Consider the following 72,089-nt stretch of genomic DNA (forward strand, 5'->3'; position numbering starts at 1 on the left):
ATCATAAGAGGTATCCTTGAGGCAACCCCGGTCATTTTCGGGTCGATCAAGGAGGGGATTACTGAGCTGATGGAGGATCGCCTCCGGACATTCAGGAGTGACTTGGCGTCCAGCCAGTCCGGGATGCGCACACTGTCCTTCAAGGACTTCAGGGGGACTGGTGCACCAGAATTTCATGGGGTGAAGGACCCTATTGCCGCCAGGAGATGGATTGCAGACATCAAGTCTGCGCAGTTGACGAGCTTCTGCCGGAAGGGGTCAAAGGTTCGCTTTGCTGCAGGTTGTTTGAGAGACAGAGATAGGGATTGGTAGGAGTCAGTTGATGAATAACTGGGAGCCCCAACCAACGAGGCTATGACTTGGTCGGACTTTGTGACTAGGTTTAGGGTTGAGTTTGCGCCAGCTGTGGAGCTTCAACAGTTGGCCAGGGAGTTTCTTGACATGAGACAGACTATTAGGACAGTAGCGGAGATCACTGCCAAGTTCTGTGAGAGGGCCTTGTTGGTACCTCAGTATGCAGGGGATGAGGAGATGTGGAAGACCCGCTATCATGACATATTGAGGGCTGATATTCGGGATCATGTAAGCTACTCAGCCTGCCCGACCATGGAGTCCATGATTGTCAGGGAGAGGGAGATTGATTTAGAGCACCTGATAGCTTCATTTTATTTACTTCTTTTTATAGTTTATTTTAGTACATTTCATTCGCATTTTAGTTAACTTCCATGCATATTTTCCCTTTTGTTATTTTTATGACCATTTCGGGGTACTTTCTAGTTTCTTGAGCATTATTGCAGTTTTTTTGGAAACTAGCAAAGCGGCACTCTTGGGAGGCGATTGGGCTTGAAAGGAATTGGGGATTTCGTGCTTGATGGCTATGAAGGTGACTCATGGGGTGGACCTGTCAATTGCTTGAAGACTTGGAAGAATTGAGCTTTAAATTTGAAAAACGTGGGAGAATTCTTGAGTGTGCAAGATCAATATTTGGGAGTTTGCGGAAGTTTAGAGTGATGTGGATAGACAAATTGGGCTTTAATTGAAGATATATTGAAGAAATATGGGCTAGGAGTTGATTGGATTCGAACTGGGCCAATGTATTAGCTGTGGGGGCCCAAAACTTGAAGAAGCCCAAAATTACCCGTTAGAGCCCGCGGCCCGCATAAGATTCCCCGCGGCCCGCGTGGGTTCCTAACTAGGGCAATTTCGGGATTTTGCTAAGAGCTCTATTTTGGGAAGTTTGGTGTGCCTCTTTAGCCTTATCTTGAAGGTCCGATTTTGAGACTTTCTCTCTGGAGTTTGGAGCACTTTTGGAGGCCAAGAACACTTGAAGAATATCTTCTTTTCATCTCTTGAATCTTGTCAAATGTTTGGTACAATCTTATCTAACTTTGTTCATTTGAGTTTAGCCATGCTTGGCTAAACAAATCTTGGTTGACTTTTTGTTGAATCTTTTGAACTTTTGTTGGATGTTGAGGAATCCATGAACTTGTTCTTAAATCTTTATGGAATTGTTTTGTGTTTTATCATATTATCACTACTAGTATGTTTTTATTCATGAGTTTAAATATGTTTGTGGTGATTAGTTGGCTAATTTCTTGATTAAGTAAATGATCCTCAAATTAGCAAGCAACAAATGATTTTTGTGTTGTTTTTGCTTCACACAATCATAAAAACATTTCCTCCAACATGGTGGTGAAAGCATTTGACCCCTCTTGGATTTGGTAACTTTTTGGTTCTTAATGCTAGTTGACTTTCACTAATTACATGCTATTTGGAATTAGTGACTTTGACTAAGGAAATTGTTATGAGCTTCTCTAGCTATTTTTAAAAATTAAGAAAAGTCTAGGTAATCTCAAGCTCCTTGGATTACTATAGCCAAATTAAGGATTTAAATCAAAGTATTGCACCATTGGATTCTAATGATATGTTCATCAAAAGTCAAAGTGAGGAAACTTTAAGTCAACCATCTCTCCTTTATTGATTTTACATCAAACTCTTATTTTTGTTGCATTTGTCTATTTAAATCATAGTTAACTCTAGTTTGTTTCAAGTATTTCAAAACACCAAAAAACCCCCCATTTTATTTTTATTGTTATTTTACAAGTATTTTTACAAAGAGATTTTTCATAGAGTTATAAATTGAACCAATCTCCGTGGATTCGATCCCTTTACCACTATACATTATTTTAGTGTTAGTTACTGGGGTTTCAGGGAAGAAACCCAAGGGATCCGACACTAGGTCGAAGGGCCAGCTGGGCTAGAGCCGCTGTAGGAAATGCGGCAGGCTGCATAAGGGAGCTTGTAGAGCGGGATCATCGGGCTGCTACAAGTGCGGCAAGACGGGGCACTTTGGCAGGGATTGTGCTGCCCCTGCCCCCACTCTTTAGACATAAGAACTGATTTGCTATCATTGCAATCAGAGGGGCCATAAAAAGGCCAACTGCCGCAGGTTGACAGCAGCAGCAACAGCAGCGCCAGTAGTGGCGCCAAATCCAGTGACTACTTAGGTTACGGATGGCCGGAAGGTTAAGTCAGAGGCTCTAGTGGTGAGGAGCCTAGCTTTCTAGTTGATAGACGAGAAGGCACGTGCCGCACGCGATGTGGTGACGGGTATGATTTCTTCTCTCTAACTTTTATTTTGTCGCTTGGGATATTGATGTGCCATGTTATATGTTTTGTTTAGGATCGTTCCATGTGAACGGTATCCCAGTTCAGGTGTTGTTTGATTCGGGTGCTACCCGATCATTTGTCTCTCTTGCGCTTAGCAGGAGGTTCCCTGAGTCTCCGGGCATGTTGGCTTGCCCTCTAAAGGTCGAGATTGCGAACGACCGATTAGTGCGAGCATCAGAGGTTTTCAGGGATTATGTTTTGAGGTTGGTCGAGGAGTGCTACTTGGTAGACTTGGTTCCCATACAATTATGGGAGAACAAGGTTATTATAGGCGTGGATTGGTTGAGCCCCAATGGGGCAGTGATCGACTGCGTGAAGCAGTTGGTCTGGGTCAGGACTCCAAGTGGGGGAGAGCTGGTGATTCAGGGCGAGAGGCAAGAACGTGGACCAGCTTTATGTTCAACAGCAAGAGCTAGGTGTTATCTCCAGCAGGGGTACACAAGGTATGTCACCTATGTCTTGGATACCCAGGAGGCGGGTAAGGCGACAGTGAGTGACGTACCGATGGTACGAGAGTACGTGGCTGTATTCCTAGAGGAGCTGCCTGGGATACCTCCGGAGAGGCAGGTGGAGTTCAGGATCGACCTAGTCCCTGGGGCGGCTCCGATAGCCAAGGCACCGTATCGGTTGGCTCCTCTTGAGATGCAAAAGTTGTCTACACAACTTCATGAGCTGTTAGACAAGGGATTCATCAGATCGACCAGTTCACCCTGGGGAGCCTCGATTCCATTTGTGAAGAAGAAGGACTAGTCGCATCAGATGTGTATAGATTACCGGGAGCTGAATAAGGTAACGGTGAAGAACTGTTACCCACTCCCGATGATTGATGATCTCTTTGACTAGCTTCAGGAAGCATCTTGGTTCTCCAAGATTGATCTGCATTCGGGTTATCATTAGATGAGGGTCAAAGAAGAGGATGTGCAGAAGACTGCTTTTCGGACACGATATGGTGACTATGAGTTCGTGGTGATGCCTTTCGGGCTCACCAATGCTCCTGTCGCGTTCATGGATCTCATGAACCACGTATGCAGACCGATGTTGGATCGGTCTGTGACAGTTTTCAATGATGACATCTTGGTTTATTCCAAGATGTAGGAGCAACATGAAGAGCAATTGCGACAGGTGTTGGATGCAATAAGGATGGAGAGCTTGTATGCCAAGTTCTCCAAGTTTGAGTTCTGGTTGTGTGAGGTGCAGTTTCTTGGGAACCTTGTCAACCAGAACGAGATTTCGGTCGACCCGACCAAAGTGGAGGCCGTGATGAGGTGGGAGGTTCCAAGGTCTCCATCTGAGATTCAGAGCTTCCCGGGGCTGGCAGGTTATTATCAGAGGTTAATTCAGGACTTCTCCAAGATAGTCGTGCCCTTGACTCGGTTGACAAGGAAAGTCGTGGTCTTTCGTTGGGGGCCTGAGTAGCAGGCCGCATTTGAGACACTTAGACAGAGATTGTGCGAGGCGCCAATCTTAGCCCTGCCAGAGGGCGTGGATGATTTTGTAGTGTATTGCGATGCATCCATCTCAGGTTTGGGTGCGATATTGATGCAGAAGGGGCATGTTATTGCCTACGCTTCGAGGAAGCTGAAGCCTCACGAGGTGAACTATCTGACACATGATTTGGAGTTGCGGGCAGTTGTTTTCGCCCTCAATATTTGGTGTTATTACCTCTATGGGGTCCATTGTACAATTTACACAGTCCATAAGAGTTTGAGGTACCTCATGGATCGGCCAAATCTGAATATGAGACAGCTTCGATGGCTAGATGTGGTGAAGGATTACGATTGTGAGATCCTCTACCGCCCAGGGAAGGCCAATGTCGTGGCCGATGCGCTTAGCCTCAAGGCAACTCCGACCAGAGATATTTTCTTGAGGATGACCATGGTGACTCCGCTGTTGGAGCAAATTCGAGAGGCCCAACAGGAGGCTATGAAGGAGGAACATCGTAAGAGTGAGCATATTGTGGGTCAGGTTTCCTCCTTCGATTATGACAGCCGTAGATTGTTGACACTACACCGTAGAGTGTGGGTCCCATATCATGGAGGTGTGCACCAGGTATTGATGGAGGAGGCGCGCAAATCTAGGTTTTCCATCCATCCCGGGGCGACAAAGATGTACAAGGATCTTCGTCTTGATTATTGGTGGCCCTGCATGAAGCGGGATGTAGCTTGGTATATTGAGAAATGTCTGACCTGCAGGAAGGTCAAGGTCGAGCATCAGAGACCTCACGACAAGACCCAACCATTGGATATTCCGATGTGGAAATGGGAAGATATCACTATGGATTTCATCATGAAGCTTCCCAGGACCGCGCAGGGAGTGGACTCAATTTGGGTTATCGTGGATCGGTTGACCAAGAGTGCCCATTTCATTCCGATTCAGGAGAGCGTTTCAGCCGAAAAGTTGCCCGACATCTACATCAGAGAGGTAGTGGCTCGGCATGGGGTGTCAGTCTCGATGGTTTTTGACAGAGATGTGCGGTTCACTTCCAGATTCTGGAAGAAGTTTCACGACGAGCTAGGTACTCGACTGCATTTTAGCACCGCTTTTCACCCGCAGACGGATGGTCAGAGCAACTAGACCATCCAAACTTTGGAGGATATGCTGCAGGCATGCGTGTTAGATTTCAGAGGTAGTTGGGACACTTACCTTCCTTTGGCAGAGTTTTCGTACAATAACAACTATCACGCGAGTATCAATCTCCCTCCCTTCGAGATGTTGTATGGGAGGAAATGCAGGACCCCGATATACTGGGGTGAGGTTGGACAGAGGGGCATGGGGAGTACCAAAGTGGTACTCAATACTAAAGAGAGGATCCAACAGGTTCGGAGCAGGCTCCAGATTGCTCAAAGTCGTCAGAAAAGTTATGCCGACAAGCGTCGTTTGGACATGGAGTTCCAGGTCGGGGATATGGTTCTCCTGAAGGTGTCGCCTTGGAAAGGTGTCATTCGGTTCAGGAAGCGGGGCGAGTTGGGCCCCAGGTACATTGGACCTTTCAGGGTTGTAGCCCGGGTGGGCAAGGTGGCATATAGGTTGGACCTGCCATCCAAACTCAGTCAGATTCACAGTACTTTTCACGTCTCCCAGCTGCGGAAATGTCTGGAAGACGATTCAACAGTGGTGCCTTTAGAGGATATTCAAGTGGATGACAGCCTGAACTACATCGAGTATCCTCGACATGAAGTCGAGGGATCTGAGGAACAAGAAGGTGGAGCTGGTAAAGGTGTAATGGCAGCACCACAAGGGCTCAGAATGGACTTAGGAGCCGGAGGATGAGATAAGGCATCATTACCCCGAGCTTTTTTCGGGTTCAGCAGCAAACTTCGAGGATGAAGTCTAGAATAAGTGGGGGAGATTTGTAACACTTCGTTCCTGGTACGTATTTAAATTAAAGTAATTTCATGTTTTCCTCTAGGACTCGGTGAGTTGGAGGCCTAACTCCTCGAGTAGACTCGATTTTGACCAGGAGGTTTAGTGACCTACTCGTTGAGTTGGGAGACTGACTCAACGAGTAGGGTTGTCTGGATGAAACCCTAATACTTAGAGTTTGCACCCTATTTAAAGAACTTATCTTGCCTCACCCCAGCCTCCATCATCCCTCCCAACTCAGAGAAACCCTAGATCGAAACCTTAACCTTGTTTGAGTGTTCTTGAGCCATTTTTGTGTGTTTGTGGTGATTGTGAAGCTTGAGAAGGAAGAAGGAGCTTGGAAGTTCGAGTGAAAGCTAGTAGATCCAAAGGTTGTGCCCCATTTCCAGCTCACTTGAGGTATAAAGATGAAATCTTGACCATTTATCTCTTAGATCTCTAGTTAGGGTTCATTTCTACCTTTCCTAAGCCTTAGAGGTGCCATACTCGGAATTTTGTGGTTCATTGAGGGTATAGCTTTAGATCTAGAACCATTGGGGGTTCTTATGGCATAAAGGTGCCAACTTTATTGCCATAAGCACCCCATGCATCTTGTAGACTTCATTCTAGAGCCATTTGGGCCAAATACCTTATGCATGGACGTCAAGTTTGGAACTTTACGTATAATATGGACCCTACGAGGTCAGATCTATTGTTTGGATGCATTAAGACCGATTAAAATCAATTGTATAGTTTTGGACAAAGAGGGACTTAGTGAGTCGCTTAGGGGACTCGGCGAGTCGAGTCGCAGTTTCCCCCAAACGTCTTCTGGATATGGTCTTTGGTTGAGTTGAAGGAAAAATCAGCCTATTGGGGTTTGTTATGGACTTGAAGATCAAAGGACTTGTCGAGTTCAAGGAGGAGCTCGGTGAATTCAAGGCAATGTCCCAACCACATGAAGACGGACTCGACGAGTTCAAGGAAAACTCGGCGAGTCATAGACTAAGCACCATTATACGGATGAAGATGAACTCGATGAGTTAGTTGAAGATGGTCCCGATGTTTTATGGAAGGAGAACTCCTCGAGCTCTTGATAGGCTCCACGAGTTGGGACGACGTTATAGCTTTTTGTGGACATGGGGAATCGACGATTTGGTGGACCAGCTCGGCGAATATAGTCAACCAGATGTTGACTTTGACCAAAGTTGACTTTGACCAAGGTTTTGACCTTGACTTTGCCTTGGACGTGGGTTGACCCTTGTAGGGGTTATGAGTATGAAATGGTAATGTAGAAAGGATGTTGTGCAGGGATTGAAGAGTCGAGAAGAGTTGATTTCCATACCGAGTACAGTGCAGACACTACACGACATTGAGGTGAGTTACCTTCCAATAGAGATGGGTCTACGACCACAATGCCGACGCACAAGCAGGGAATGTATTTAGATGATTGTCTTCGTGATAATTGTCTAGGTTTGCTACTACCTGATGTGTTCTATGTGCCAGTATGATATGTTATATGCGATAGTGGTAGTAGGAGGGGAATAGTGCCCCGATTCAGTCGTTAGGACCGAATGGTAGGTCGGACGCCCTAGATATGTCTGACAGCATGATTATGATATGTTATTATGTGATAGTGGTAGGGGTGAAACAGTCCCCGTGGCCGATTGAGATATACCGGAAGGTGGGCAGGCACACTAGAACGGCTTGACACGGGTAGGTCAACACCCAAGAATGGCTTGACATGGGTAGGTCAGCACCCTAAAATGGCTTGACATGGGTAGGTCAGGCACCCTAGAATTGTCCGGCAGTATGTATGCTTGTATGGTATGTGGTATGATGGGGGAACTCACTAAGCTTTGTGCTTACAGTTTTCAGTTTTGGTTCAGGTACCTCTTCGTCTAAGGGGAAGGAGCCGGCAGGGTAGCATCACATGGCACACACATGATTCCGCATTTGAGATTTCTAGGGTTGTACTATGACATTATTACTATTTGACGATATGGTTTTGAGACATGTAACTATGGTTTATGAATTAATATGAAATCAGTCATGTTTTCCTCAACCAAATTTTACAAACAGTGTAATTAAAACAAAAAATTTTGGTCTCGATTTTTGGGATATTACACAAACATCTAGTCTTGTATTGTAAAAACGCATCATTGGACATCGATAGGCTACAACAAAGGATGTCTTAATACTGGCAAGGGTGTATCTACAAAGGGAAAAGGTAGGTCCTAGGACCTACCTAAACTTTCAATTTCATTTAAAATATATATAATAGAAAAATTAGGAACTACGAAAGAAAAAAATAAAGGACCTATTGAGTTTGTTTTTCAAAAAAAATGTCTTAAAAACCATTTTAAAAGGAGAAAAAATAAGTTATTAAGGGAAATTTGTTATTTTAAATTATGAGATTGATAACAAAAAGTTAATCGCTCTTAATCGACACTCTGAAAATATCAATAAATAAATAAATTACTCTAATAAAAAGAAGCCCACATGCCAAAGACTCCCACTCTGTTTGTCGCTTTAACAATTGATTAATAAAAAATTAATTTTTCGTACGTTTTTTTTCCAGTTATATTTCAATGTGTTTTTTAAATTTTCGTTACGTTTTTTTCCACATGCCAAAGACCCGAGTTCTATAAGTGTTGTTGATTTTTCTTATTGACTTCACTTAATTTGGAAACCACATGATTTAATGTTCCAGATTCGTCACTAAATACTTGTCTAACCAAATTAAGTTACATCTTTTTTCAAGATTTACTTCTACCACTGCTACACTAAACATAAACGTAAGAGTAAAAGATATATCATAAAATAAAACCAAAAACTCATATAATAACAAAGAATCAAATATAGTGAATCAACAATGTATTCCATTGTTTTATCAACCAAAAAGGTCTCTGATAACAATTGGTTTGGCGTTAGTTGGGTGACAAAGTGTTTTATCCTTACTATATTATTAAACATATTGTAACACCCTTAGTCTAGCAGCACCAAGAAAGGAAAGGAAAGCCCTAAGTCAAAGGGTCAACTCGTCGAGTCCATGGAGGAACTCGACAAGTCGAAGCAGGCTCCGTGTTGCAACTTAAGTAACTGACTCGACGAGTCTTGAGACCTGACTCGACGAGTCAGGTCTGGGTTGGGAAGCCCTAATTTCGGGACTTGGTGCCCTATTCTCATTTCTAGGGCTTCGTTTGCAGCCTCCACTGTCTAGAGACGAAACCCTAGCCACCCAACTTCATTCTTGAGCTTGTGTGAGAAGATTAAGGTCCCTTTTGAGTGCATCTTGAAGGTTATAGGAGAAAGGAGCAAGGAAAGGAGTATAGATCCAGAGTTTGGGTGACATCTCAGATCATTTGAAGGTATGCAACTCCTACCTTGGCTATTAATCATCTAGATCCCCTTCTTTGCTTGTATCTTGTCACTTTTGGGACCATTTCCATTGTAGTTTAGATTTGGTATTTTAGCTTCATAGCACCTTGCATGCACGTAAAGTTAGCAGCTTTACGTGTAATGCTAGCCTTAGGAGTCTAGATCTACAATTGGGAAGCAATGGAATGGAATGTAATCGACAAAATGAAGATGATGAAGGTGGACTCGGCGAGTCTATTCTTGGACTCGGCGAGTCGGGTCGAAACCCTAATCCCTTCTGGTTATGAGTCAGACCAGTGAGTTGAGTTGTGACTCAAAGAGTTGGACAGGATAGGACTCGGAGATTGGAAGACTCGGTGAGTCAAGTCGCGAATTGTAGGATTTTATGAGTTTATGAAGTCGGCGAGTCAATTGTGTGACTGGGCAAGTAGGGTCAACTCGGAACGTTGACTTTGACCATCACTTTGACTTGACTTGGTATGACTTCTGGAGGACAATTTGGGACTAAGTGTTATATTGATATTGGAAGCTCGGGGAGCTAGAGGAGCCGCAGTTCGGAGAGTTATTGGATAGCAATCAGGAGGGTACCAGTCAAAGCTTCAGCAGTACAAGGTGAGTCTCTTCACTGTGTGAATGGGTCTAAGGCGACAATGCCGGCCCATGTAGTTATGAGTAGGAAGACCTGGGGGTTAGCCCTAGGCACTGTACGCTAGTATGATATTTAGGACCAAGGTCCAGTGTTAGCGGGCGGGTACACAAGGAACGGTTTACATGATAGTTTATACCTGTTATATGTGTGATACATGTATGTGCCTGGTAGGGAGGTAAGTGTGGGCGAGGTCTCGTATCTCACCAATAGAAGAGTGTGGACGATGTTCCATATCTCATTAGCAACAGAGCAGGGGTGAGGCCCAAAGTAGGAAGGGAGTGCGTGTGGGCAGGGCTTGTATCTTACTATCAGTACGAGCGTGGACGGCGTTCCATGACTCATCAGTAGCAGGACAGGAGCGGGGCCCAATATAGGCGAGGCCTTAGAACAGGATCTAGTAGTATATGTTTCAGTTTATGTGTTATGATATGTCTGTATGTTAGTATATGTTAGCGGGCGGGGCCCAAAGACAGGCGGGGCCTAAGAGAAACAGATCTGTACACCGAGCGGGGATCGAAGCCAGGCGGGGACTGTTGTAGCGAGCGGGGCCCTAGGTAGTGGGTGAGGCCCAATATTTGCAGTGTGCGATTATGTGCATGGTATGTGGTAGGTTAGGGAACTCACTAAGCTTCGTGCTTACAGTTTCAGTTTTGGTTTCAGGTACTTCCTGTAGTGGAGGGAAGAGCTCGGCGTGATCGCATGGCACACACACCATAGTTAGTCAGCCTGGGATGTTGACTCTGATAATAAGAACATGTTTTGAATTGATACTCCGAATTTATGTTATGACTTATGTTAGAGTTTTATAACTATGGTTTTAGTAATGTTTTTAAAGGAAATTTTTAGTCGTGATTTTGGGGTCGTTTCAAGTTGGTATCAGAGCCTTGGTTTGAGGGATTCGAACATACTTTCGAGTGTGTCTGAACTCAAACGAAGGAATTGGTATAGAAATTTTCAAAGGGAAAATCAATTTTTGTAAAACAAAAAAAAATGGATTTTTAGAAAAGAAAAGAGTTTTTGAAAAAGCGGAAAGAACTTTGAGAAAGAAAAGAACTTTGAAAAGAGAAAAGGGTGTGGTGCATGCAATCAGCCGAGCTCAAGTAAGTACCCCCCCCCCCCCCCCCAAAAAAAATACCCATACAAGTTTATGTTATGATTATCAGTTAGTAGAACAACATGCTAAATTAGGACTAAGGATCTAGAGAGGATGCCTTACGTGCCTGTTATATGTTCTTATTGAGTTGTATGCTAGTATTGGTTAGACAGTGGTAGGATAGCCTGTTTAGGTTATGCCTGATTATATGATCTTATATCGCATGCTAGTGCAGATTCTTGAATATGTTATGGTTAGATTTTTCCTTTTTTCTGAATGCTGCTTGCTCTGTGCTTTGAGGGATTCTGAGTGATGGGAGTTAGATATTAGATGAATACGTTAAGTCACATGTGATCAAGGTTGAATAATCTTAGAGTTCTGGATTTGACCCTACTACGTAGCTCTCGTTTGAGTCTAACCGTTGTAGGGACGAGTCCTTTACTTGAAGGATTATCTGAGCCTTGTTACATGTGATGGTATTCAGGTAATGGCTGATTGGCATTACGAGGAAACCTTCAGCAGCCGAGGACTGGTTCGGTCGGAGGTTTCCCTAGGATAGGCCTAGGATGAGTTTAGTGCTGGGAGCAGTAGTAGTAAAAGGGACCTAGTGGAGTTGAAGCTAGCGGTTCTTGAGGACAATATGGATAGATGTGGAAGGTAGTATGGGCCCATACTACTGAAAGCAGACAATCCGTACTCGATTCAAGAGGGGCCGAGATAAAACCAGGAAACTTGTAGTGTGTGTGTGTGATCCCTCAAGGAGGCCATTGTGGAGCTTTTGGATAGTCGCCTCAGGGCCTTTCGGGCCAAGATTGTAGCAGAGAAGATGGGGGCTCATTTGGAGCCCGAAGCTTGTGGACCTATGGGATCCTTCTGGAAGGAGGATCCTACCCCTAGCTTTTGTAGTTTGGGGTCAAAAGTGAATGGTGCACCATGTTTTCAGGGGAGTCAATTACATGATTGGATTGCTGCAGAGGTGTCGCGGGCCCTCCGCGAAGAGTTACCAGACACCATTGGGCGTGCCACCGATAGAGTGGTCGCCGGAATTGAAAGGCGGACCTCAGCTATCCAGGCGATGGATGAAATGGTCACTGTGACCCGGGAATAGGAGATTGGTTCAGATAGTCAGCTGAGGAAGAGGAAGCGGTCTTCCGGTTTAGTTCGCCAAGATGGACAGATGGACACTGTCGTAGTTGGTGTCAGGGACCTGCAGGGTCAAGATGGTTGCACGAGGAAGGATGGAGCACAGGATGACGTGCGCAGCAAGTCCAAGTGGGGCAGGTGTGGATGGAAGGGTCATAGACGCCAAGAATGCACAATAGAAGTAGAGTTATGCCATCGTTGCCATCAGCCTGGTCATGTCAGGGCAAATTGCCCCGCTCAACGGATGGGCAACCTCAGTATCATCGCTGGCCTCGGAAAGAAGCAGGATTCAGGGGTTCTTTAGAGCAGGTTGCGGGTATGAATCTTCCTCTCTCTATCAGCTTATGTTATGATTTTATTGTTATGGTTCTGCATCAGTAAGGATAATAATATTTTGGAATTTTGAGGCCTGCTTGTGATTGAGTTATATGCCATCTGTATACCTTGGATTTAGAATGATAGTTCAGGATGTCCCCTGTAGAGCAGGTTACTTCGGACGTAGTAGTTGTAGCATGTATGCGCGAGACTCGGTAGTGTCTCGCTAGTTTCAGGAAGGTGTCGTTTGGGGATAGATCGGTTAGATCCCTAGCTGTGGTAAGCTTGGGGTGTTCAACAGATCAGTTAATGGATGATATGAAGGATTGGTAATCCTTTTCAAGCACTGAGTCGTAAGGTATTAGCAGGATCAAAGTAGGGGAGAACCCTTCAAGTATTCAGGGTCGGTAGCATGCTAGATTTAGAAGGACTAGTGACCTCCGAAAAGGAAGCAACAACAGTCCAAGGGTTGAGTGGGTTCAGGAGTTGGGAATTTTGGAAAACTTCCCAACGTCGGGTTCTTGTATTTGGGATTAGTAGACAATTGGTTTGAGAAACCAAGCTGAAGATTTTCTTGAAAGGACGTGGGTATAGTAAGGATGTAAGACTACAAGGTGGTTGTAATATTTGATGAATGAGGGATGGTTTTGGAAATCAGGTTGGAGGACCGCTAGCAGGACTTGGGTGAGTCAGGATGCCCTCAGAATAGTAGTCAGTGGTAGAGACATCATGGAGGGTGTGGTAGGACTGTGGGATAGCCGCAACATTCCCCATCAACAAGTTAGTGAGGGAAGTGATGTAAGACTGTGGGTAAACTGTAGCATTCATTAGCAGTTTAGTTAACGGAGTGTGGGCGGAGGCCCGTATCTCTTAGTTAGCAAGGTAGGGATCAGGAGAAGTTAAGTTATTGAGGTTTAGTATGGAGTTGGCCTGCATAGCCCTAGATAGGTGAGACCTTGGAAGAGACCACTCCAGGATGCAGTTAGGTGAGACCCATGGGCGTGGCCCGTATGTTAGTGGCAGTATGGGTGAGACCTGGGAGCAGGATTGCTCAGTAGTACGGTTTGGGTGAGACCTATGGGCGAGGCCCGTGCGACAGTAGCTAGACAGAGTAGACTAGATGAGAGGACCGCTCTAGGATATAGTCGGGTGAGACCCGTGGGCGAGGCCCGTGAGATTATAGCACTGCAGGTGGGACCTGGTAGGGACCTTAGAGTCCAGATAGGGGATCGAGGATCCCAATTCTTGTAGTGCCAGAGTGGAAGGATAGATAGAGCAGTTAGACAGCTGAAGCTTCTTCGGAAGTCGTTGGGAGCGACTAAGAGATTGTGCCATTTGTAGTGACCGGTGGGTATCCGGTAACCTAGTTATCAGCAGAATCAGTTGGGACCAGGGTGGTCTCGGTTCATTCGGAAGGCGGATGAGAAATGGCAGGACTTTAAGGCAGGGAAGTGATGATAAAGAAGTACGGTATGAGACAGCTAGTTGACTGAGGAGTGCTACGCCTGTCACAACAGGGTGGGATAATCTTAGAGGGAAGGTTTGACCCTGTTGTGCAGCTCTCGTTTGAGTCTAACCATTGCAGGGATGAATCTCTTACTCGAAGGATTATCTGATCCATTCGCTGGGATGGGTGCAACACTAAGTTATAGTAGCAAGAAGTATTCATGTTGTATCGGCAGTATGACCAGCACGGGGAGTGGCTGGAGAAATGGATACCGCGAAGGATATGTCCTTCACAGTGATAGAGGAAATGATTAGTTATGGAACGTTGACTTGGGAAGGCTAGTAAATGCACAAGGAAAGAGGGGGTGAACCCCTAGGATGTCCAACATAAGTACTCGGGGAGTACCAGAAGGATTTTCAGTTGAGTCAGTGGTGTTCTCAGGATTAACGGGATTAGAGTGTACTTGAGCATTGTTACCTACAAGGACTAGTTTTATTCCGAGTGATCGGGTAGAAGGCCAATGGAAGCAATTCCGTGAGAATTGGACCCAGTGAGGAACGTATCCACAGAGTAGGGACGTGGTGAGCAAATTGCAGGATAGTTGGCAGTGGCAGACTTCGAGGACGAAGTCTTGAATAAGTGGGGGATAATTGCAACACCCCTAGTCCAGCAGCACCAAGAAAGGAAAGGAAAGCCCTAAGTCAAAGGGTCAACTCAGCGAGTCGTGAGACCTGACTCGATGAGTCAGGTTTGGGTTGGGAAACCCTAATTTCGGGACTTGGTGCTCTATTTAAATGCCCTATTCTCATTTCTAGGGCTTCATTTGCAGCCTCCACTGTCCAGAGACGAAACCCTAGCCACCCAACTTCATTCTTGAGCTTGTGTGAGAAGATTAAGGTCCCTTTTGAGTGCATCTTGAAGGTTGTAGGAGAAAGGAGCAAGGAAAGGAGTGTAGATCCAGAGTTTGGGTGACATCTCAGATCATTTGAAGCTATGAAGTTCATACCTTATTTATTAATCATCTAGATCCCCTTCTTTGCTTGTATCTTGTCACTTTTGTGACCATTTCCAAGGTCAACCCGCGAGCCTTTGAGGACGAATAGAGATTAGATCTTAACATTTCTGAGCTCTAAAAGCTCTGAGTGAGAAGCTTTACTCAGCTATGGATTCGTTTCATGACTTAGACCTCCATTGTAGTTTAGATTTGGTGTTTTAGCTTCATAGCACCTTGCATGCGCGTAAAGTTAGCAACTTTACATGTAATGCTAGCCTTAGGAGTCTAGATCTAAAATTGGGAAGCAATGGAATGGACTGTAATCGAAAAAATGAAGATGATGAAGGTGTACTCGGCGAGTCGGGTCGAAACCCTAATCTCTTCTGGTTATGAGTCAGACCAGTGAGTTGAGTGGTGACTCAGTGAGTTGGACAGGACATGACTCGGAGATTGGAAGACCTGACGATTAATGGGGTGACTCGGCAGTCGAGTCACGACTTGTAGGATTTTCTGAGTTTATGAACTCGACGAGTCAATAGTGTGACTCAGCGAGTAGGGTCAACCTGGAAGGTTGACTTTAACTTGACTAGAGTTGACTTGGTATGACTTCTGGAGGACAATTTGGAACTAAGTGTTATATTGATATTGGTAGCTCGGGGAGCTAGAGGAGCCGCCATTCGGAGAGTTATTGGATAGCAATCAGGAGGGTACCAGTCAAAGCTTCAGCAGTACAAGGTGAGTCTCTTCACTATGTGAATGGGTCTAAGGCCATAATGCCGGCCCATGTAGTTATAAGTAGGAAGACCCGGGGGTTAGCCCTTGGCATTGTATGCTAATATGATATTTAGGACTAAGGTCCAGTGTTAGCGGGCGGGTGCCCAAGGAACGGTTTACATGATAGTTTATACCTGTTATATGTGTGATACATGTATGTGTCTGGTAGGGAGGTGAGTGTGGGCGAGGTCCCGTATCTCACCAATAGCAGACTGTGGACGGTTTTCCATATCTCATTAGCAGTAGAGCAGGGGTGAGGCCCAAAGTAGGAAGGGAGTGAGTATGGGCTGGGCCCATATCTCACTATCAGTAGGAGCGTGGATGGGGTTTCATGACTCATCAGTAGCAGGACAAGGGCGGGGCCCAAGATAGGCGAGGCCTTAGAACAGGATCCAATAGTATATGTTTCAGTTTATGTGTTATGATATGATTGTATGTTAGTATATGTTAGCGGGTGGGGCCCAGGGACAGGCGGGCCTAAGAGAAACATATATATACACCGAGCGGAGCTCGAAGCCAGGCGGGGCATGTTGTAGCGGGCGGGGACCGAGGTAGTTGGCGAGGCCCAGTATTTGCAGTATGTTATGTGCATGGTATGTGGTAGGTTGGGGAACACACTAAGCTTCGTGCTTACAGTTTCAGTTTTGGTTTCAGGTACTTTCGGTAGCGGAGGGAAGAGATCGGGGTGATCGCATGGCACACACCCCATAGTTAGTTAGCCTGGGATGTTTACTCTGATAATAAGAACATGTTTTGAATTGATACTCCAAATTTATGTTATGACTTATGTTATGGTTTTATAACTATGGTTTTAGTAATGTTTTTAAAGGAAATTTTTAGTCGTGATTTTGGGGTTGTTTCACATATTGCCCATTTCTTGAAATTTAAGAGGTATAACTATTTGAACATCATGTACAATCATATTAAGCATACAATCTAAACGTAAAAACGCATGCCTAAATGTATTTTACACATTACCAAAAGATATTGAAAACCCTAATCTCATCTACACACCACCGTCTGCCGTCACACCGCATCTCTTCCGTCTCACCTCGCTCTCTTCGGTCTCCGGCAACCCTTTGTTACCACCAACTTCTTAACGCCGCCCATACAAACTAGAAGTGTCTCACCATCCATCCTTTCCCCATTAATCCTTACGTGGTCACCGAAATGGATGGTCGATGCCTTGGAAATTCACCTTTACCTAACCTGCGTCCACCGCCCCCTCTGTTCTAAACTCCATTATCTCCTCTTTCTCATCAGCCACTGGGAAACTAAACACACAAAAAACCATCACGAAAGATTTTTTACCTTCCGTCGATACCCAAATGCTAAGTCGCCTCTACCACCGCCTCCTGACACCAAAAACATGGCACACTATTCAATCCCCAAATCACGAACCAATAGCACACCACCACCTATTTTTCGTTTCTCCCACCACCAACCGCTCCACCCAGCCTCCGCCCCATAAACTCGTGATAATCCGTCTCTATTTCTATCTTTCTATAAACCCTTAATCTAAAGACATACCACCACTCGTCATCACTAACAACACGATCGCTCTCACCTCTACAAATAATCTCTAACTAATCGTTGACATTGACAAAGACCCTGTTAATCCCTTTACGAAAAAGGTAATATGTTTCTTCTATATTTGATTTATTTTCTCTGAACGTATTATTGGTATGCCATTTTGGTTTCTAAAAAATAGCTCTTAATGATCGTTAAATTGGAATAAATTGTTCTACACATTCTTCCCCATGGTTGTTTTCTTATTCGATCTATCAGGTGAGAAGGGAAGGAGGATAGGAGAGTTGAAAATAGCTCTTAATGATTTTTAATTTGGAATAAATTGTTATATACATTCTTCCCCATAGTTATTTGCTTATTGGATCTATAGGTGAGAAAGGAAGGAGGATGAGAGAGTTGAGAAGGATAAACAAGTGTAATTTTGTTGAGAAGGATGGGACTGGACATGGATTTATCAGGGAGCACAAGTGATTATCTTTGTTGTTAAGATGAATGTATTGCACCACCAACATCCACAAGCAAGTTCTCAAACACCAAGACAAAGGTTAACCGAGCTCATTAAATTTTAACAATTAGATATTTGTAATTCTTAAACAACATACAATCAACCGCTTATTCCAACGAAAAATGACATAAAATAAGTATCTGGAACTTTACCTATGAAATGATATCATTTTGGTAACTTATTCATGATCCTTAAAACATGATAACTATTATTCTACTCCAACTAAATAGTTTTTTTCTACATAAACTAACATTTCCTTGAGTTGACCATGTTTTTGTTTGTTGTTATTTTTTGTTTTTACCTATTAATAGACTATACGTGTGTCTTTGTGCTTACGGGTCATTTTCTTGTTTTTGCACCAAGTTAGGAGTTTTTATTCACTTCAGGGGCTGATGGGATGCTTTTTGGGAAGGTATGATGATATTTTAAAAACTGAGCATAAGATATAAACCTTTGTTTTGTTTTCTGTTATAATGTGTTCTACCATGTCTGTTTTCTCTATTTTCAGGGAAGAGTTGTCATCAATGAGAAAACTATTATTGCAATGGTAGAAAGTGACTTTTTGTGTTGACAATTTGACATGGACTGTCCTCTCTAAGAATTGTAATTATATGATTACATGTAATTCTTGATGTTACAAGAATGAGTAAAAGTAAACAAGTTTTGGATTTATCATATTGTAGATACTTTTAATACAAGACAAAATACATGTTTAGTATGTATAAAATGCTACAAAAGTATGAATAAAAAAGACGGGTAAAGAGCTTGAATTGCAACCAAATTTTTTTTACAACTCTTAGTCTATGGTGTGCATATAATCATACATTCTTGGATATTATTAGGCATCACAGCTGCATCTTCCGTTCATATTGGTTCAGACAATACATATGCATCTTCTACTTTGAAGAGGTTGTTCATAGAATTGCTCAATATTCCTTTGTTGGAAATGAAACCATTGAAGAATTTGATGGAAAAGATGCAAATAAAACATGGTTAGAAATCAGCACAGTGTAAGATCTTCTTCCATTGATATTTTTGTCGACACTGAAGTCATTTTCTTTGTTTTGATTACTTTATTAACTAAACTTTATTGTGAAGGAATACAATATCTATTAAGCAATTCCATGATGTTAGTCTTTGACCAGTCCAGACTATGAGGTAATGGATACACTACATTTTTTCTTGGTTGGATCAATCCTTGTGATCAATGGTCTTTGGCTCGGAGGTTGCTCAACATGCTTAATATGTCTTTTATTACAATTATGGAACTGGACAAGTGAAATGCCTCCAATATGATTTGGAATGGAGTTTTAGGATGTTTATGGACAATTATACCCTTATAACTCAAGTTTTCCTCCTTTTTTAGTCAAGGCCTATTGGTACTCAAGTTTTTACCTACTTATGCACTTTGGTGTCTTGCTGGAGTTGGAATATTGATTTGTTTGGTACCCTATGGATTAGATAATTGTCACTCATTTTAAGATCTTTGTTGTCCCTTATTCTTTGTTTTGTGATTCATGTGTTTGAGAATGTAACGTTAAGCATTATGGTGGTCTATTGAAAGTTGTCTTACAATATGAATGGTATCATATGGGTAATTGTGTTACAATCAGATGATTTTACCTCTAAATCCCCTTTATGAGGTTCATTATTATTGGTAATGTTTTATTTTATTTACCTGTATTTTTTTTTGTTTTGTTTTAATGGAGAATAAAGTCTTCTTGAATTTTATTTATTGTAGGATTCATCACATATTATGTTTTAATAATATGTTTTACTATAAATAGAGATATTTGATATTTGTTGAATGCTAGAAATGAAAAACATTAAATTAGTTTCTAAATGATTAAGTAGTGGCTATAATCATATGAAACATGGTTTTTGTATACTTGACAGTTGAGTATTGCAAAGTGTATTGTCTAAAAAGACTAATTGTATGTGAGTATTTATAAGACCTATTGAAGTATATCTAACCTCCACAACATTTCCACCCTCATATGAGATGCAGATACTATGAAATGAGGGGTTTTTGAAGGAAAACCCACTTTAAAACTAAATAATAAATAAATGGAATATCCTTTGTTTCTATATAATTTGTTACTGATAGTGTGTTATCGATATCATAATTTTTATTGTCAACCATAAGAATTTAATATATCTATCTTCAATTAAAAATTTTATTATCATTTAGGCAAAACTTATATATAAGTTAATACCATCATTTTTTATGTAATAACTACAGAATATCCAATGAACCACCAAGATAATAGAAGTTTGAATTTATTAAACTCACTTACAAACTTTTTCGATTCTTAATATAAACACAAAAATAATACATTTTATTTTTAAATAACCAATTGTATGTAGAAATTAATTTCTAGAAAAATTATTTTCACCTGTCGCTTAGCGCGGGTAAACGGCTAGTGTTTCTTAAAGTACATATCACATTAGCAAACACAATGAAAATCAAAATCATATTAGCAAACACAATCAATACATCACAATTATCTACATCAACAATTGATGCTAGTGATATTAGACATGGTGTTAATAGAGACTGAAGACGAATATATCATACAAACTGAACAATAACATAAATTCCATCACATCAACTCCCTTTCCTAAAACAATGAATCATATAAGGAATGATTAATTACTTTTGGAAGAAACCAAGACTAGCATACAAGAAGCTTACCGATTAAAAATCAGATTCATAAACACAACAACAAATCAAAGTTCAACAATTTTTTGTGGTCTCTCAGATGAGGAACGATTTGGCTGGATTGTCACAAGAATCGAGGGATCGAATAGGCTGCTTCCCAGGAATTAATTTCTTATCATAACGGTTCTTCTAAATAATTAAATACCATCTTAAATTAACCTACGACATTTGTCAAAGCGGAATAAAGCTTTTTGAACTTCAAAAAGTAACAATAATATTTACTCTATCCTCAATGAAAGCTAGAACTGTTTTATAGTCTAATGAATAGGACCCGTGGATGTCAAAGGATCAGTAGAAGTCTAATGGTCAAACAAATAACTTTCACAATAAATACATCGATCAAAACTTTATGGTGTCGCATACACGCTCTCGTTATCATCTATACTTGAATCACCCATTGGGCTTTGTTCATCTTCGATCCTCGTCGGCAATATCTTATCGATTGCACTCCATCCATTTGCATCTGAAAAATCCACTACACTATCCTTAGAGTCTGATGATCTTTGACTTGTCTCTTCAGGTGATTCTAGTGTATGTTGTGCCTCGTTTTGATTCTGCTCTATTCCGTCATCATCTGAATGCCAATCTTCTACATCAGAATCATCCATCCGCTTCACTGGGATTGGTACTTCATTCTCAAAATATGATGTCGATGACCGTCTGTTTGTTTCTTCAAAATCAAATGGTTCTGACCCTTCAACAATAGGTAATTCCGACGAATGTAGGCTTTCTTTTTTACTATGATCTATTCCGCCATCTTCTGAATGCCAATCATCTACATCAGAATCATCCATCACCTTCATCGGGATCAATACCTCATTCTCAATATCCGATGTGGAAGATTGTCGGGTTGTTTCTTCAAAATCAAAAGGTTCAGGCTCTTCAGCAACAGGTAATTCTGGCGTATGTCGTGCCTCTTTTTGAATATTCTCAATTCCATCATCTGAATGCCAGTCATCTACATCAGAATCCTCCATTTGCATCACCGGGATCAATACTTCATTCTTAAAATCCGATGTCGCCAATTGCCGATTTGTTACTTCAATATCAAATGGTTCCGACTCTTCAACAACAGGTAATTCTGGCGTATGTTGTGCCTTGTTTTGACTTTGCGCTATTCCGTCATTATCTGAATGCCAACCATCTACATTGGAATCCTCCATTCGCTTCACCGGGATCAATACTTCATTCTCAAAATATGATGTTGACAACTGTCGGTTTGTTACTTCAATATCAAATGGTTCCGTCTCTTCAGCAATAGGTAATTCCTTAGTATGGCGTGCCTCGTTTTGACTCTGCTCTATTCCGTCATCATCTGAATGCCAACCATCTACATCAGAATCATGTTTCACCGGGATGAGTATTCCATTCTCATTATCCGATGTCAACAATTGTCGGTTTGTTTCTTCAAAATCAAATGATTTCAGCTCTTCAACAACATGTAATTCCGACGTATGTCGTACCTCATTTTGACTCTGTTGTATTATGTTATCATCTGAATGCCAAGAATCATCCATCGGTTTCACCGGGATGACTACTCCATTCTCAACATCTGATGTTGACGACTGTCGATTTGTTTCTCCATTCTTAATATCCGATGTCGATGACTTTATGTTTGTTTTTCCAACATCAAATGATTCCGGCTCTTTAGCAACAGGCAATTCCGGCAAATGTTGTGTCTCGTTTTGACTCTGAATAATTCTTTCATCATCTGAATGCCAACCATTTACATCGGAATCATCCATATGTTTCACCGGGATGACTACTCCATTCTCAACATCCGATGTTGACGACTGTCGATTTGTTTCTTCAAAATCAAATGGTCCCAACTCCATTGTTTCATCATCATCGTCTAAATTCCAATCATCGGCATCTAAATCACCCACTTTTCGTGAAGACCTTTTGGTAAGGTTTTGATTAGGGTACATTTCCTCGTCGTCATCAGAACTCCAATCACCTGAATCTGAATCAGAATCATCCAATTTCTGATTATTCAAAGCCAGGCGAACTAATTTATCACGAACACTCGGTAAAGCAGGCGGTGTTGGAATTTGTCCCGGCTCACAAGTCACCGACAAAGCCGGTAGATCATGAGGAGCACGTGGCGTCTCTTCATCATCATAAAGTGCTTCAAGTATCATGTTGACAGCATCTTTCATGAACATAATCCTATTCCTAGTCTTCTGCCACCGTTTATTTTTTCTCCCATTTTCATCGGATGCCGGCGACCGCAGTGCCTCCATCCTCGTCTGCATCGCCAATGTTTTTCTTACTTCGTTACACGTCGTATCCAAAATCTGCAAGAAACCACGAACGATCGAAAACAACCTTAACCCTTCGTCTTTCCCCGACTGTCCATGAAAATAATTCCCGGTGTTCTTCACCATCGCCATTATCCGTTTCTCTTCTTCGATCATCCATGTGATATCGGCTTCTGCATACTCCATAAACCTCGTGAGAGCGTCATTAAACTCCGTAGCTCCTTCGGCGGTTGTCATCTCGTCACTCATAAACTCTTTCGTTTTCTTCATCATGTTCCCCAATTTTGAAACCGTCGTTGTTAGATTATCACCGTCAATGAGTGCTGCTTTTTTCACGTCGTTGAGCTCCTCACTTAGCTTCGACACAACCTCCATACCAAGTTTTTTTAAAGATTCTGGTGTTTGTTGGGTTAGATCAAGACCTCGTGTTCTAGCCACTTTAATTCCTTCATATCGGATTATTTCTTGAACCACAAACGACAAAAGCGTCGTTTTTCCATCGGTCCCTTTCACATCCGAAAGCTTCAAAAGCGTATCCAGCTTGAACGCTTGGGCTCCACCACGATACGTACCATCGTTCATTCGATTTCCCGTCTTCAAAACCGCTTCTAGTAGCCGGAGGAAGAGTCTGCTGCTTATAAGTTTGTCGCAAGCTACCTGTAATTCCGTTGAGTTACTGTGAAATTATAGAATTACCCTCGTAAACGATATATTCAAAATGTTATATTAATACCTCCAACGTCGCGAATGATTCTTTAGCCATATGGTAATCCTCGTGAAGGGCACCCATGAACAACAAAGCTTCAAGTCGTTTAAACGCAAATGGGATTTCAACCAAGTCTTTGAGAAAACGTTCGGAAAGGCCAAGTTGGTTAATGTCTCCGTTATATAACCGGAGTTTTAGTTCTTCTTCTTGATTTGGTGCCATTTTCAACAGAGTTGAAATAAGATCAACGGGAAGTTGGGTACCTGAGTTACACAGATATTAACGATTACATACGATGAGAATTAGAATTTGAGAGACATAAAAGACAACGAACATTACGATTAACGAAATCACCTTTTTTGACAGCTTCACAGACTTGTTCAGTGGTCACGTTCAATGCTCTTAAAAGAATCGCTAAGTTCTGAGATTTTTTTACGTCGATGATCTGAATCAACTTGGCTTGCGGATGTAAGTTCGATTCCATCTTCCCATTACGTTCTTTCTTGTTTTGAGCAGCCACATATCCGAATAGACCCACCATCGTTTCCTCATTCAACCTGTTCGTTTTTAAAGATTTTAGTATATACATTTTATATATATACAGATATATCTGTAAAAATTTAGAGGCTTACTGGAAAGATCCATCTTTAAGATGGTGCCAAACCATAGAACGACCCTGAACAGCATTCACCTTGTCCCAGAAAAACGGCTTTAACTTTACTTTTGGGCTATCAGAATCTCCATCATGTTTCTTTTCATCTTTAACAGTGGTTTGTGTTTGCTTTCCGGATACATGTGTTTTCATATTACTTGGTTTTGGTGGAGCAGGGGGACCACCCGGAGGCGGTGGTGGTGGTACTGGAGCGGTAGGTAATGTAGGAGGTGATGGTGGAGCTTTTCGACCTGGTGGTGGAGGAGGCGGCGGCGGCGGTGCTGGTGATTGGAAAGAGGCTTGTCCTGGTAATCGACGGCAAGGTTTTCCTGGTCCTCGAAGAGTGGTTTTTCCTGGTGGGAGTGGTAAAGGTCCTGTTTCCGATGGATGATGGTTGTCGTTGGCCAAATTGGTGGTCTTCGGAGGCCGAACCGACACTTCACTCATGGTTTTTTGTGAAGGACCTTTAATAAAAAAAATAAAAAACCCACGAAGTTATATCAACTGAAAAAATGATTAACCAATAATCGCATTTAAGATGCTTGAAGAAAATTATTGGTGTATAATGTTCATGTGGGATGTTATAGGGACCTCTTTTGCCTTTTACTATTTCTTATGTACATGACAACTAAGGCTTTTCAACGAAAATCAAGCCTAAAAACATTTCACTCTTTTTAATTGATCGTCGAAGCAATTCTATATAATTATATGTTCATAAACTTATATGGATCTTTGTGAACATGATAATTGTTATTGTTATACATCGGTCACATACGTTTTATCTGTCTCTATATATATTCTTGTTGTCTGCCTCTCTTCTTAAAGCTCTTTTTGAAACAAAAAAACTAAGACTCTAAATATCTAACTAACATTCATCAGGAGTCGGACTCTTAACACCTCAGAGGTCCCTACACTATCCAACATGAACATTATACACCAACTAAAGTATAATCGAACAAAATATAACCTAATTCAGTTTTAGAGCCCTTAGAGCCTACGTCGACAACAAGTTTATTGTCCTTTTGTCCTTTAGCCGCGGGTTTAAGAGCGTCACGTCCAACACAACAAAACAAGACGACTGCAAAAACACCCAATGTTGCCACCACAGTCGACACCACAACAACTATCAATACAGCTGATCCACCTAACCCTCCCAAATCTATAAGCTTACGAGATGGTCTATGGTAGGAATTCTGCAATTCATTATGTGATGTAAGTAGGGCCCGAATAGGAGACCGTTTGACCATAGATGGTGAGCTTGAAGGGTCCTCATGAGCAGGGCATTCCTTCTTCTCAAAATGATCATGATCATGATCATCACAATGATATGATTTGAAAAGCTTTTCTTGCCACCCTTGTTTTTCATCGTTGGATTTTGATGTTTTGGACTTTAAGTAAAGTAGATTAAAATCGTCGCTATCTATAGGATTTTGTTCAAACTGCAAATAATCATAATGAAGAATCAAATGCTAGACAATAACTAGGGATATAAGTTTTTAAAGAGATTGGGAATGATCGATCATACTGCATTGTGGTCGATATATTGAGGTCTCCAATCGGGTCCATTGTCATATGATGCTTTTTTATGGATCCAATGATTTCCTTCCAAAAGATCAACCAAAAACACACAAAAAAGAGCTACAAAAACGCCTACATAACCAAGCCTTTTGGCGTACGACACTGTTGCATTCCATGAAACTGCCCTTTTCATTTGAATCAATGTTTTGTTTACAAAATTACGCCGATTTGAACATTGATTCAAGCCTATAAATCTATCCCCACACAAGCTCAAATCCCTTTTGCTTTTGCAATATATAAAGATTCAAAACCTCACTAAATTCCCAACAATAATGTGATCTTTAACCTACAAATCGAGTCTCTAATCAAACCCGGATGCTGACAATAATCAAAATTTCATGAAATTTCCAATCTTTTATGATTCTTGTTTTACAATGAATCTCCAAACAAACCCCCGATTTCTTTCTCGGATAAATTCCACAAGATTTCTCTGCCAATTGAGAATCAGAAACACAACTTAAAAGAAACCCACAAATCTTTTTGCCTTCAAGATGATTCGAAAAGATTCAAACCCAATTAAGACAAAAAGATATGAAATTTCTTAGCCCATTTCTGACCCCCAAATGCAGGAAAAAATGAATCCCTTATATGGGAATTGGTCAAGTTGATTGAAGAACTCGAAAAATAGTTAATCCGAGAAAGCTAAAATGTTGGGAAAAAGTGAAGATTAAGAAAGTATAATGTTGGAAGAAATTGGCTGTTGGGGGAAGTTTTCGATGGATTGGCTAAGTTCGATTGATTTTTAGGAAGAATAATCATAAGAAACAGGAAAAGTGGAATCAGCCACTAGTATATAATTTTCTCGACAAAAAATGATTTCGAACGGTTGTATTTCATCAAACAAAATATGACATTTCTATTAAATTTTGTTTGGACATATATTTAATTTATAAAACCAAATTATTATCAATGATAACGTTTGTTTGCATTTTTTTAACAAAATAATAATACAAGTTTAAACTAAAATCAATATCGTTTTCTTTTTTAATTTTCTAACATACAAAAAAAAAAATTGTTGTGTTACCATCAGAACCCTTCTAGAAAATAGTTGGATTTTCATAAGGCATGCATCTTTATTTGTCAATATCAAACTCTAAGTATATTAAAAGTAGCGATTTTGTATGAAACAGAAAAGTATCTTGCTATTTTCAATTTTTGATTGGTCTTTTTCATAAGAATAAGTTCAGATATTATGAGTTAGAAATCCAGAAGCACATGGGGATGTAGCTCAGATGGTAGAGCGCTCGCTTAGCATGCGAGAGGTACGGGGATCGATACCCCGCATCTCCAAACTTTATGATTTTTTTTTTTAATTATATTTCAGTCTTTAATGTGAATCTAAATTGAAGAGATCAATAAATTCAAAGCATGGGAGATGTAGGAGGATTGGCTTCTACATTGAAAGCGCTTGAGCTTTTTTACCGGAAGGTGAAATTATGTTGGCATTGGTTCAGATTATGTCGAATCAAACATAAAAAGGTTCATTAAAATTTGTGATAATTATTCTGGGTTTTTGAGTCGTTTCAAGAAAAAAGGAATCAAAATGGGGATGTAGCTCAGATGGTAGAGCGCTCGCTTAGCATGCGAGAGGTACGGGGATCGATACCCCGCATCTCCAATTTTAATCCAATTTTTATTCAAATAATGTCATTTGACAATCTTGTAGCGCTTGATCTTTTCAGTTGGAAGATGAGTTTTTGTTGAAGAAGTTCAAAATATGTTGGATATCAGGTATGCATTTTAACTGTTTGATAAAATGCATCACTCAATTGTTTTAAGTTTAGCATTGTTTTATGATGATGTGGGTACCAACTAACCACATGAGATGAAGCTGCCATATGAATAGTTTGTCATGTTTTCTTATGCATATCCACAACGTTCATTGTTTGAAAAAAGATAACCCAGCATCTAGGACTAGGTCTAATACATATTGTGGTTTGAAAATCTATTGCTAGTAATTGTTCCAGATGATATTATTGGTTGTTAGAAAAAAAATAATAATAGGTTACATACAATTATTTTATATTGAAAATATTGGTATTCTACGTTATTAGTGGTTGTTCGATAACGGAAACAAAACAATAGTTATGGAAAAATTGCAACAAGAATGAACAAAGAATGGCCAAGTAATCAACAATCTTATTTGTGTGTGATGGATGCATAATAAAAAAACAAAGGAAAGTACGAAAGAGATTAAGGAAACAAAACTCCAAAACTATGATGGAAAGTGTTCAGTGTATATGCCTAACAAGTAAATGGATCAAAATCACTTATTCCTTATTTATAGTAATGGTCCCTAGATTTAGTATCTTTATCACAAAAAGACTCACAAAACTCCACCTTAACGTAAAACGTTATATTCAATACAAACACATCCTTAAGTGACGGTGTATTCCTCCAAACCAAATTCAAATCCGTAAACTATGGATAGACAATCCAGGAATCCATATCCACTCAAACCCTTCGATAGGAATACCAATGATAGAGATTTTGGGGTAAAAACATTTGAAATTTTTAAAAATTTTGTAATCATTTTCAAATTTAAATATTTGGATGATACTCTATAATCTTCAATTAGATGAAACTCTAATTATGAGGGAACAGGAAAAGGAACATGAACAAAGAATGAGAAGTTATGATTTTCGTAAGTACCAAAAAATAAGACCAAAATTAGTTATAAATCACATTTATCAGAAAAATTGTCAGAAATTAGTTTTCTATCCTAAAACTGTCTCCAACAGAAAAAAATTGTCATAAAAATGGGTATTTTAATAAGAGTCAAAACACGGGTTCATTTTTAATAATTTAGATTTTTTATGTATTTTAATAAGAGTCAAAACAAAGTCCAAAACAAAATGAGTTTAATTTAATAAGAGTCAAAACAAAGTTCAAAACTGTCTCCAGCTCAACCGCTTGGACCCCGCGAGGGGCTGCCGCCACTTGGACCCTGCTCCCCAGGAACGATGCCCCCAGACCCCCGTTTGTTCAGGGCTTCGCCCATAAATGACAATGTATTTTAAATCTTGAACAAACTTAAACAAATATACACTCCGCACATTCCTTACATGTTTAATATTTATCAATATTGATTTTGATCAACAAGTTAATCAATTACACCTAAATACAATTAAAAAATTCACCAACAACCAATTGCCAAACTCTGATGAGTCGCACCACAAACTAGACAAAGATTGCCACAACGTTGATAAAATTAAAAAAAATAAAATCTTTCTGAAAACTATTTAGAAATAGAAAGATGACAAGTCTAAACTCAAAGCACATAAATTACAAAGAAATAAACATGATAGCAAGACTAAACATGATTAAGAGTGATCATCATAGGTGACGAGATCACCTTAAGTGGAGTTTGAAGTCGAAGGTTGGTCAAAGTCGAATGCTAGAGAGGAGAGAAACCAAAACCAAAAAAATAGTCAAAACCTAATTACTTAAAACAAGTAAAACAGAAATAACCCATGTCTCACCCACACTTGGGGGCCTTTCCTCGTCAAGTGGAAACCACATTCTTTGTTGCTTTGGAAATGCCCACGCCTTGAGCCAAATCTTGATGTGCCACATATTATTCTTCCCCATAAACATTATGTTCGCACTTTCAATGTTATTAAATAAAAAGACCGTTGCAACTTTTTTTTTTGTATCAAACATCTTAATATACACTCGTATGATCTACTATCTTTTTCTTCAACGCCCATTTCTTGATCAATCAAAATTTGTGAAAACCTTGATTGATCTAACACTTGATCACTTCTAGTTTGCCCTTTTGCTTAATCCAAGGAAATTGTCACCTCAAATTCACTCCTTAATCGATCACACTGTAAATGTCAGTCAACTCTTTGGTCGAGAACCTCAAGAATACCAGGTCAACCTCTTGGAAATTTTTTATCAAGTGTGACACCCAAAAATTTGCCCCCTTTCAAACAAAAATCAATGAAAGAATCCTAAACGAGTTGTTGCACCCAAAACTTCACCCCCTTTGAATTTTATATTATTTTAACTCGTGAATTTACTAAACTTTAAGTTTACATTTTATCATACACATTCCAATAGGGTTAAGCTACCATTCCATCTATCATATCAGTCGAGTCGATCCGATTCGTTTCTACGTAATCAAAAAGAGCCTAAGGATTAACCGAAACTAAGCACCCGCCCTATGACCCACAACTCAAAATGAGCCTTGCGACGGGCTCGTGCGTGGCAGCTGGTATAGATGAATAAAGGCGGACCGAAACTCCCTCAATAAACGCTAGCATGCAGCTCCCGGTCTCTGAGGCCAAGTTTACTAAGCAAAAACGAAAGCGTAATCCTTGCTTCTGGGGACATTGATCCGAAGCTCGACGCCCTCGGAAGTTCGAGCGAGTTAAGCTTTCTTTCCTTCGTTTATTCCCTAATCCTCTTAACCGAGTAACTTCCATCCTCCCTATAAAAAAGAGATGGTTGTGGCGCAACTCCATAAAATGATATAAATGCAGATAGATGACATACCATTTGATTATACATAAGTTTAGTAAATTCGTCTACACGTTTATATATATATATATATATATATATATATATATATATATATATATATATATATATATATATATATATATATATATATATATATATATATATATATAAAATATGATTTGATTTATGACATGACTATGAATTTATAGTGAGAGTCTTCATGCCAAAATCTTTTTCAAAATTTGATGTTACAATTATATAAATGTCGCAAATTATATGTACTTTTTGGAAAATTAGACTCCAACAATTTTGATTGTCACGGTGTCACGGGGGGCTAACCGATGCCTCCACCGAGAAAACCTAAATTGGCTTCACGTGCTAACACTAAAGCCAGCACACCACCCTTTTTAGCAATCATAATTTGTCTGTAACCAAATTTCCAAATCCAAACCACCATGCTTTCGAATCATGTACAATACGCATTAATAACTGTACTTTCTTCTGAACTTATCAATTTCAACCTTGGAATAAATCCCACCATTCAAGCCATGAGTGATAACAAGCCGAATTCCGCCATTTTTATTTCTTCCGAGTTTCTGCAAATTCAGTAGAGAGTGAAAAAAGTAATAATGTGTTATGTAGGTAAAGCAACGAAGATCTTCATCTTCTTCATTGCCGTAATAGTTGTCTCTGGTCTCGTCATCGGATTCGGCATCGTGGGCCACAATACCCATCCCAAATCTCATAAATGCTCCGGCGAGTCTTGCTCGCTGTCGGAGTACTCTCCTCCGCCACCGTTACAACTTCCTTTCCCTTCCTTACCTAATCCTAGTACATCCAATCCATCCGATCCTACCGTTAATTCCAACGCATCACCTCCACCGCCACCACCGGAAACCTCTCTGCAACCACCATCGCCACCGGAAACCTCTCTGCCACCACCATCTCCACCGGAAACCTCTCTGCCACCACCATCGCCACCGGATACCTCTCTATCACAACCGCCATCTGCTGCGGTTAGTAATCCATCGCCACAGCTTCCTCCACCAGTTTCTGTAGTTACTCCTCCTGCTGCAGTTACGGCTGCGCCTCCGCAGGCATTTAGTCCACCGAGTCCAGTTCAGGTGTCTCCAGGTCCAATGAATTCGTCTTAATTGTCTCCATCTTCATATGAATTATTCGTTTATTTTTATTATTTTATTTTAGAAATCTTACATTGATATTGATCATGAAATTCAGAAATTCTAATTCTCTTGCTTATTTTAACGATTTGACTTTGAAATGTTGATGAATTTGTTCTTTGGTTAAGCGATTGGATTATCAGATTCTTTGTTTCGAATTTGTGTATAGAGAAATCAGAAATCGCATTACATTGGAATTATCACCGTTTAAGTTGATGAGAATTTACTCCATCCACTTCAATGCAAAATATGTTCGACTATAATGACTGATGCATCATTAAATTCTTACTGATTTGATTGATTAAATTCTTATTTCTAACATATAATTAAAAATAATCTGAAAATACAATAAGCGCCACTTTAATAAAATTTCCATTTCCATAAAATATTTATTTTGGTTTAGCATAGTATCTATTTTGAAAACACCGAATGATATTAGATTATTTTATTTGACTTGGTGTTTACCTCCGTAGAATTTTATTTATGAAAAAAGTGATTGAATTCATCATTTATGGTTGACAATATAAAAACAATCTTGTAAAGCAAAAGTAATTAATGATGGCGTGCATTTGAAATTTAATAACTCATTTCTTTTACCAATTTATATATGTAAGGTTAATAGAAAATAAAAAAATAAAAAAATCTATCACATAATGAAATATCTCCCCCTCGAAATGCCTTTTGGAACAAATATCTTTCAAGGTCAAATGATTGAACGGATATGAATTATCTTCAAACAAATTTGTAAAAAAAATAATAGTAATAAAAAATTCATAGATCATCCTTTGAGTGATACCAAACTTGTGCATAGCAACCATAAGATATTACAAGATGTGTACATGTCTTTGTTGTGGAGTTGAGTGACAAACATTATCAATAATAAATTGCATTTGTCTAAGTGTAATCTAGAACGATCAAAGGCAAACAAATAACCCAACCTACTAAGAAGAATAGATCAAGCATAACAAATCCTCGTTGCTCCGAATCCATTAAAGAATTTTTATTTACCATCGACAAAAACAACCAAGGAATGCAACCTCGGGTATCACCTAATGACAATCCTACAAAGGTTTAGCAAAAATTTAGAAGGCGAAAAAGAAAATATCTATCAGTTGGAAAGGCAAATTCAAGAGGACCCATCAAATCACAAAAAAAAAAAATCTAATAAACACCAAGATTCAACATATAAACTAGAGTTTCAATCCTAACAAACATACATGAACTTGATAGCGAGACCAACAACTTGTGTCAAAAATCAAAATTATGTTCAAAGCAACACCACAAAACATGCTAATATATGTGTTAAGTGTTAAAACTTTTACTCCAAAATTGTGGGCGTTAAAATTGAAGATAAAAAATATTTATTGCCAACAACATCATCTCAGACAAGTCGTGTACTTTATCGAACACTTGACATGTGTTAGACTGGAGCAAACCCTTGATGATCCCCAACTACACTCCAACAAAACCTTGATGATCAAATAGTCCTTATTAGTAAAAAACCAAATATTCAAGTTATTGGGACAAAACTGCAAATTTGGTCCTTGTGGTTTGGCAAAACCTTTGGATGGGATCCAAAAAGTTTCCAGCTTGCACCAAAGGTCCAAAATCAAGGTTTTCATGGGTTTTTAGTCCATTCCGTCATTGACCGTTTGTTTGGGGCCGTTAGTGCCTTCACGTGCCCTCCATGTGAGGGCATTTTGGTCATTTTACGTACTTATTTTAAATAATATCATATTTCTCCTTTATATACATACTCATACGCAATCCTCTTCTTCTTCTTCATTTTTATTTACAGAGAAGCAACAAAAAGGGCTTCTTCTTCATCTCTCAAAGGATTCTTCTTCTTCGTGTCTCGTCTACTTCTACTGCTACGAGATTCAAAAATGGTGCTCTGCTTCTGTGGGAACGTTGCTGTTGTGCGAACCTCATGGACTTCACGAAACCCTGGTCGTCGTTTCTATGCATGCCCTAAAATGGTAAGCAAACTTATATTAGGTTATGATATTTCGGTAGTTATGCAATAACTCTTCTACTTTAATGTATTCTTGTAGGGATCCAGATGTGGATTTTTGGGGTGGTTCGATCCCCCTATGTGTCAAAGATCAACTGTTATCATACCAGGACTGTTGAGAACAATGAATAGGTATGAGGTTGAAGTGGGCCAGCTGAAGATATGTTTGCTTGTCTCGTGGGTTTTGTTTCTGTTGTTTGTGCTGTTTTGGAAATAGGAATTAGAGGTTAGGACTTTTTTGTTAGTAGTAACCACTTAAAAATGTGGTCTTTTGGTGCTAGAAGGTTTAATTGTGGTTTATATATGTTTTTGTTGGTAGTAACCACTTAAAAGTGTTATCTTTTGGATCATTGTATATGTAATGCTTTTATGACAATGGGAAGTGTAATGGTTTTATCCTTTTATGAATATGAAATTATAAAGGTTTGATCTTGACATGATATGCAAGTGTAATTGTTTTTCTCTACGTTTGAATATGCAATTGTAATGGTTTTATATGCATACATTAAGTACATTGCCATAACATCTTCATGCTTTGACAGTACAACATAAACAAATAACAAACAACATTACCAAAAGGGGACCATAACAGATAAATGCCAAAACACAATCATTACCAACAAAGGGCATTAAAGTACATTATCATAAGGGCATCAAAGTACATTATCAAAATGGATCAAAAAAAAGGCAACAAAGTAGCAACTAAAGTGCATTAACAAGTCTTCACAAACATAAAAAGTACTTAAACATCAATTCCCATCTTTGGCCTTGCAGGTCCTGGCATTGTGACCCTTTTGCTTACACTTACTACATGTCACAGTCAAAAACTTCCTGCTCAGTGATTGAGTTTCATTATCATTTTGACTTTGACTGTTTGCTTGCCTCTTACGTTGCTGGATTTCAATCCTTTCCTCTGCTGTAATCCTTCTTTTCTTTTTTGGCCTGCCTATAGCTTTGTTGTGTGGTGGAGGCACAAGAGTTGTTGGGCAGTCACTCTTAGGCCACATGGCTCTACCTTTGATAGGCTCCACCTTGAAGGAGTACATCTCTTTCCATGTATCAAGCCAATACACCTTATGCACATAGGTGTATAGTTCTCCCACCTTTTCATTATTGTCTGCCATTTCATTTAGGCTTGCAATTGCATGTTTGCAAGGAATTCCAGTAAGCTCCCACTTTCTACAATTACACTCCCTTTTCTCCATGTCCACCACATGTTGATCATTCCATGGACCTTTAACCTGATACTTTTGTCCCCCATTCCATCGTGCATGATACTTACTAGCTAGTGTTGTGTTTGATTCCAAAATCCTAGTACCAGTTGGAGTTAATGGACCTTGACACTTGTTTAACACCTTCATCACATTGCATACTCTCTTCATAAGGTACTGTCTGATGAACTCCAAACAACTGATAATGGGTTTGTCTCTCCCTTTAACAAGTTTGCTATTGAACACTTCACAAAGGTTATTCAATAACATGTCTGAAATTGCCCTTCCTAATAGTTCATTAACAAAACAACAGTTAGTGTATATCTATACTACAATAAAAAATAAGACAACAAATTGAGAAAATACCTGAAAAATGACTTCTAGCCCAATGATGTGGAGGGATTTTCAAGAGCCACTGATATGCTTCTATGTCATAATTCCTTAGCTCTACCATTACAGCTTCAAACTCTGGTATGGTGGTGGCTGTAGCACACCTCCAAAAATACTCCTTGTATTCTGTAGTCTTAAATCTGATCCTCATGATCTGGTATATGTGTCTAATACAGAACCTGTGTTCTGCATTAGGGAACAATTGTTCTATGGCTGGTAGAAGACCCTGTTGTCACCAAAACAAAATAAGAAATTAGTCTGTAATGCAACTAGTATGCAATATTAAATGTAACTATAGTACCTTCTGTCTATCACTGATAAAGGTGAAGTTGGAATTTGAATACAAGTCAAGATCTTCTGCAAGACACTGAAGAAACCATTTCCAACTTGAAGTGTTTTCACTTTCAACAACAGCATATGCCAATGGGTAGGTTCCATTGTTGGAATCAACACCAACTGCACTTAGTATTTGACCTGGGAAAGGTCCCTTCATGAAGGCTCCATCTAAGCCTAAAAATTCTCTCAAACCTGCCTTAAAACCTTTCTTCAAAGGACCTAAACACACGTATATCCTTCTAAATTGCCTGGTTGGGGATGAAACCACAGGTTCTGAAACCACATCAATCTTTACAGTTGTACCTTCATTTGTGTTTTGTAGCTCTAGGCTCTAGTACATAGTCTCTCAAAGCTGCATATTGCTTTACGTAATCCCCTGCAACATTTTTGGTGGCTAATGCTCTTGCCCTAAATGCTTTCTCTTCTGAAATACTAACTCCATAAGTTGATTGGAGTTGCTCTTGTAGGGCACGAACAGGCAGTCCAGGATAAGCTTCAATCTGATCCATAATACGTTTGGAAAGAAATGTTGTTGTGCAAGATCTGATTTTTCGTGTTTGGAGGCAGATGTGTTTCTGATTATAGGTCTTAATAAACCAATAGTCCTGTTCACTTGACCTAGATGCATGAAGTTTCCATGTGCATTTAACTTTATCTGAGTTTACATCTTTACCCTTTACCTTTTTCCCAGAGGTAGGTCCACCTACCCCACTTGCATTTAAAACTACAGTTCCATCACAAACAGCTGTCAATCTACTCTTGTCGTTTTTTGTGAATGAGATATTCCTCCTTGTCTCTAAAGCATGCAGGTCAATTTTGTCTTTCAATTCTTTCTTGGCTTTATATTTCTGCCCAATATGAAAAGCTACCTTGTGCACCTCACCAGCAGAACATAAGGTTTGTTTCCCCAGCTCTTTGATCATTTCTCTTCTTTTCCTGTTGTCCCCTGAGTCCTCACTTAATGAATCCCACTCGTCATTGTCAATTACCTCCAAATCATCTTCTTCATCACTATATGCATTTCTTTGACCACCCATTCTTTGACATCCATTGAACTCTGCTTCTGTATCAATATTTAGATTGAAATCCTCCATGTCAACGTCAACATCTTCAATTATGTTGTCCTCATCAATCATAAAGTCACTATCTTCATCTTCACTGTTTTGATTCTCAAAATCAATGTCATCAGGCTCCTCTTGTCTCCACTCATCATTGAAAGGAATGTTATCTTGGCCTTCAACCCCATTAAATGGGATGCTATCTTGGTCTTCAAAAGGTTGAAAGTTTGTCATTAACTCATCATCTATGTTGATGTTAGTTGAAAATTCATTGACTCCTTAAGGATCATTATCCATGACAACTCTATACCCCTCATCTGCAAATCCTTCTACACCCTCACCATTGGATTTGTTCACATCAAGTTCTTCATTCACATCAATCTCTTTGTTTAACTCTTTTTCTGCATCAACTACAACAAATTCATCTACAAATCCTTCTACACCCTTACCCTTATCAACTTCACCACTTGCCATTGTTTTTTCAGCACCTTCCCAATCCAAGTTAAGCTTTGTACTACAAGACGATGCCCCTTTACTATGTTTCCAACCTTTAGACCTACTAAATTCAGGTGTTGCTGATTTGTATAAGGTTAATGCTAACCCTAAATCACCCTCACCAACATCAATTTGGATTGGAGTTACCACTTCATGAGCAACTACAGGTGATGAGGGTCTAATGGAATCCTGCTTCTCCATGTCTTCTATTATAACCCTTCTTGGACCAGTTGGGGACATAAAATATGTAAGCAAGTTCGTTTGACCATGCTCTGTGTACACTTTAATCATTTTGTTATTATGGGTAACATACCGTGAGATATTACGCACATCATCATCGTTACCTAATGCTCGGAGTCCAAAGTCAAATCCTTCATTAGGCAAACGGAAATGGTAATACATGATTTCAGTACCATCATACCCTAATTCTCTCATCATCAAGTCTAGTTCATGAACAGAAAATTCATCAATGTCGACAACATCAAAGTACCTTACTTGGCCATTAATATACCTGATATTTGGAAACTTTGTGAAACTCCCTCCGTGATGAAGTTCAATAGAGAATATGTTGGGGTAACCAGCTTCAAAACAGAAAGAGACGATTGTTAGTTACAGTTTTTCAAATTTTGAAGCTTGATCATAAAATACAGAGTTTTCTAAGTTTGAATCTTACCATAAACTTCTTGAACGTTGACAATCTCTCCAACATTTCTAAGTCCCCACATTTTCAAAAGCAGGAACACAATCCAATTTTCAGACGATCGTTAGGGTTTTTGCGTTTGAATCAAGAGGTATGAGTAGAAGACGAAGGAGTGAGTACAGTCTGCAATCTAATTAATTGAAGTGGCGGCAACGGAGGCTAGGACCTAAAATGACCAAAATGCCCTCACATGGAGGGCACGTGAAGGCACTAACGGCCCCAAACAAACGGTTAATGACGGAATGGACTAAAAACCCATGAAAACCTTGATTTTGGACCTTTGGTGCAAGCTGGAAACTTTTTGGACCCCATCCAAAGGTTTTGCCAAACCACAAGGACCAAATTTGCAGTTTTGTCAGTTATTGGATATCCAAAAGGGTTAAAAACCACTATATTTTGATATCTTTTCAATTTTAACCATCCGATTTTATTTAGTTCTAAAAAAATCACCCAATTATATATATATATATATATATATATATATATATATATATATATATATATATATATATATATATATATATATATATATATATAATAACCACTAGGACCTACTAATGTTGGCCATATAAGTAATGCCTAATTTCTTGTTATGCAAAAACCACTCTTATTTTCAAAAAATCTCATCGTAATCACTATCCGTTTTTTGTTAATATATTAAAATTTATAATCTGTTGTCCATCACATATATACTATATCGATATATGTTGACGCTAAATCGTAAAGTTCGTTTTTTCGTTTTTTGTTTAAAAACCAATTGATTTTGGTTTCTATGATTTAGTTTAGAAAAATTCAATCTAAAAAAAGTTCAACTAATTATAGTAACATAGACCGAATGGTTTTTCAAAAAAAAAAAAAAAAAAAAAAAAAAAGACTTTAAGGTTTGACATCAACATATATCGATATAGTTGTTCTTTTATAGAGACAAAAGATTATAATTTTGATATAGTAATTTTTTCGATAAAAATAAGCACAAAAAAACCATAACGGTTGCAGGTTGCGATAAAATTATTTGAAAGTATGGATGATTCTTATAGAACAAAAAAGAGACGACATTATCTGACCAACATTTAGATATCATAGTGATTTCAGATAGAGTTTTTATCTAAAAATGGATGAGTTTTTAATACAAATAAAAATTGGATGGTTAAACCGGAAAATGACAAAATATAGTGTTTTTATGTTATTAATCCTATTAAAAAAATTCAGATAATGGATATTGATGCATAGATTAGTATTTGAAATTTCAAACATCCTAAAATAACAAAAAAAAATATTATTTAATTATTTTATAGCTATATAACAATATTATTCTCTTCATTTAAATAAACACTCTAAATCACAATATTTTTCCTTTATATTGACTAATAATTTACAATTGAAGTGAAATGCATCACCTTTCTCCTAATGAAAAACATAAACCAAAATATAGAGAGTTTATTGATATATTTTTTTTCTTAAGTCGACCAATTTCTCTTTCTTTTTCCCTAAATTAACTACTAAGCAAATATACTTAATATGAAACGAAAAAAATCAATATCTTTAATACATAAAAGGTCGACACTAAATGAATGCCTTTAATACATGAAAAGGTTCACACCATATTCCTTTTTGAATGTGGTTATTTGTTTAAAATCTAAATCGACTCACACTACTACGTTGTTGTCTAAGGGCTTGTTTGATAGACTTTCTACTGGGTCTAGTAAGAGGTCATCTTTAATCCGGTCCAATAAGTATGTTTGATATCATCCATTTTGCCTCTTACTCAGTCCACAATCAGTGCACAAGGCTCTTATTCGATCCACTAAAATAAAACGTTGATTGGGAAATCGTCCATATGTGTCCTTCTCCATTTTTGCGACTTCCTTCTCCTTACCCCCATAGACGATTTCTTCTAGAAGCTCCTCTCACCTCCGACATCTACACCGACTCTCCCATCTCCGACCTATGCATTATCCCCCTTTCTTGAGCTCTGGCCTCCATCCACCGGTAAGAAACACTCTCTCCATTTCCTTCATTTTCAGCTCGATTTTTCTGTATGTATTTTTTAGTTCGATTTTTCTGCCATGTACTTTAGATTCAAATCATTTTATTTCTCAAAATCTTGATTTTGGTATTCGATTTTAAATTTTTATTAAGTCCAAAAGATTATTTCTCAATAATGAAAGTCAAATATTTAATTGCTTTTATGATGTGATGAGCACTAATGAGGATCTTTTACATTCATTTGCTTACTTGAGTACATATAATTGTTGAATGTGATGTATTTCCAACAAGATGCAAAGCAAGAGAGGTTTTCTGCTCATAAATTCAGAAGTTATTTGGAATAAAGGAAACAAACATAATCATCAATAAACGGGTAGACTTGGGGAAAACAAAACTTTACACAACATCAAAATTTAATGAAAATATTATTTCTTTGAAATGATTCTTGAAACGGATGAAAAAACATTGAGAATAAAGGAAACAATAACCTTGATGATGTGGCTTAAGTAACATTGTGACAACATGAAACGAATTCGAAAAACTATGATATGTTTCTCCTAGATTTTCTAGAAAGTTTCAGACAAAGGATAATTTTGTAAAAGATTGTAAATATATGTATTTGTTTTACAAAGGATATTATTGTCATTGTTAATTATATATATTATATTCCTTTGTATACCATTTTATAAATATATAATTTGTTATCAAAGGGTATTTTTGGCTATTTTATCAATTGAATGATACAAAAAATGAATAAAAGTATAAAATGGTCATATTGAACGTTTAACACACTTGGTTAGAGGCGTAATCAAACAATATGGTTTCAATTTGAGACATAATCAGTCAGAGCTTCAGATCTAATTATATTTCTACTCAGTCAGATCTAACTCAGTCAGCAACTATCAAACAACTTCTAAATTGCTAAAAACGTGGGATGGATGACATATATCTACTTTAAATATCTAGAAAAACATAAAGTTAAATTAGTAGTGTAGACTTAAAATGTGAATAAAAAGAATTTTGGTTAATACACTATAACCAAGTTCCAACTCACCCATTTATTTCATATATATATATATATATATATATATATATATATATATATATATATATATATATATATATATATATATATATATATATATATCTTTCAAATCTCATTAAAAAATTATGGTCCTTGGATACAAATAGTAATTTTTTGAATATTTCGGATTTACGATATCTAATATATATATATATATATATATATATATATATATATATATATATATATATATATATATATATATATATATATATTAGAAAGTAATATATATTAGATATCGTAAATCCGAAATATTCAAAAAATTACTATTTGTATCCAAGGACCATAATTTTCTAATGAGATTTGAAAGATCTTGTATGCTTAATAATCATATTAGAATGATATTGTTAATTAACATATAATCATAAAGGGTTACACTTGTTGGATTAGTGTCTAAGTCCATAACTATTTTGGTATGTACTTGACCCGATGGTGCATGGTCCTTTTGGGTTGCCTTCACCAAAGCAACTTGATAGGATGAATTATGGAGAGAAAGGATTAAATATGATTTATTAATATATTATGAGAATAATATATTAAAGGAGAAATCATATTGTTTAATTAATATTAGTCAAGAATTAATTGATAATTAGTTTTGTGACTAAAAGAGATTAATTAAACTTAAGGGACTGGAATTGTAATTATAAGATAATTGCAATTTGGGCTATGGATTGCCTTATATTAAGGAGTGGACAAATTCTATGGGGAAACCCATTAGAAATCGTCCAAGGCCTTTAAGGAAAGGAGTCCATGGGTTGCTTAGGGCTTAAGCATCCAAATTAGGGTTTCCTTGTTAGATAACCCTAATAGCCTCACTATATATAGAGCCCTTATGCCCCAAAAAACGTGGATAAGCTTTCTTCTAGGGTTTCCACACGTTTTGGGCAGCCTCCTTCTCTCCTCCTCTTCATCCTCTTGCTCTTGGTGTTTGTGAACCATTAGAGGAGTGCATTTGTGACTCTAAGCTTTCTAAAGTCAATACAAGGAGGATTTGAGATTGTTATTGCTACATAACAATCAAGGTATGATCTAAACCCTAATTATATGTTATATTGATTATCATATGCTAGATTTAGGGTTTATAGTCTTGGATAAATTGCATGTACAATAGAGAAACGTAGATCCAAGCATTAGGGTTTGTATGAGCACATAGGATGTTCTTATAGCCAAAAAACTCATCAGTGGTATCAGAGCCTTGATTGGTTTCTATTGTATTGATGCCTTGTATGTTTGTTCAAGTTGAAAAAATTCGTTTTTTGTGAAACTGCCTGATGAACTCGGCGAGTTCCAGAGTGTGACTCGCGAGTCGGAGCGTCAAACAGAGGAAACTTCGGATTTTGTTGCTGTTTTGCTTAAGGATTATTACCATATTCGTTTTGAACCCCATAAAATACGAATTTTATTATCCTTGCCAAAACACAAGATAATTACCAATTAATTAGATAATAACTTCCTTATATGATTAAAGTTGATTATTTGTATTAATTGGGTAACTTATTTTGCAAGAAATTGAAATTAGGTCAAATATAGATAATGACAAAATTAATTTGTTAATTTATATTATTTGTTATTTGATCATTGTGTTATGAAAAGTTTCAATTTTCCCCCTTTAGGTTTTATAGTTTAAATTTGAACTCAAAAGTTTAGTTTTGAAATTTAAATAGTTGAAACCCTAATGTTTTGAAAAAGTTTCAAAACTTGCCCTCAAGTTTTGGAATTTAAAAGTTAATTAAAAAGTTTAATTTAGGAATGTTAAATTCTAAAACCCTAGTATTGTTTTGAAAATTTCAAATCACACCCTTATGGTTTTATTAATTAATTAAGATGTATAATTAAAAGAGGTTTAATAAATCCATAAAAGTTTAGGTTTACAATTTAATTGAATTAAAAGTATAATTGTTAAATTTGACCTCCTAGTATTTTAAAAATGTAAAATACACCCTATACTATATATAACATTAAAAGTCTAATATTTTATATATATATATATATATATATATATATATATATATATATATATATATATATATATATATATATATATGTGTGTGTGTGTGTGTGTGTGTGTGTATGTATGAGTAAAAGTCAGTCTTACCATTAGTAGGCCTCATTCACGAAGCTGGTCTATAAGGGGTGTTTAAGGAAATTGCCTATAAAATGGCGCTTGAATGAGTATCCACTCTTACCCACCGCACTCTTGACTAGTGGAGGGTCGTTAGCCGAACGGGTAGGATAGGACAAAACCTTCTATTATAAGTATAATGAAGTACAAAAGTAACTAAATGTTTTACAAATTCCCAATCTTAGTTACTTAGGCAAAAATGAATTGATGCAATTCCATGAAATTACACTTTGTGCCCTTGCGAAGACGTTAGTGGGGCGTGTGTGGTTAACTGGCACACTAAATGGTTCTAAGAAAAGGTAGCAAAGGGTGACTCAATGTTTGTCATAGTTCGGTGGAGCGTGTGTGGTTTACCGGCACATCGAATAGGTGACCGTAACATGTGAGGGCACCATGTAAGTTTGAATGGTTATTCACACCCGCTTTGTGATCCTCGGCATCCCAGTCACAAACTAGAGGGGCATATCGAGATTTAAACATGCCATTGAAAAGTTCAACGAATCTCAAAGGATCTAGGAGTTTTCATAGATTTAAAACTTAAATTTCTTTTTCGTTTTTAATGGTGGAAATTAGTGAATCGTCATTCACTTACCTTCAAATATTCTGCAACTAGATTACGGCATCCCTTTTCTAGGTTGTAGCATATTGTGTTGGGTCCTAGCCTTAGTATCTCATTTGGGTGATTTACTAAGGACTCAATCAATCAACTAACTTGAATTCGTTTTCTCCCGTTTTGTAGATGTCAAAGTACGACAACTATGGTCTTCCCACATCCCGTGGAACAAACATTCCACATGAAGATGATATTCCACGATTCGATCGAGGAACAAGAGATCATGCTTCACTTCCTCCACCTCCTCCAATTATTCTCCCTAACCCACAAGTTCGAAGGCTTGAAAGGTTCAAGCTCACTCAAGCCCTTTTGGCAAGTAAACATAAAGAAGGAAAGTCGGTGTGTGCACACGTCCTAGGGATGAAGTCACACATTGATAAGTTAAGGATGTTGGGATCCGTTGTCTGTGAGGAGATGGCTGTTGACTGGGTTCTTCAGTCACTTCCTAACTCGTATAGTGAGTTCGTAAAAGAGTACTATATGATGAACCACGACGTGACCCATATAGATCTCACCTATATGCTTATTATTGCTGAATCGGCAATGGTTTGGCGCAATAGAAAAGCAAAGTCGATTGGTGAATCTGCCTTCAAGACCTCTATGGATATAGACAATTGCAACGAAAGACATGCTATGATCGAAAAGTTTGATCATAAGAGAAAGGCAATGTCTGAACTAGTTGCATGTCCTGTTCCAAAAGAGTCAATTTGCTTTTATTGCCAAGAGAAGGGGCATTGGAGACGAAGCTGTCCTATTTACCTAAGAGATCTAAGAGATGGGAGAGTCAAAACGTATGGCTTTTCTTTAGGTAAAATCCATTGACTAACTCTTTTAAGCTCCTATTCTAGATTCTTAATACATAATGTGATAAGATTACAATTGATGTTTTGTAGGATCGAAGAAAAGAGAGGAAGCTTAAGGGAAGAAGTGAGCAGAATCTAACCGTGAAGAAATGGATTTCGATCGCATTACTTGAAGATTAGATTCTTGAGCTACTACTTAGAGTTAGAATTAGATTGCTAAGAAATATGTATTAGCATAGTTTTTCAATGAATTGCGTTTTCAGGACAAAATTTTTTTTTTTCTGCAATAAAATAAATTTTGATTTTATATTATTTATTTATCCTTGCAATGGCATGTATGAAAAATTGATGTTTGAATGTTTCTAATATTAGCAATAATGGATTTGATTCTTAATTAGGTTGTTGTGGAAATGTCGAGAATTTATCAAATAGGGAAAGTTTCTTATCGCTCAAGTTTCAATTGGACAGAAACTTGGAATAATGCAACTTGGTTGCACGATGAATGAGAAATTTCATATTTGGAAATTAGACTAATTCATTGACAAAGTGTCAAGTGAAGGACTAGGAGATCGAGTACACAAAGTTGCGTGTTGATCAAGTCCACCATAAGAGTAACAAAGGTATTCGTCATGATTTACTAAAGGTTTAGTAAATATAATTATACTTATAAGATTAAGTGTAATTCTGAATTGATTGAAAGAGTTTAAATCAATAGCAGAGCGAATAAGAAGAATCAAGAAGGCAGAAAGATAAAAGTTTCTCTATTCTAAGAAGAAGGGAGAGTACCTTTTATGCTTTATGATAAGTCTTAATGATTAAGAACCATATCTCAATTGACCCTCTAAGTGAGTCTTAGTACAATTGCATGTCTAAGAAGAGGAATCAAGAATTGAAGAAATGGTTAAATCAAGAAGTCAATCATACTTCGTTCCAAAACAAGTCTTAGAGTTAAGATTGTGACATTGAGTGATAAGTATTAAGAATGTTTATAACATTCATCAAATGTGGAAAGTTGTGATGTCTTGGATAAGACAAAGACCAACTAGGACCAATTTATGAAGTGTTTTGATAAAAACTACACTAACTCTTGAATATTTGTTTGTCAAGAAATGTTTATTGACAAGAGAATCTTATATGTCAAGGAGTCAGTGGGAGTCTTAATGGTCTTGAAAGGTTTCAAGAACAATTCAAAATAAACCTTATCGATCATCACTAGCATACGAGTTGAGGTTTACAACCTATCGTGTTAACACTATTTTGTTTCTGTGCCGTTCCAATTGAGTTAATTATGCATGTGAGTTCTATGAGTTCTCACTTGAACGCATAAAAGGTAGGCACCTTGATCAATGAAAAGTACATTGATAGGAAAAGGTGAGCTGCTTAACTACTTGGAAGACATGGTGGGCAACTGTACTACCATAAGGCAAGAAATCAAGATTAAGAAAGTTCGGTCCATATGAGTTTGAATTTGTCGTAAACTTTGGTTTTGACAAATTCACATGGATAGGAACACATACACCATTAAAATATAAGTGTCATAAGATTCCATCCTTCATGAAAGTGACTGTGAAGAAATGCTTTCACTAAAAAAGATTTTAAAAAAGATAGTGATTGTGAAATTGTATTCTCGAATTCGATTATGGTTACGGTATCCCTTTCCATGATTCGAATTGTGAGATTTGGCAATTAGTCTAAATTGTTTAGACACACATATGAGATATCTAAGGGAAAGGTGTATAAGCTTAGATAAAGGATTATCAAAGCATTAGGTATTAGAAACATGAACTTAAGAAATTCAATAAGTATTGTTTTTCTTCTGGAAGTTAAGCTGGTTTCTGAATACATGTCAAAGCTAGTGGGAGCATAAGTGTTATGTTTATAATAATCATCATGATAGTGGGAGTATAAATGTTATGATTGTATGATTATTATGGAAAGTATTGCAAATTAGCAATATTAATTATAGAAAAACAAGAGTTATACCTTGCAAAGTCACAAGGGTTGTAAAGTTGTTTTGCTATAATTAAGGGAGAGAATATTATGCTTCACTTCAAATCTAAAGGCTTAGGTTGTGGAATGTTAATAATTTAGTCAAGGAAACATAGTGTGTTCTCAAATTTCGATTATGATTACGACATTCCTCTTCATAGTTCGAATTTTGAGAACGTAGCACATAAAATATTACGGTAGAAGATTGATAAAGTATCAAATCTTTATGTAAGACATTATGCATCGTGTCCCATACGCTTCGGGTATAGGATCGATTGCAAATGCTATAATATTTGACCATTCTAAAATTTTCCAAATGTCTAGCGCATGTATAGGGAAAAAGGACAAGAATCGGTTTTGACTAAGATAATTAAACAATTATCAAAGGACAATCCAAAGTTCGCCTAGGATTGGTCGCTTGTGAGTAGTTGGAAGTATAGTATTGAATGGACCATATCGCCATTATTATGAATAGATAACATTCTATTAAGAATGAGTTGTCGTATGGAAAATATGGAAACGTGTCCATATTGGGAATTGAATATTGAAAATCTAAGTCTAGATTAGAAATTTTATGCAAAAGGATGTTCAAAGGAATGTACTTTGAGTGAGAGACATCATATCTAAGGAATTGTCTTGTAACAATCTCTGATAGAGGACTTTGTAATTTCATTGGCAATAGTCATTGTGACTTTTGTGCTATGACATTACAAAAGGATCGTTGCATAAAATGTTAGAATCTAACATATTCTATAAGTGGCAAGAATTTGATATTCTTTCACTTATGAAAAAGGATTTGGAGTTGTGAAATGAGTATGATTGGAAATGTGTTCGTTTGATCTATTTCACAAAGTAAGAACCATAGGTAAACATTGTGTGCATGCTAGGAGCATGGGACAAGTGTAGTATTAATTCAAGTAAGAAGTTGATTACCCGAAACAACAAATAATGACTAATCAATATGGTGATAAATAAAAGGTGTTTTATTTATACTCAAAGGTTTGAGGCCATATGGGATTAGTATTATCCTTGTGTTTCACTTTGCATGTTTTGACTTCCTGAATAATTTAATTGGTTTAGAATAGTCAAATTATTCGAACGGGCCACTGTCATTTATATGTTGGAAGTAGGTATGAATAAAGACTGTCGTGAATTGGTGTGTGGATTGTCTAAAGAGTATTAGACATAAGCAAATGTTTGCTGCAACGTTCATGAGTGCTTATGAATATGATTTGAGCATTGGATTAAACCCACGCTCACTTGGATCACTCCATGAATTGTATCATAAGTGATTGGTGAGACGATAACATCTTATATTCTTGAAACCGAGATGTGTGAGTTGTATCTTGCAAATCGGTTGCACATTGATAATATGTAAACGCACCAGCAACTTGGTGTTATAAAACATATTGTTGTGTGTGATTCGGTGAATAAGTGCAAGCGAGCATTGAATCAAAGTTTATCGTTCCTTTTATCCAAAGTAGGATAAAATCGATATCTTTGGGCCCCTCGATGATTTAGTGATGACAAACGTAAATGCTCGGCCGGGCTAGGGCTAATTTGATTTGTTCAATTAGTCAGTCGTCATAAATCGGAAGTCGAGAAATAGTACAGAGAGAATGATTAGAAATCATGTCTTACGATATCTAGAATGGAGGAATATATGATCCCTGATCTAAAGGACACGCGTATCTGATAGGATCAGAGTTGATAGCGGCTTTGGAAAGCTACGATTGCAGATCAGGATCTGAAGTCATACGCAGAATAGTTATTAGACTTATCCAAGTGGGAGACTGTTGGATTAGTGTCTAAGTCCATAACTATTTTGGTATGTACTTGACCCGATGGTGCATGGTCCTTTTGGGTTGCCTTCACCAAAGCAACTTGATAGGATGAATTATGGAGAGAAAGGATTAAATATGATTTATTAATATATTATGAGAATAATATATTAAAGGAGAAATCATATTGTTTAATTAATATTAGTCAAGAATTAATTGATAATTAGTTTTGTGACTAAAAGAGATTAATTAAACTTAAGGGACTGGAATTGTAATTATAAGATAATTGCAATTTGGGCTATGGATTGCCTTATATTAAGGAGTGGACGAATTCTATGGGGAAACCCATTAGAAATCGTCCAAGGCCTTTAAGGAAAGGAGTTCATGGGTTGCTTAGGGCTTAAGCATCCAAATTAGGGTTTCCTTGTTAGATAACCCTAATAACATCACTATATATAGAACCCTTATGCCCCAAAAACGTGGATAAGCTTTCTTTTAGGGTTTCCACACGTTTTGGTCAGCCTCCTTCTCTCCTCCTCTTTATCCTCTTGCTCTTGGTGTTTGTGAACCATTAGAGGAGTGACATTTGTGACTCTAAGCTTTCTAAAGTCAATACAAGGAGGATTTGAGATTGTTATTGCTACATAACAATCAAGGTATGATCTAAACCCTAATTATATGTTATATTGATTATCATATGCTAGATCTAGGGTTTATAGTCTTGGATAAATTGCATGTACAATAGAGAAACCTAGATCCAAGCATTAGGGTTTGTATGAGCACATAGGATGTTCTTATAGCAAAAAAACCCATCAACACTAACAACAATTTGATACAACTGATTATTTATTAGAATTTGATTTTAATAAATATTCATTAACTCGTATAATTAACTGGAAATTATTTATTTTGTGGAGATAATAACTTTCAATGGCAAATAACATAATATATCATATGATATGATTTGTTAAGTCATATACAACATTTTGGATTAGAAAAACTTTTTTGTCTTTTACTAAAATGTTAAGGTTTATATTTTATAAAAGGCTTTATAAAGTCTACAAAGAATGCTTTTTTTCCCTTGGTAAAACCATAGGTAGACAAGGATGAAGGAGGATGGACTTTTAAATTGTTTAATCAAAAGAACATGGCTCTTGGAATCATGCTTAAACCACATGATGAAGCATAACACAATAGAGACATGGTTGTTCTTAAAGTGCTAAAGCCTTACTGTTAAATAGCTTGACTTTAAGACTATGCATGAGGCTTTCAATATTGCATTCTTTCCAAGAAAAAGTCATAACTCTCTTCTTTCATTCTCCCATCTTCATGCAAAAGTGTTAGAACCATACTTCTCTTGAAGATACAACTTGGGTTTTATCTTTAAGCTTAACAGCTTCACAAGGCTAACATCCTACATCAAGTTGGCTTTTTGTTGGTGTCCATCTAAGGAATGGATTTTATTCACATTCTTCTACAACTTCTAAGCCTCTCGGTGAAGAACCAAATGCTACAAAGGTTGTTATTTTTCTCTCCATTTCTTACAAGATGATACTTTCCAATTTTAACCATCCAATTTTATTCAGCTTTAAAAATATTACCCAATTTTTGATAAAAAAAAAATCTATGGTAACCACTATGACCTGCAAATGTCAGCCAAACAAGTAATTCTTTCTTGTTTTGCAAAAACCACCCATATTTTCAAAAAAATTCATCGTAATCATTATTCGTTTTTTTGTTAATATATTAAAAAAAAATTATCTTTTTCATCTATAAACAGATAGCTATATTAATATATGATGATGCTAAATCATAAAGCTCGTTTTTTTTTTTTTTTTTTTTTTTTTTTTTTTTTTTTTTTGTTGAAAAATCATTTGATTTTAATTTATATGATTTAATTTAGAAAAATTCAGCCTAAAAAATTAAACTAATTATAACAACCGAAACCGAATGATTTAAAAAAAAGTGAAGTTTGCAGTTTGATATCGACATATATCAATATGGTTGTTATTTTTATAAAGAACAAAAGATTATAATTTTTATATAGTAATTTTTTTCGATATAAATAATCATTACAAAACAAAAAAACAATAATGATTGCTATTGAATAATTTGAAAATATTGATGATTTTTGTAGAACAAATAAGGGGGCATTATCTGTTTGATTTGCAGGGTGGTTGCGATAGAATTTTTATTCAAATATGGATGAGTGTTTTTAATTCAAATAAAAATATAATGGTTAAGTTGGAAAATGACAAAATATCATGGTTTTTATGCTATTAACCATATTAAAAAATTTCAGATAATAAATATTGATACATGAATTAGTATATAAAATTTCAGACATCCTAAAATTACAAAACAAAAGTTATTTAATTATTTTAAATATATAACAAGTATTATTCTATTCATTTAGTCAAAATAAACACCATAAATCAAAATATTTTTCCTTTATATCGACTAAATATCAAATGAAGTGAAATACATCAACTTACTAGTTATTCCTAATGAAAAACATAAACCAAAATATATCGAGTTTATTGATATTTTTTCTCTTAAGTCGACTAATTTCTAATTCTTTTTCCTTAAATTAACTATTAAACGAATATAGTTAAGATGAAAAAAAACAATATCTTTAATACATAAAAGGTTGACATTAAATGAATGCCTTTAATACATGAAAAGGTTCACACTATATTCCTTTTTGAACGTGTCACGCTTTATAACATATCACTACTTTAAATAACTAGATAAAACATAAAGTTAAATTAGTAGTCTCGGACTTAAAAAATGAATAAAAAGGCCCAATTTTAGTTAATAAACTATACCCAACTCCCAACTCCCATTTATTCCATTTTGAAAAAAAAAAAATATTAGGAAGTAATATATATCATATATCGTATATCCGAAATACCTAAAAATTTAGAAAACTGCTATTCGTATCCAGGGACCATGATCTTCAGATGAGGCTTAGATTGTAATCATAGACATAACACAAACATTAGAACTACTGAACTAAGAGGGCGAAACTAAAACTTCAAAGCATTCCCAAAGAGATGATCGCTGTTTTATTTCTTATCGTGTTTTGGTAACATGAACACTACACGTAAGGGTATTTTTTTTTTATTGAAAACAATCTCACTGGGATCTTTGAAGAACTTCTATGTTTAGCAACCCAAAATAATGATTGACAAATAGGTTTTGTCAAACAACAAAATATTTGGACAAATTATAAGGTAAAAAAACAAAATAAATATAATAACATAAATTTATAATTTATAATTTTACAATCAAAAAGTTTTATAATAACACTTATTTGTATTTTACAAATGACAAATAATTATTGAGAAAACAATATAAAGAAACAAAACCAATAAGAGTAAAACCAAATAAAATAAAGACAATAAAAATGAACTTAGTACTAGTAGGTTAGCTTTTGTTTCCCAATTAAATTCACAAACAGTTTGTTAGACTTTCTTTTTCTTCCTAACCATATGCCAACAATATTAAAGGCCGAATCAATTAAGATGTACTGAAACAATTAAAATGTATTGACCTCTTCGATTGTTGCAAAAGGAGAAAATTTTATTTATTACCTTTCTCTCATACGCGAACAGAAGCTAGGAAACATTTATGGCGGAGTAGGCCGTGGAGAGTGGACGAGAATTTCATAAGAACTAATTTACTAATACAATATGACAGTGAGCTGATGTTGCGGTATGACGTTAATTTTGTAGGGTTCTATTTTTTTACGTGTTACCAAAATATAAATTAATATTTAGCTTTGGTTGTTTAGGTTTGTTTATTAAATTTATCGGTTTCCAAATGGAGTCTACAACGTTTCAAAAATTTAGGGAATATATTAACTTTTCAAAAGAGCATTTATAGAGAAAGAAGACTTCAACATATATATAAAGATATAAGAGAGCCGTTATAAAGAGGGAATGCTACTAGAGACTTAAGGAATAACCGAATAACGTTGTACGGAAATGAGATACATTAACATAAGGCTATATATGGGCTTTAGTAATCCCTTATAGGCTTCATATGACTAGGTGCAATACATAAATTAGAAGTGTTCGGGAGCACATCACGAGACTGCCCTCTATTGCCTCCGCCATTGTTAGTACCCAAATATGAAAATATCGAATATCAGATAATTTCGTATCATTTTTTCGAATACAATTGTTTTTGAACAACCCTAGTTACTTGTTGTTTCGAGGTGGATCCAAATAACAACTTAAAGCTATCCAAATATATTCCAACCACTACAAAGTGTTCACGAAATCCAACACAAATATAACAATGTCTAACAACAAGAACAACAAACACATTGTGGTATTCCAAACTTAAATGGCAATTAAACCAATACAATAGTCACTAGCACATTGATGGTGAATTCTACAATGGGTGAGATTGGGTGCATCTAAGGGGATAAACAAAACTTATATATTGATAATCAAATGGCGGTTACAAACGTGTACAAAATAAGACAGCACAATATTTTCAATGAAATCGACACATAAATTAAAACGAAGGGGAAGAACTAGGACTTGGAATTTATCTTAAAAGGGTTCTTAGTTATGTTTGACCACATTACACTGATGACCACATAGGCAACATGGGCCTCTCGCAGCTTAAACACAACCAAATTAAACCTTCACCGTCCGATTTTTGTTAGGTAGTCATGACATGTCATTGCCATGTAGCCAAACCCTATAAACCATATATTCGACATGTGTATTGTATTTCCTATATTACATAAATATAAAAATTCTTGACATATAGATGGGATATTGAGATAAGTAATAAGTTGTCAAATAATCCTCGCAATTCAAAAGAAATCTAAATACAACGATTCTTGACACATATATTAACTCAAAACCATTTTTGGATACCGTTCAGTACGTAACAGCAGCAAAAGCAATATAGGAAACCATCAATTATAATTGTATTACAAATTACACGTTATAATCATTAAATAAACAAGTCAATAACACAAACTTAACAACAAAATGGATTTATCAACAACTCTTGGTAATTAATTTGAAACTTTAACTAACAACAATACATAAAATTAATCCAACAAGATGCATCAACGAAATCATGGATAGAAGAAACACGAATTAACCATCATCTTATATCATCATGAGGAGTCCTAGACCCATCATTGAAACAACAGTCATCTTTACAGTTTCAGCTGATGAAGGTGGTGGTGATGGATTTGCAGGGACAGGTGTTCCAGGGGTGGTAGAAGCCGGTGGTGATGGTGGAGATGGGGTAGTAGATTCTGGTGGTGTCGGAGATGCAGGAGTGGTGGCTGTTGGTGGTGTCGGAGATGCAGGGGTGGTGGCTGTTGGTGGTGCCGGTGATGATGGAGTGGTGGCTGTTGGTGGTGCTGGCGATGCTGCAGCTACTGTTTTAATCTCAACCTTCATTCCTTGATCACAATGGCCAGGTGTGCCACAGATGAAATACCGGCTTCCCTCATCCGATAGTGCGATAGTAGTAGGCGCAAGAGAGTTACTTGAAATTGGACTACTTGTTGAGCAAGAATCATAGTCATCCTTGGACACTTCCAAAACATTGTGGTTTGGTGTATAACTAAAAACTGCAAGAACAATCGCTTTCATATTATTGGCTTAAATGTTATTTGAATAAATGATATTTAAAAAAAAATAATAATGAAATGATGGTTTGGAAAATCCAAAGTAAAAAATAAATAGGGAGAAATTAGTAAAGTTTAATGAGAAAAGAGTCGTATATCATATTTTTTTCTGTTAAATAGAAAAAAACCACTTATATACATATGAACGGATTAAGTCATATCAAATTGAATCTAGAGTCAGAAAGACAATACATACCTAGGTTATCGCCTACTGTAAATGTTTCCAATGAAGCCCACGAACCGAGGTCAGTTGAGGTATCCCACCCTCCACTTGACGCTCCGACACTGTGATCCACAGCTAGCGCCAATTCAATGAGCATCGCTGTTGCCACGATGCTCATTAGAATCTTTGTTGTCATCGCAAGAGCCATTGATGTGTTCTTTTGGTCGAAAGTTTTTGTGAGAAGAATGATGTGGGTTTTTTGGTTGAAGGAGATCACATATTTATATACATGAAGATGATTTTCTATGTGATGAATTATTAGATGAACATGCATTGATTCCAGGTTGTATTGTGCATTTTGGTCGTCGAATTGATTTGGTAGAGGGAATGTGGATTAGTTGACTTTTGAACATCAGGAACAAGTGCTATCATATTTTTATATTTGTGTAAGGATGTTCGGGTTGTGTTATAATAAAATGATTATGTGATTTGAAATAATCAAATAAGATAATCAATTGTAAGAACATGGACGGTAACTAAAACATATTATTGTATATGTTTTTTTTTTTTAAAAAAAATAGTTAATTAGTTCCAAATGTATGATAAGTTGTGATTATATAAACAACGAAATGAATAGAATGGCAACAATGAACATTTTTATATGTTGTTGAATTATTTAAAAAAAAAATTGTATAGTTATTATATATATAAATATATCATCTGATTTACCATAAATCCTTTAGAATATTATCATCTATTCATAATAGAACAAATTACACGGATGATCCTTTAGCTTTTCAGTTTTTCCCTGATATGGTCCTTACGAAACTTTTTTCCCTAAAATGGTTCCTACGGAGCAAACCTTGCACACAAAAGGCTCTTATGACTAACTTTGTTAACAGATTCTGTTAAATAATTATAAATGACGAAAATACCTTTTGTTCTTTGTCCACAAATGGTCCTTCTCTCTCTCTCTCTCTCTCTCTCTCTCTCTCTCTCTCTCTCTCTCTCTCTCTCTCTCTCTCTCTCTCTCTCTCTCTCCTTTGCTCGGGCATCGATGGTAGATCCACTAAAGATCCAGCAACCGGTGATCGGGAAGCTCCGGTGGTCAAGCAGATTGCGAGGAGGAGCAGCCGACCTCCGACGACCATCTGTGGTTCTTTTCTCGTCGTCGACGACCACCAATCAAAGGGGAAAGGAAGCAACTGGATCGAAAGGTCAAGGAGTCGTCGAGAAAATGGAAGGAATGGTTACCGGTGGTTTTGTCGATCAGAGTAGGAAGAGGGAAAGGTGGAAGCCGGTGGTTTTCGTATCGACGACAGTGCTGACGAGGGGCTGCTCCGGTAGCTCCCTCATCGGTTCTTCTTTCTTTGTCCGACAATAAAATAGAAGGAGAAGGGGAGGCAAGGATCGAGCAGAACAAAACACATAGGATGTTTGGGGTGATGCTACTCGATTGGAGAAGGAAGTGGAGGGGACCAAATCGGAGGCAACAACATCCTTTCTTCTGCAGAGATCGATGGGGACAACAACAGTTGTAGGGGTGTTTGTGGAGCTGGATTGCGACATAAAGAGGAAAGAAGGGACGGTTCCGGTGGCTGGCAGCCTCTTCCTTGGTTGGTGGTGAAAAAAAACGGGAAGGGGAGAGTGGTGAGGGTAGAGAGAGAAAAAGAGAGAGAGAGAGAGAGAGAGAGAGTCCCATTTTTTTATTTCAAGTTAATAACATATTAAAATAAATATAAAAAAAATAAAAAACAAAGGGTATGTTCGTCTTTTCACATATACTTAACAAAATATTTTAACAAAGTTAGTGATAAGGACGTTTTGTGTGCAATGTTTGCTCCGTAAGGACCATTTCAGGGAAAAAAGTTTCGTAGCGACCATATCAAGGAAAAACTGAAAAGCTCAAGGACCATCCGTGTAATTTGTTCTTCTTAATATAAATATGAATATATTAGTTTTTTAGATTTTAATTTAAGATTTAAATTAAGGATTTTTTAAGAACGAAAGCTATATATATTAAAAAAGGTAGCAAGTAGCTAAGCAAATATATCTACACATGGCATTAATTGGGTTCTATAACCAAACAATCATACTTTTTTTTTTTGAAACCGCAAACAACCTATTGGTTTCAAGTTTAGAGCTTCTATGAAAATCTTAGAAAATAATTGCATGACAATGTAGTCGAAGATGACAATTTTTTTTGGGTTTGACATTACAAAAAATGACTTCGTTTCTATGTTTCAAAATGCATGCATTGTCATGATCAAACAGGCATGGAGGCATTTTCATTGGAGAGTCATGACCATACTTTGTGCTTCCCAAGCATTAACGCCCGATAAGTTGTAGAAGCGCAATCTATCGATATCTCATCTTGTCACAATTTGATTCCATATTGAATTGACCAACGGGCATAAGAATAAGATATGTTGAAGATTCTCATATGTAAATCACACATAACACACATTAACTTATCCATTTCAATTCCTCTCTTATTCAAATTATCTTCATCCGTATTTTATTAAGATGCATATGCCAAGGTTGCAAAATCACCTTAATGGGAACCAAATTATTCTATCTCTTAGAAGGTTGCTCTATAATCAATTAATGTGGTTTTATCAATGTAAGATATTGAGCCAAATCGATAACCGGAATCTATATTTGTTATAGCATAATTGATCTGGATCAAAGTGAAACACCCTAGGAAATCAAGTGTTTAATTTTTTTTTTCTCCGAGCCAAACTTTCTCTCAGAAATCATGTAAGGCTCACTTCACCCACCTTTTGTACACATAAATAATCAATACCTTTGTCTCTAAGGTTGTCGACTGCTCTAAGAATACTGCTGCAAAGTGTTGAAACATTTTTTTTATTAAACGCCTCAATTCAAATACTCATTATCCTCATGTATGACTTTAATAACACGAACTGATAAAGCTTGTTGATTTTTTAAGAAAACACTATTTCCATTTATGCAAAAGTGACATATTAAAAGCAAAGAGGCTACGAAGACAAAGTCCACCATCTTCTCTACTCTCTACTTGTTATGACCTTTTTTTTTTTTTTTTTTTTTTTTTTTTCATTTTAGCCAATTGAGTTTTCTTTCTCTAATTTGACCACCTGCATAGAATTAATTTCTAAGGGATTCCAACTAATGAGTTATCATTTTTCGGGGCACAAGAAATAAATAATAAGATGACATACTCCAGAACCACTATCTATATCTTCCAACCTTCCCCCCTCGACATTTTGCAACTTTTGCTTTCTCTTAAATGAGTCGACATGTTGCAACTTTTGCTTTCTCTTAAATGATTGTTTTTGTCACTGATGCTCCTAATTTGATTATCAAAAACTTATTACTTGATCCCAAATTAGAATAACTTTACACAAACACTTAACTTGATTATCTACAACTAGAGGTTACGATAATTAGATTGAAAAACACATCAAGACCTCTATAATTTGAATATGATCGGATTTGATCAAATGCATATACATACGTATCCTTTTTATCTTATATGAAGTTGGATCGTATTTCATTAACTATATACATTTAAGTGTTTAACAATTTATTATACAAAACTGTCTTCATGTAGTGATTCATACCTATTTTTGGGAGACATGGAAGTATGGGTGGACACAAAAATACATAGTAATTGTTGCCGATGAAAACAGATAAAAAGAAAACCAATTTTTTTCCATTGTGGACAGAAGAAATAGGTGTTGTCGGTGTCACACCGGGACCCTACCAAAACGGTCTGTATTGAAGTTTCAAAAATGCTACTCTCTTTATAAGAGTTAAACCAAGAAAGAACACTATTTTTTATACTATCACCAAAATTAAATTGAATTGGATGGGTTGGCTACAAATCAAATCAAATCATTGTTATAAATTCATTGTTATAAATTCTATGTAAATATTCTTCTATTTGTCTAGCACCCTGTTAGGATTTTTTTAATATATATATGTTGTATGATATTTTAGTTATTTACAATAACTAAACATGTGATGTATCGATGTTAACGAAAAAAATAAATTTTGTATCGTTAGTCCATGTGAAGCGCGATTTTACATCGGAGTAATGGGTGTTCATAGAAACCTCTTGATTTAGAATTTTTTTTAATCTAACCTAATAAATGAAAATCAATTTTATCAAATGTCATGTTTTTATTGAATTTGATACATGTTATTTTTTAAGAGTTTTTGAATTATTTCTTTTCCATTTATCATTTTCTTAATTTTTTATTTTTCTTAAATTTAAAATCCATATTTTAATGAGATTTATATATGTAAAGTAGATGATTCTATTACATTTCATAATAAATGATCTACAACCTTTATTACTTGCTTTATTTATTATATTCTTTGTAATTATGTAAAATTATTATTTTAAAAAATATGTAATGCTTATAATTTTATATTAAACTTTTTTTATAAACTCGTGTAATATACGGATCTCACACTACTAGAAACATAAGCTTCAGCGACGGAATTAGCTACGGATTCTATCCGTAGCTAATTAGCGACGGATTACCGAGGCATCAGCGACGAAACACACAAATATTTTGAACAAAATACTTATAGACTTTTAGAGAGGTATTACCGAGGGATCAACAACTGAATTGCAAGAATTTATCAACAAATCGCTCCTTGCTGATCCATCGCAAATTAAAACATCTTAGTGAGGGAACAACGACGGACTACTAAAAATCACAAGCCTTTTTTTTCCCATCCCTCGCCAATCGCTCACAGAAATGGACGCCTCCTTTTTTTTCATTCCCCGCATTTCTTTCTTTTTTCTTTCCCTCGTTTTATTTACATTCCCAAACTCTAAACAATTTTCTCCAAAAGCCCTAATCGACCTCTGTCGACTCAAATTCCTCCTCCGCCCGGAAAATCACCTCCACCACCGTCCACCTGCGTCGTCCCTCTTTGAAGTATACTTGAAAAGTATAGGAAAACCTCATAAATCACATCATCTCTTGCTTTCCTCTCGGTCCATATGCTTTCCTCGTTGACTCGCCGTTTCCTGCAACAACAATTGGTCTATTGGTTCATCATTTATCGTAAACTCTAGCTTTCATCACCTTCCTAGTCTGGTTTCTGGTTGTCTATAAGTTCTATTTTCATGTAGCTCTCTTTCTTCTCTTACATTTTAGATCAAATCAGAACTCGTTTTTCTAAGCTCTGCCTTCCATAACTCCTTAATTTTGGTTTTCCTAGGGTTTTCTTGTTACTGACGTACATTTTGTTTTTCCTATTACAATTTAATAATCTCACAGGATGAATTTGTATGATATGAATTTGGTACCCGGTGTAGGCATTTGACAAGGGGCTTGATATCAAAACGACAAGAATAAATGGAGTGGCCAGAAGATGTGTTGCCGGAGCAATTAACAACTACACCAATCAGCTACTCGACTATGGCAAACAAACATCTCAGTGTAATTAGTTTCACAAATTTCTTCATCTGATTCTTTGCTTCTAGATTTTATCAAGTTTGAAGAGGAAAAACATTATTATATATTTGCAGATAATCTCACAGAAGCGTTGCTCTTTCTTTCTCATTTCATGGGAGATATTCATCAGGTATGTGATAGTAACCAATTTGACGTTATTATCTAACAAGTTAAAAGACTAAATTGCCCCTGTTACAGTGGCTACATGTAAGATTCACTTCGGATAGAAGTGGGAACACGATTAATGTTCATTGGTTCACAAGAAAATCAGAACTTCATCATGTAAAACACCTAAAATAGTTACCATTATGTAATCTAAATTAAGAGTCTGTTTTAACTTGAAAATAAGTTTCTCACCAATCACACCATCTTCATTTTGATTGTAGTAGCTTTCAAATCCAGGGAGGATCACAGAAAACAGATGGAACTTGAAGAAGCCCGAAAAGCTGGGCTTGCTCCTTGGGATGTTGATGAAGATGGAAAAGAAATTAATCCATATATTCCTCAGTATATGCCATCTGCTCCTTGGTATCTCAATGCAGAGAGACCTGTACGCCTTTTTCCATTTTCTTTTTCTTGCATTCTCATTAATCATGTCACCATATAACTAAAAGTAAAACCATCTTTTCTGTGTCCTGGAGCGTTTAAAACATCAAAGGAAATGGAAGTCAGATCCCAATTACACAAAGTCATGGTATGACAGAGGAGCAAAAATATACCAAGCTGATAAGTACAGAAAGGGTGCATGCGAAAAGTAAGCAAGTTTTGTTTTACTTTTCTAGTTTTTATAACTTGATTGCTAAATTTGTTAATTGTTTTAAGTTGTGGAGCTATGACACACACAACCAAGACACGCATGGAGAGGCCACGTAAGCTAGGGGCAAAATGGACAAGTAAAAATCTAGCACCTGATGAGAAAATAGAGACTTTTGAGCTTGATTATGATGGAAAAAGAGACAGGTGGAATGGGTATGATGCAACATCTTATGCTCATGTGATTGAACGATATGAAGCTTGTGATGAAGCTAGAAATAAATTCTTGAAAGATCAACAACTTAAGAAGTTAGAGGAAAAGGGTAACACTCAAAATATGGAAGAAGTTGTTATTGATGATGAAGATAATGAAGAAACTTTGGTCTTGGAGGCCCTCTCACAGATTCAAACACTGACATTATTGCATTAAAGAACTACATGGATGCTCAGTATTATGGTGAGATTGGTATTGGAACTCCCTCTCAAAAGTTCATTGTGATCTTTGATACTGGAAGTTCTAATCTATGGGTGCCTTCTTCAAAGTGCTACTTTTCAGTGAGTTTTGACTTTTCTAATTCGAGATTTCTCTCAATCTATAGCTTCAATCATGTGCTTATAATTCTTGATATGGATATAGGTTGCTTGCCTTTTTCACTCAAAGTACAAGGCGATCCATTCAAGCACCTAGAAGAAAAATGGTATAGTCTCTTTTGATTTATTCTCGATGGCATTTTCGTAATTAACTGTATTTTCTTCATATGTCAACTAGGGACATCTGCTGCTATTCAATATGGAACTGGAGCTATCTCTGGTATCTTTAGCCAAGACTTTGTCCAACTTGGTGATCTTGTTGTTAAAGAACACGTAAGAATTAAGAAATTTTGGTTTTTGATTCACTTAACTACTATTTTCTCATTATACTTTTTCTTTTAATCTTTTTTTTCAGGATTTTATAGAGGCAACAAAAGAACCTAGCATCACTTTCTTAGCAGCCAAGTTTCATGGTATTCTTGGCCTTGGATTTCAAGAAATCTCTGTTGGAAATGTTGTTCCTATGTGGTGGTTTTCTTGCCCTGTTTCTTATTGACTTAATTGATACGTAACTTAATCAGGACATATATAAAGTAGTGTTTCTTTGAGTTATTTCTAATAGAGGTGGCTTAATATGTTAGTGTCATTTCTAAATAAAGGGTAAATTGGTCATTTACTCAGATTCAGATTGTTAATTAAAATATTTGCATACCCTTTTAGGTACAACATGGTAAATCAAGGTCGATCCTAATCACTTTAAGGGCAAACACACATATGTACCTGTGGCTCAAAAGGGTTATTTATTTGCAGGTAACTATCTTATTATAACATATATATATATATATATATATATATATATATATATATATATATATATATATATATATATATATATATATATATATATATATATATATATTCTTTATCTAAATTTCATTTTTCTTTTTTGTTTTTAGTTTGATATAGGCGATGTCCTTATTGGAGATACAACTACTGGTAATCTCATGCTACTCTTGTTTTTCAATTTCAGGATTTTGCAGTGATGGTTGTGCAGCAATTGCGGATTCTGGAACCTCTTTGTTAGCAAGTCCAACGGTATGTTTTAAAAATTAAGTTTTTATAAATGAGAATTATAAAAGAATGAGAAGTTCTATGCTATGAGTAATAACCTTTATTGATTTAATTTATCTTTATTTATTTATTTATATAAATTATTTCTCAAAAATTAATATTATTATATGTTGTTGAATTAGGGTTCAAGCAACTGAACATACATGCGTGGGAAGCATTTGAGAAGGGCAATGATGTCCATATGCAATCTGCTCCTTCACAAGCTGAATTGTTGTATAAGAATTATAAAGTGAACAAAGAGAAGCTAAAATCTCAAGTGAAGGAGAAGTTGAATATGATCGTGCTGGAAGAATCATCAAAGACCAGGTATTTTTATATTTTATATTTTCATTAAATTACAAATTTTGGTATGAATATAACTAAAAAACTGTTGTTTTTATTGTAAAGTTATTTGGACTTTAATACTATGCTCAATGAAATTCTTTTTCGGATTAATCCCATAAAAGGCCTTACATTTTGCGTTTTTTTTTTCCAGATCAAACCTCAAATTTATTATTTGCCTTATATTACCTTGTTCATTCCATTCGTGTGTCCATTCCATTCCATCTAAGCAATGACTCTTAGAACATACATCAGAGAAGGGCCCATGGCAAGACAAATTTGAGAAGGGCCCATGGCAAGACAAATTTGATGTCTATGTTTAAGAGATTACAAATTTGATGTTTATGTTTGTGTATTTGCTTTTTGGTTGGAATCGGAATTTAATTCCATTCCAGTCTTGCATTTGGTTTCAAATGAGTAGACACTAATCTCTTTTTCATCAACAGAAAAGCATTGCTTCCAAAAAAGACCCGGAATCTAGCAAAAAGCATGAAGACATCAAGCAACCAAGTCTCCTTCCATTGCAGGAAAAACTAAGTGGAATTTGGTTCTCCTAATTCCATGGGATTGAACGGGAATTGGAATCCAATTCCATTTTGATCATTCTTTTGGACGCAAGATATCAAACAATGGAGAAGGTGTATGCGGAAATAAAAAAAATATGAGAGGAAATTTAGAATTATGGTACAGTATACTTTGAAATCAAATATCAATCGATGTTAAACTTTGATATTTGATGTTTATGGATGTTTTGGTAAACTTTGATGGTTAGATTCTTTTTGTATTTTAATGTTAAAGTTAAAGTTTGGTTTTGGATTGCATAATTATTGGATGTTTTTTGTATCTAAATGTTAATATTTGTTTTGTGATTATATAATTATTTGATTTTTTGGTATTATTTTGTTTTAGATTCAAAACAAACAAAACTATGATATTATGTATTTGCAAGGGAATAGCTACGGAAAGAAAAAAAAAATAACATCTTAAATCTACAAGAGATCAGCGACGGAAAGAAAAAAAATCACATCTAAAGTTTGAGAGGAATTAGCGACGGATTAAAAAAACAGATATAGAGGTTTGCAAGGGATTAGCGACGAAATGTTGTTATTAGGTTTTGTCGCCGATGTCCTAAATAACAGTATTAAGTGCCATTTTGCTATGGATATTCTGTCGCTAAGGTCGTCGCAAGAGAAAACTAATCTGTCGCTAAATCCCTCGCTAAGTTATTAGCCACCCTCTAATTCGCTATGGAGTATGTTTGTGGTTGATCCGTCGCAAATGATATTTAGCGACGGATTCGTCCGTCTCTAAAACTCATGTTTCTAGTAGTGTGATCACACCTAATAATATTATATTTTTTACCATGGACACCATTGAAAATATTAATAGACACTATATAAATTTTAGATGAAACACAATCCAGTAAAGAAAATGTATCATAAGACATTAACAACTTTTTACAATTTCGATTAATCTTTGGTAAAGTTAATATTATACTTGCCTTATAAGGTATTAATTATTATTGACAATTCGATCGGATAACAAAATATATTTCACGATAATGTTTTCAGATCGATTAATTTGAACGTCCGTAAGTTTGAATCATGTATTTGCCATTGGTTTGTGTTGTTTGCCATTTTAAAGACTCAAAAGATCAATATTAAAGATACGAGTACGTATTGTTTTAGATTTAAATTCCAAAGATTTGTGGTCAAATAAATGTATGATCGTGGGTTGTTTTAAGGCATATTGACATGTTTAGCTGTTTTACGTGCCTCCATTTATGTTGGCGGACCTATGAGGGTTGACTACAGGACATCTAAAATTGAGAATGTCATATTGTTAATATTATTTATATATTATAATTTACACTTATTAGTTAATATGTTTTTTATACATTAGTTTATTATAAATATTCTCCAAACTTTATTTTATATAGGAGTAGATCCAATGAGAACACCAAAAAAAGTTGAGAACGCAAGAACAGTTCGGAACCCTTTAAATTTCAAAATCTGAGGCAAAAATTAATTTGACATTTGTTTAATTTCCAACTAATTTAAATGTTTTTTAAAATTCAAAAAATAGAAAAAGGGTATGAAGGTAATTGTCTTTTTGATTCTTTCCACAAAATTAGGACCTATTATATGGAAATTAAACTTAGTCAACCTTATTAAAATGAAATCAACCAAATTATCACAAACCCTATCACTCTGTCTCTCATACTTGCCGTCTTCATCATTCTCCCATCACCACCATCTTCGTTTCATCAGTTCCGGCCAAATCACGACCATAAAATCACGCCAACAAAGAAACGGTCACCATACAAGACCGTCGGACCACCACTGGTTCAACACGGGCTCACCAGGACCCTCCTTCAACATCTTCCAACCACCGTCTACCCTTTCAATCCTTTGTTCTTCATCTCTCCTATCATGAAAACATAATAGGGTTTGAGTATGGAATGGATTCGAAACAGAGAAATCCACCGCCAAAACCCCGATCCCCAAATCACAGATAGCTGTTGTGGCGGCTGACACGAAGCAGTCTTCACCTCCGGTTGCATCAGGGTTTCATCATGTTGTTTATAGATGGATTGCCATTGACTAATGGCGGTGCTAATGTGATGGGGAAGCCGATGCCTAGGGCTCAATGGGACTCGGGGCTATTCGCGTGTCTTCGTCGTAACGATGAGTTTTGTACCAGCGATCTTGAAGTCTGTGAGTTCCTCTTTCCCTTTCTTATCATTTCTTTGAAAACGAATCGATTTCTTCTCTTGATCTAGATTAGGAATTCCTAACTATTGAGAATTTGGGTTTCTATTATTCGATCGTCTGCTTTTCGAAATAGCTTGAAATAATTGTATGAATCTAACTATGCATCAAAGAACATGAAACCTATATCATTTTTGAGCATATGCTTTTTAGTTTTGGTAGAGACACTCTGGTCTTCAATTTTCATTTTAGTTTTTTGAATCATGGTTATAATATATGTGAATCTAGTTTTATTCATTTATTAATGTAACTATGTAAATCTATCAAGCAGCCACGACAATGCAGGTGAAGGGAAAAAGCCAAGGGGTTGCTGCCTCTTTTGATTTCATCGGAAACACAACCCCATCCTAGTGGTTATTCTTGGCAGGGAACGAAGAAGAAGAAAGGGAAAGAAGGAGCATAAATTAGTTCATCAATTTCAACAACAAAAAGTGGGTTCAATGGAGGTTTCATGGGTCTTGATTTACTCGAAATTCAACAACTAACGATGACTAGAAAGGTAATTTTTTATAGTTGTTCTTGGTCTTTGATTTCACCAGCAAATTAAGCATTAAAAGGGTACTTTTGGTGTGGTAATACTTGACAAAAAGAAATGAGAAAAGAGATGAATTGAGGGCTGAAACGAAAGGGCAACAACTATTTTCTTATATTCATTTGTGAATATTAATATATTTATGTGTAAATTTATGTTTGAATGACTGTATTTATTTATGAATAACAGGGTATTCATGAGTGATCAATAAGTGTATTTATTTATTTATGATTAGGGGTATTCATTTTATGAAGAAATGATAATTTGTACATTTTTTATTTTGTATTTATTTATGAATAACAGTGTATTCATTTGTGAATATCAGTGTATTTATGTGTGAATGACTATATAAATTATACATAATTGTTTCTTTATCATTTTTGCAGATACAATGAATAAACATGCATATAGTGGGAGGTGGGAGATTTACCAAATGAAACATCGACACCAATACTCTTTCGGAAGAAGCGCAAATGTGTTTTATTCATTTATGGTTGTAATTGTAGTACTAGTTTCCGTTTCAAAAAAATATATATTGTAACTTATTCATTTACTATTATAATTATATTCTTATATGAATAGAGATGTGTTTTATTGATTTATATATGAGTACGATTTTAGTTGATTTTATAATCTTTTTTTCGGGTTTTATTCATTTATGATTTTACAAGTGTATTCATAGATAAAACTGAGTTAATTCATTTATAATTTACAATTTTATTCATTTTAAAATGAAATGTATAAAACATTATTTATGAAGATATTTTTTGAAAAAAATAAATGAGGTAAATCGATAAATTATTCATTCTCTTGATATTTGATTACTAAAAATGAAAAATGAAATGAAAAAAAAAACGCTTTTTTAGATAGACATTAAATCATGATTTTATTAATTATTGGTTCATTAAAAGAATATGATCTAAAAAATGAGATATTTTAGGTAATTGTCATCATAATCACTAAAATTTAGGAAATCAAAATTTCATTAGATGCTAAAATTCCATTTATGCCCTCAAAGAATGATTGGTCTACAACTGTTCTCGCGTTCTCAACCTTTTAGGTGTTCTCATTTGATCCTCTCTCATTATATATATATATATATATATATATATATATATATATATATATATATATATATATATATATATATATATATATATATATAAACGCACCAATAACTTGGTATTATAAAACGCATTATTGTGTATGATTTGATGAGTAAATAGAGCAAACATATGAGTCGACGTTTATCCGTTCCATTTACTCTAAGAGGGATAAAAGCGATATTTATGGGCCCATCTATGATTTAGTGATGGCACCCTAAGCGCTTGACTAAGCCTGAACTAATTTGATTTGTTCAATTAGTCTGTCATCATAAATCGGAAATTGGGAAACAACACATGAATAGAGAGAATGATTATAATCCATGTCTCAGTTTATACGATGTCTTGTAGAATGGAGGAATATATGATCCCTTATCTAATGGACGCATCGTTGACTAGGTTAGAGTTCGATATCGGCTTTTTGCGAGCTACGATTGCCAGTGGGTTTTTAAGTCGTACTTGCAGTTATAGTTATTAGACTTATCCAAGTGGAAGACTGTTGGATTAGGTGTCTAAGCCCATAACTATAATTGGTATGTACTTGACCCTAGAGTAGCATGGTCCATTTCGGGTTGCCTTCACCAGAACAATTTGATAGGATGGATATTTGAGAAAAAGGTTATTTGTGATTTATTAATATATTATAAGTATAATATATTAATTGAGAAATCGTATTTTTTAATTAGCATTGATCAAGTATTAATTTGTAATTAATTTAGTGATCAAAAGAGACTAATTAAATTAACGGGGACTGATTAAGTAAATCAGTGATACTTATAGTTTGGGCTAATGATACATGTTGATTATGTGGACTAGATCTTTGTGGAGTCCATGAAGATTTAGTCCAAAGGGCTTATCATATGGATTATTGGGTTAAAGGCCCAAGGGAGTGGATTAGGGTTTACAAGTTGAAACTCTAGGAATTCCACACTATAAGTGTAACCCCTTAGCTCCAAAATCAGCACCCAAGAGTTTTATCAAGAACCCTAGCCGATTTATGCTTCATAACTTCTCTCTCATTATCCTCCACTTATTCATGGTGTTTGTGACTTGTTTGAGGCATCACACTTGGGGTGCTAAGCTCTTGAATGGCCAAATTCTACATGCTACTACTAAGAGGTATTCTTCTAACTAGTTTTTTATGTTTCAAGTATCCAAGTTGTATGCTAGTTATAGGTTTCATGTTTTGGATAGTTTTTGTTGCATGTATAACTAGAGAAAACTTAGATCCAAAGCATTAGGGTTGTATGTGCACCATCGGAGTGTTATAGTACATAAAACCCAACAGATAATGCTTCCTTCAGCTCCTGAATCTACATACAGTAACAGTCAATTGCTAACGCATAACCACAAACACCTATAACTGGCCTGATTAGCCTCGGGTTGGAATATTAATATGTCAAATCTAATCAACCACCGGATTGAAATTCTCAGGGTTTTTTGGTCTACTGCCTCAACCCCACCGCTCCTCATCGCCTCCATGCCTACAACTTACAGTCGACCTGCATCGGGTATCTTGGCCTAATGCCTTAAGCTTATTGCTCCTCTTAGGTTTCCGTGCCTACGACTTACAGTCTGCCCGCACCTGGTATCTTGGCCTACTGCCTCAACCCTCTTGCTCCTCCTGAGTCTCTATGCCTACGACGTACAATCGGCCCGTGATGTGTGTGAAACCAACTAGTTTTAATCCTACTTTTCCATTGTAAATTTAACACACAAAGGTAGTGGACCTATCAATTGTGGTATAGTTAAATAAGTAGGGTATTAAACTCAAGGAACGGAAATTAAACTAATTACTAATATTATCTAAAACAAATACTAAAATAGAAAGGGTTTCTCTAGTTTTACAAGACTAGAAACTTAACTAAAACTTAACTACCACTTAATGAAGCAACTAATAGCTAAACAATTAAATTGCAACTAAATTCAATGATAATAAGGACTTCTGTTTAGGTTCGAATCAATTGATCATATGGTTGATTTTATGGTAAATATATCAGATTAACTTTTCATTGGCTACCGATTGAGATGATTAGGTTCACGTTCGTTATTGCTAATCCTTAGAAAACAGATTAATTCAAGCAGTGGCCAGTTGTCTAAATTAGTAAGTTCCCTAGTTAATTAATTCGGGTTAAGTAAGACTTGTAATGGTTAATTAAATTGGTGATTCAACTAACCTCTTGTTGATGGTGTATCACACAAGCTCACGTATTAAGTTACCTATCTTCTAGTTAATTCTAGTTTCACATTCGTTATTCCTAGACATATTACTATGTGGTCACATAAATCATATGAAATTAATAACTAAGAGATATTCATACAACTTAATTACTGATTTATTAACAGAAAATAGTTGTTATTAATATATGAGATTCTTTAACAAGCTTAACAAAAACAATATCACCAATTAAAATTAATCCTAACCATAAAATCAATCCATATTCACAAAATCATCTACCTTAAACAGAAGATAAAGGTTTTAGTTCATAATTGCAGTAAAAACAAACTCAAAAACGAATTCAACTAGTTCAAACATGATTCAATCAAAAGATTAACTAAGAATGAATAGAATTTTCCTTAATCCTCTTCACAATCAAACTTAGGGTTGATTCCTCTGCTTCTCTCGGTCTAGCAGTGCCTTAAATCGCAATCTGATTCCTCTAATTCCTCTTCATAATCAAACTCATCGAGTCCCTCATTAAAACTCCGTGTACGACAAGGACTTCTACAGCTTCGCGAATGTTCGATCCAACTCGTCGAGTCAGGCTTTGACTCGTCGAGTCCTTCTTGTTTTTGGCATTTTTCTTCTTTGTTTCAACTTCCGAGCTTCCAACTGCTTCTCCTGCTTTCGTTGGCTTTCGAGCTTCTCTTTTGGACTGAAAATACAATTTGAACACTATTAAGTACGTTTTGTCCATAATTTGCAAATAATTAGCTAACAACTAATGAAAATCTATACTAAATACATAGTCAAATATGCACATATCAAAATACCCCGCACCGGGTATCTTGGCCTACAACATAGAGCAGAACCGCCTCAACCCTCCCAACATGATGTGTTGCCATAGATAATCAAGAGAAAGATCTAACCCGATTCTCAGAACCTGAAAGACAGGGACGCTATAACCCAACAACCCTCGATTTCCCGTAGATGATATCATACCTTTCTCTTGCAACTCACGGTTCACCCCATAAACCAAAAAGTTTTCCCCCATTTACCTCACTGACCTCCGAGTGCATGCCTTACACGGATACACTTGCGATCCCCAACGCAAGTTTCCACTATATGCCATCTTGAAATGGCCGTCCATGAATCCATCCCAAGTTTCTGACCGAAACTACCACAAATCATGTAGAAAAACCCTCAAACAGGTCAATACCGAACCTTTTAACAATTCAAATCCATATGATACACCAAAACCTTAGTATAACCTTTGACTCTTTATCGTGCCATTACCAATCTCCAAAGCGACGAAAGAATATGATCAACCAAGAACTTCGACATTACATCTGATTCTTAACAACAACGTGCGAACATGCAGGAATACGGGGAAAACATTCCCCAGATTCACTCTGATACTTGACTGATACTCCCCTCAGTCCTTACTGCTTCCTTTATCCAACCAACAGACTTACGACTCGCCAGGGCCCCATCAATGCGTCAATCCCGAGAACACCACAAGCAGATCATGGAATGAATCTTTATGATCATTAGGCTCACTACCTATGACTGGAATGCTTCCGATAACACACAGACCTCGACGACATTCCCTATTGCCACTGAGCCCCGCATGGTTGCTACCCAAGCAATTCTTTCATAAACAACGTCGCATACAATCCTCAGAAGGAAAACACTCAAACTCTTGATCTAAGTCGGACTTTGAAACCCTACCGTGCATGATTCCCTTATAGAACAAGTTGCAGCACAAGAGTTTTCAGGTTCTCCCTCATGACCACCGACAGTCCCTAAGCGCATTCCATAGGTGATAACCAGCAAGCAAAGACAACATACGGTTCCACTGGTTATCATCACAAAGCAGCATGCTCAATACCAAAACGTAGACCTAACAAAATACATATAGAGTCTTCAGCATGAATGGACTGCCTCACCGGGCGTTCAGCCTATCTGGACCACTCTCAGAACCTACAACATGTCTGGACCGCCTCTTTGGGCATTCAGCCCGTCTGGACCGTTATTCGGGCCTTCGGCCTGACTGGTACGCCCCGTTGGTCTTCCGTCTATCCGGGCCACCCTAGGTCTGTTGAGCAAAACCTTAAACCCATCCTGGTGCCCTGTTCATGAATGAATGACTCTCCTCTACTCGGGGTTCGAACTATTGATCCAATCTGCAGACTATAATCCTGACCTAACTCTAGACCTCATGTTGATCGCTCACCCTCTCGGGAAACTGTTACCCGGACAACAACAGACAAAACCCTCAATGGGTGATGCTCCATCTGAGAATTCCCAATTCTCACCCACTTGGGACACTAAACAGTACCTACTTGTGGCGAAACCAAAAGACAACTTAACCGCCCCTACTAGGTATTACCATACTTAACCATGGAATGATTAACCTACGCAGAACAACCCTCCCGATACAGAGCAACTGAACTTCAAGAGTAACCTGAATCCCAGCTGAATACTTCTGAATCTCCAAATTTTAACTACTGACCCTGGAATGGTGATTCTCCTGTTGGATTAATGTCTATGTCCATAACTATAATTGGTAAGACTTGACCTGACCCGACATGGTCCATTTGGGTTGCATGGCATCATGCATTTGGATAGACTATAATGAGAGAAATAAGACACTTATGGTTATTAATATATTATAAGTTCTAGTATATTAATAATAAGAATAATAAGATTATTTAATTAGTATTGATCAAGATTAATCTAGGATTAATTAAGTGATCAAAAGAAGACTAATTAAATATATGGGTTGATTGTGCAAATCATCCATACTTATATAGTGGGCTAATTCTCCATGGATTATCTAGTTGGGCTAAAACCCATATGATGCTCCATGGATGCTCCATGGTGTATTTGTACCCATGGATCATGGAAATGAAAGGCCATGACAATTAGGGTTTACATGGTGTAACCCTAACTATATATGCATCTTATTCTTGACCAAAATCGGCCACTAGTGTGTGTTATTCCAAGTGTATTTGGTGTTGTGTGAACCATTTTAGGTGTCACACTTGGGGCACTAGGCACTCAAGCTTCATGAAGACATTCTACATCAAAGAGGTATGTATTATATCTTGTTATATTCATTGTTTTATAGCTTAGATTAGGATAATACCTTGGATGTTCATATTTGCATGTATAATAGAGAAAACATAGATCCAAGGTATTTAGGGTTGCATGTACACTTAGGAGTGTTAGAATGCTCAAAACCCAACAGTGGTATCAGAGCCCAGGTTTGTTTTTAATTATACTTGATGCAAATTGCTGAAAAAATGTTGAAAAACTCGATTTTCTGGCTTTCTGGGCACTGGACTCGCCGAGTCCACTGATGAACTCGCCGAGTCCATGAGTAAAATCATCCTACTCGTCAAGTAGGTTTATGCACTTGACGAGTAGGAGTCCCAGACAACATATTTTCAAGGTTTTTGGCTAGAAATGGACTAGGAACATTACCCTAAGCTGTTTTTGAAC

General features: G+C 36.6%; 6 protein-coding genes, 1 long non-coding RNA gene and 2 other non-coding genes across 9 annotated transcripts; 5 read left to right on the forward strand and 4 right to left on the reverse strand.

The window, feature by feature from the left end:
• Positions 1–20,791: 20,791 nt before the first annotated feature.
• Positions 20,792–24,640, reverse strand: LOC111902102 (uncharacterized). The gene is made up of 4 exons (XM_042900132.2): positions 24,162–24,640; positions 23,884–24,086; positions 23,557–23,792; positions 20,792–23,480 (listed from the first exon to the last, which is right to left on the reverse strand). The coding sequence occupies exons 1-4, from the start codon at positions 24,626–24,628 to the stop codon at positions 20,910–20,912; spliced, it is 3,477 nt and encodes a 1,158-aa protein (XP_042756066.1). The 5' UTR covers positions 24,629–24,640; the 3' UTR covers positions 20,792–20,909.
• Positions 24,641–26,976: 2,336 nt separating this feature from the next.
• On the forward strand, positions 26,977–27,049 carry TRNAA-AGC (transfer RNA alanine (anticodon AGC)). The gene has a single exon. It is a non-coding gene; the product is annotated as a tRNA-Ala (tRNA).
• A 255-nt stretch (positions 27,050–27,304) lies between these two features.
• Positions 27,305–27,377, forward strand: TRNAA-AGC (transfer RNA alanine (anticodon AGC)). Its single transcript has one exon. It is a non-coding gene; the product is annotated as a tRNA-Ala (tRNA).
• Positions 27,378–30,855: 3,478 nt separating this feature from the next.
• Positions 30,856–31,380, forward strand: LOC111902101 (proline-rich receptor-like protein kinase PERK9). Its single transcript, XM_023897975.1, has one exon. It carries the CDS (start codon positions 30,856–30,858, stop codon positions 31,378–31,380), a length of 525 nt encoding a protein of 174 aa, XP_023753743.1.
• Positions 31,381–34,034: 2,654 nt separating this feature from the next.
• Positions 34,035–35,643, reverse strand: LOC111917175 (uncharacterized). The gene is made up of 3 exons (XM_023912826.2): positions 35,324–35,643; positions 34,999–35,248; positions 34,035–34,919 (listed from the first exon to the last, which is right to left on the reverse strand). Exons 1-3 carry the CDS (start codon positions 35,513–35,515, stop codon positions 34,171–34,173), a joined length of 1,191 nt encoding a protein of 396 aa, XP_023768594.2. The 5' UTR covers positions 35,516–35,643; the 3' UTR covers positions 34,035–34,170.
• A 1,052-nt stretch (positions 35,644–36,695) lies between these two features.
• Positions 36,696–37,898, reverse strand: LOC128132768 (uncharacterized). The gene is made up of 3 exons (XM_052769711.1): positions 37,585–37,898; positions 37,423–37,492; positions 36,696–37,354 (listed from the first exon to the last, which is right to left on the reverse strand). Exons 1-3 carry the CDS (start codon positions 37,618–37,620, stop codon positions 36,696–36,698), a joined length of 765 nt encoding a protein of 254 aa, XP_052625671.1. The 5' UTR covers positions 37,621–37,898.
• Positions 37,899–52,918: 15,020 nt separating this feature from the next.
• LOC111902090 (uclacyanin 1) lies at positions 52,919–54,080 on the reverse strand. Its single transcript, XM_023897965.3, has 2 exons — positions 53,854–54,080; positions 52,919–53,600 (listed from the first exon to the last, which is right to left on the reverse strand). Exons 1-2 carry the CDS (start codon positions 54,026–54,028, stop codon positions 53,128–53,130), a joined length of 648 nt encoding a protein of 215 aa, XP_023753733.1. The 5' UTR covers positions 54,029–54,080; the 3' UTR covers positions 52,919–53,127.
• Positions 54,081–54,877: 797 nt separating this feature from the next.
• On the forward strand, positions 54,878–62,572 carry LOC111902098 (uncharacterized). Its single transcript, XM_042900581.2, is given in 19 exon segments — positions 54,878–55,129; positions 59,141–59,264; positions 59,354–59,409; positions 59,478–59,561; positions 59,629–59,829; positions 59,921–60,033; positions 60,102–60,362; positions 60,407–60,587; positions 60,670–60,730; positions 60,802–60,896; positions 60,979–61,091; positions 61,284–61,304; positions 61,306–61,369; positions 61,520–61,559; positions 61,594–61,658; positions 61,703–61,724; positions 61,817–62,000; positions 62,082–62,154; positions 62,462–62,572. Coding segments are annotated over 19 exon segments (2,121 nt in total).
• Positions 62,573–64,183: 1,611 nt separating this feature from the next.
• Positions 64,184–65,943, forward strand: LOC111902089 (uncharacterized). The gene is made up of 3 exons (XR_002853677.3): positions 64,184–64,732; positions 65,058–65,285; positions 65,705–65,943. It is a non-coding gene; the product is annotated as an uncharacterized LOC111902089 (long non-coding RNA).
• Positions 65,944–72,089: the final 6,146 nt, after the last annotated feature.

The sequence above is a fragment of the Lactuca sativa genome, chromosome 3, assembly GCF_002870075.4.
Source record: "Lactuca sativa cultivar Salinas chromosome 3, Lsat_Salinas_v11, whole genome shotgun sequence".
Classification (NCBI taxonomy): Eukaryota; Viridiplantae; Streptophyta; class Magnoliopsida; order Asterales; family Asteraceae; genus Lactuca; species Lactuca sativa.

Coding starts and splice junctions, on each gene's coding strand:
- LOC111902102 (XM_042900132.2), bottom strand. CDS start 24,628: ATGAGTGAAGTGTCGGTTCGGCCTCCGAAGACCACCAATTTGGCCAAC. Junction 24,087..24,161: donor CTTAAAGATGGATCTTTCCA/GTAAGCCTCTAA, acceptor AAAAACGAACAG/GTTGAATGAGGAAACGATGG. Junction 23,481..23,556: donor AATCATTCGCGACGTTGGAG/GTATTAATATAA, acceptor ACGGAATTACAG/GTAGCTTGCGACAAACTTAT.
- LOC111902101 (XM_023897975.1), top strand. CDS start 30,856: ATGTGTTATGTAGGTAAAGCAACGAAGATCTTCATCTTCTTCATTGCC.
- LOC111917175 (XM_023912826.2), bottom strand. CDS start 35,515: ATGAAGGGACCTTTCCCAGGTCAAATACTAAGTGCAGTTGGTGTTGAT. Junction 35,249..35,323: donor TTATCAGTGATAGACAGAAG/GTACTATAGTTA, acceptor TGGTGACAACAG/GGTCTTCTACCAGCCATAGA. Junction 34,920..34,998: donor GGCTAGAAGTCATTTTTCAG/GTATTTTCTCAA, acceptor ATGAACTATTAG/GAAGGGCAATTTCAGACATG.
- LOC128132768 (XM_052769711.1), bottom strand. CDS start 37,620: ATGTTGGAGAGATTGTCAACGTTCAAGAAGTTTATG. Junction 37,493..37,584: donor CAACGTTCAAGAAGTTTATG/GTAAGATTCAAA, acceptor TCTGTTTTGAAG/CTGGTTACCCCAACATATTC. Junction 37,355..37,422: donor ACAAAGTTTCCAAATATCAG/GTATATTAATGG, acceptor TTCATGAACTAG/ACTTGATGATGAGAGAATTA.
- LOC111902090 (XM_023897965.3), bottom strand. CDS start 54,028: ATGGCTCTTGCGATGACAACAAAGATTCTAATGAGCATCGTGGCAACA. Junction 53,601..53,853: donor TACAGTAGGCGATAACCTAG/GTATGTATTGTC, acceptor TTGTTCTTGCAG/TTTTTAGTTATACACCAAAC.